The 72,089-nt window shown below is 43.8% G+C and overlaps 1 protein-coding gene across 1 annotated transcript; it reads left to right on the top strand.

Moving 5' to 3' along the window:
• The first annotated feature begins 18,432 nt into the window (after positions 1 to 18,432).
• On the top strand, positions 18,433 to 43,165 carry POU2AF1 (POU class 2 homeobox associating factor 1). The gene is made up of 5 exons (XM_084894426.1): positions 18,433 to 18,554; positions 38,545 to 38,675; positions 39,181 to 39,223; positions 39,306 to 39,571; positions 42,084 to 43,165. The coding sequence occupies exons 1-5, from the start codon at positions 18,539 to 18,541 to the stop codon at positions 42,396 to 42,398; spliced, it is 771 nt and encodes a 256-aa protein (XP_084750552.1). The 5' UTR covers positions 18,433 to 18,538; the 3' UTR covers positions 42,399 to 43,165.
• The last annotated feature ends 28,924 nt before the right edge of the window (positions 43,166 to 72,089 follow it).

Raw genomic sequence — 72,089 nt, 5'->3', positions numbered from 1 at the left:
CATCAATGAACAAGAGGGACACTGGCCATAACTTCAGGATCTCAGAGAAGAAACAAGCAGGTGAGAATGCTGCTAATGAAGAGGAGACACAGAAAGGATGTTGTGTCAGCTCCTGGCAGTTTCTATGATCTTAGTTCTGGGTCTCAGGTAAATCTTTTCTGGATGAGTGATGTTTAATCTGAAAACTGAAGGTTGAAATGGAATAAGCCAGGTGAAGGGATGCAGGGGAGGGAAGAAAAGAGTGGGAGGAACATTGCAGACAGAGAGAAAGAGAGAGAAAGAGTTTGTGTGAGCTCTTGAGTACAGAGAGAGCCTCATATAGACATTTTAAGAAGTTCAAACTGAATATATGGGACCCCAGATAGCCCAGACAAAGGCAATACAAGATGAATTAGAGAGGTAACAAGTCAAGGTCCCTGAGTGCCCAGGAAGTCAGATGAAGAATTTGGACTTGGGCTTAAAGGCAATTGGAAGCCTTTGAAGGGTTTTAAGCAGTGGAAGAAAATGACAGATGTGCATTAAAAATAAATTTCTTGGCTGCATTTTGGAAAGTGGATTGGAAGGGGAAAGAGTGGGTATTGGGAGACAGAATAGGTGTGTTTATACAGACTGAATTTATCTACATTTGCTAAGAAAAATATTAAATGAACTAAGAAATTATGACATTAAAATGTGTGTTCTTCATGTTCTTTTCAGCCCTAGTTTTGTTTCTTTGATTGAAATAGATCTGAGGCAATGATCTTCAAAATTGTATGTACTTGACTCATGGAGTATGTGGCCAATGGAATGAGTAAGTCAACTAATGCTAATTGAGCACCCGCCATTTGCACATCACAGCATAAAACACAGAGCTGGACATCATGGGGGGATTCTAGGAAGGCTTGGTCCTTGCCCACAAGAAACAGACAATGGAGTATGGAAATAAATAAAAACACTGGAAATTCAAGCAGTATGTGGTTAATTATAAAAAAGTGAGGCTGCAATCATCAACACTCTAAAAGGAGTTGTAGAAATAGCTTCATGGACCATGTCTGTCTTGGGCAAGAATTTGAAGAATCCTGGGAGCAAAAATGGGGAGGCCAGCGTGGGTGGCGGTGGTGTAAGCAGTAGGCCTTATGGTGGGATACAGATTTGTGGTTTCAATTTGTCTTGTGCCATGGCAGTTTTGGGAAATTACATATATAGAAGGAGGCAAATCTAAAGTCACACCCACCAGAAGCCCCAACACCTTGCCCCTTGACACTGAGACAATCTTGTAATGCAAGAGTTTAACTGTTTTGAAGGGTAGAGTTGGCTCTGAATTGCCCTCAACTCCCAGGTACAAGTTTTCATTTGATGGCCACCTGCTACCACCCAGGGCTGCAGGTTGGGAGGATGGTGAAGGGCAGAGTGACTGAGACTGGACCTGCAATGGCAGCAGCATGTTTGGGCCAGCCTGAGAGAAGACATTAGTCTGCAAGATGAATTGGAGGGGGATGTCACGGACTGAGCATTTCTAACCCTGAAGATGTTTGTGGGGCTGCCTGGACTAAGGGCCAGAGACCCAAAGAGAGCCTATGGGTCCTCTTCTGTTTTATATTTTGGAGGATCTGCCTAATAATTCATTTAAGAAAAGGATTCTGATGACAGAAATGAGTTGAAAATCCTTGTCAATAGGAAGACCTTTTCACAACATGCTGTGTTGGTCCCTGCTTGAAGGAGTGTCCCCACCAGAGGGAATGGACTTGTTGAGCACCCCAATGTGGCACCCACTGGAGTGACAGCAGTGAGCAGTGAGCCCAGGACCTACTCAGCATGTACAAAGCTTCTGAGGCTCTGCAGGGGTCGTTGGGGGCCAGGATGGGGAGCTGGGCTCCACAGCTGCCAGGAAGGAAGAACAATGGGATAGTGTGAGTGCTGCCTGAGGGGCCCAGCGGAGGTGACAGTCCACCAGGGCTGCAGGGCGTGTTTGTCCAGGCAGGAAGCCACAGGGAATCCCAAGCCAGCCTCCACTGGCACACATCCTAGCCACACCTGCTGTGGAGCCCCTGGGCACCTGGGAGATGGCAGAAACGGTTGCTGGAAAGACTATCCCAAACCACCTGGCTAGGCCAATTCCTTCCTTATTCCCTGGTTTGCTTGAGGATTGCACTCCCCCACTGACCTCCCCACTCCCCACCCCCCAGCTTCTGGACGGATTCTCCATTGTGTTCGGGTTGCTCAGTCTTCTCCCTTAGCTGCCTCATGGCCTCACTATCTGAGACACTCCTGAGCTGGTGGATTAGGATCTAATGGAACAGCTTCCAGGAGGGAAGGGTCGCCTGGGGCAGGACACCTCGTAGGCTGTCATTGACATTTATGTGAAATGAATTTTTATAATTGTGCTGGGGCTCTCCCACTGTGTTAAGACTGTTGGGCCAACACAGGTATAACTGTAGTTAGGTGAGTGGGAATAGTATGATAAAACAGCACCATTCCTAGTATCAGTCCTTGGGGTGGAGTTCGCCTCTCAGACCAGGCGTGGGGCTGGGGTGCAAGGGTTGAAGGAGGGAGTCAGGATGGATCCACATGGAGTTAAACAGTAGCAATGAGGAGGCAGTGGAGATGGGCTGCACATCTGGCATTAATGTGAACACCATGTGAACACCATGAATGGAAACAGCAGGATCTGTGGACCATCCAAAGAGCTGGTTGGAGCAAGCTGTGCTTTGCTGGCTGGGCTTCCTCACCATGCCTGGTGTTCTCAGGCTCATTCCTAGTATAGTCTCTGGCTGTGTTTAGTAATGTAATGGTCTCTGTTTGTTAGGCATCTACTACCACTGGCATTGTGGTGCTCCTTTCCATGCAGTATTTGATTTGATCCTGACAACAGCCAGGTGAGGAATTATATAACAGATGTAGAAATCCGGACACAGAGTGTTAAGTGACCTGCCCAAGGTATCACAGTTTTAAATGGTAGAGCCAGGATTTGTACCTAGCTCTAATTCCAGAGATCAAAATCTTAATTGTTTTTTTTTGCCTGTGTCATCTGTGCTGAGTGTTGCTAAGGGCAGTGTTTGAGTTTAAGCTTGGAGGAAGCTTTCTAAGGGGTGGCCGAGCTCTCTGGGAAAACCTGGTTAAATTTCCTGCCTGTATTTCAAAAACATATAAAAAGTTTGGAGCAACAGAAAATGGAAGTGTTAGTAACAATATGAGTTTTGAGTGTGTGTGTGTTTTTAAGTATATTTTATTTATTTTTACAGAGAGGACCAGAGAGGGATAGAGAGTTAGAAACATCGATGAGAAACATTAATCAGCTGCCTCCTGCACAACCCCCACTGGGGATTGAGTCCATATCAAAGGCACCTTGACTGGAATTGAACCAGGGACCCTTCAGTCCGCAGGCCAATGCTCTAACCACTGAGCAAAACTGGCCAGGGCAATAAGAGTGCGAGTTTAAGTCTGTTGTGGTAACTGGAGCCATTATACTCATCGTCAGCATCCTGACTAACTTCCCGGGGCTTAGTGCCATTGATGATTTCTATGTCCCTTTGCTGTCCCATAGAGGAAAGTTTCTTCCTTCCTTCCTTCCTTCCTTCCTTCCTTCCTTCCTTCCTTCCTTCCTTCCTTCCTTCTCCCTCTCTCCCTCTCTTCCTTAGTGTTTGCATTTCCCCCACCTTTATTGAGATATCATTAACAGATAACATCATATAAGTCTAAGGTATACAAAATGTTCACTTGGTATTTATATATTGCAATATGATTACAATCATAGCCTTAGCTATTACCTCATATCACATAATTCCTCCATCACATCACATAATTACCATTTCTTAATTGCTATTTCATTTTTGTAGTGAAAACATTTAATATCCACTCTCTTCACAACTTTCAAGTATATAATATATTATTAACTACTAGAGGCTCAGTGTATGAATTTGTGCACCTTGAAAAGAACTGTGAGCCAAGAAGCTGCAGTGGGAACAGGGGCAGGTCTCAGCCCATCCTCCGTGCCCCCATGCTCGCTCTGCCCCTCCGCCATGGTCCCCAGTCCCATCTGCTGGCAGCTCTGCTCCTGCCGCAGCTCCCACGTGCAGACGGCGCGAAGCGATTGGAGCCAGCACCAGCATTGGGTGTGAACGGGGCTGGCATAGGCAGCAGGTGCAAGCATCAGGCAGGATTTTGGTGCCTGTGAGCAAAGAATTTTCAGTAACCCTGATGACAGGAACTGGCTCCCTGCCTTGGTCTGGCCTCCCCATTCACCTGCTCCACCATCCCGCTGCAGTCAACACCCACCATGTTCCTCTCTCTGCTGCCTGCTGCCAATGCCCACCTTGTTTTGCACGTGCCCCCTGGAGGTCAGTGCACATCATAGTGACTGTTTGGTTGTTCCACTGTTCAGTCTATTTGCATATTAGCCTTTTATTATATAGGATAATCACCATAGAAATGATTTTATGAATGTACACAGTGGAAATATAAGGCTTGAGGCCTCAAGATGTTGATTTGGAAAGATATTTTTTGATCCTCTACTTTTCTTCTCTGGTGGGATGGTATTTGTGATATCTCTCCTTCATCCCTTCCTGCCCTTACTCTGACTAAAATGTGGACACTTTGAAGTCAGGGACCTTACTTTCCTTTTTCACTGCTGTATTTTCAGTGCCAGATACAGATAGTAGAATAATAGTCAACAAATATTTGCTGAATGAGTGGATAGATGAATGAGTGAATTAATGAGCAAATGGATGGTGGATGGGTGGATAAATAGATGGATGGAGAGATTAATGCAGGGATAGATGGATCAATGATTGGTTGTGTGGGACTTAATTCTTTTGTGGGGAGATAGTGTCATGTAGTGATAAGAACTGTTCTTATCACAAGAAAAATTAACTATTTGTGATGATGGATGTTAACTATACTTACTGTAGTGATCATTTCAATATATACATCAAATGGTGTGTTGCCCACATGAAAATAATAAAATATAATATGCCAATTAAAAGAAGGAAAAAATAAAAGAAAGACAAAAGCTGTGCACTCAGATTGCCCACTTTGGATCCCTGGCTCTTTGTATGACCTGTGTATTTTAGACAAGTGTCTTAACCTCATTCTGCCTGTTTCCTCATCTGTAAAATGAGACTACTACTTCAAAGCACTGTTATGAGGATACAACAGAATAATATGTACAAAGTATTTAGAACAGTTCTTGGCAAATAGTCATTGGCCAGAAATCTTGGCTATCACTGGCTTTTCAAACTGTACATGAAGCTCTTGAAGTTGTTTGATCTCTATCCCCATCCCCCTCCCCTCTTTTTTTTTTTTTTTTTAAATAGTTTGACTGTGTCTATTTGTGGACCATGCTAACTAATGCAGATTTGTGGTTTTTAGAAACAAGTACTCATGTCAATCAATTTATACTTATTGTGTGCCTGTTATATCTCTGACCCTGTTTTTTGGTTTGTATTTTCTCCTGGAGAGAACAGTGGTGACACTGGGCCCAGGTCAAAAACTTTCATATTCATTATTAATAGCAATGATGGTAACAGCAATAATGGCTACCACTTTCAGAGTCTTTGCTATGTGCGGGGCATTGTATACTTTGATGGCTAAGTCATTGCCTGGATCAGGAGATCCTGGATACTCTGGTACTGATTTACTGTCAGTATCTGACTTTGTCTCTGGACTCCCTGAGGCCAGGCTTGTTACCATGTCTGTTGTTACCATGGTCACACATGCCTCACATAGAGTTACTGCTCCATTGAATTAACTGCTTTGTCTTTGGAGGCAGATCTTTGTTTTTCCTTTGAACCTTCAAAATGTCTAAAATCCTAAATTGTCTTCCTCCATTTCTTTTCCTTTTCTTCTTTTTCCACTTATATTCCTATTGCCTTTTCATCTTCTAGATCTCCTCAGTCATTCATTCAAGTTGCTCCCCCTTCAAATTAGAGAAGTGGCAGTTCAAAAAAAGCAGTCCTGCTGCCCGCCAAACAGCTCCACCCGTGACTGAAAGTGGCCCAGGACCATGGCACGTATGCAAATAGACTTGTCTTGACATGCTGGAGCCTTCTCCTTTTTTTGCAGTACACTACACTTTTGATTCACAAGGAAATGGACTTAGACTTTAATGAATTTCTTATTTCCATAGTGTTTGGAAAACCATGACCTACACTGGTGAAAACCCTGTCGCCGGAGGGCTTGGTGTTTTGGGAAGAGGAAAAGGAGGGGGTTCTTTGTTGCATTTTCAGGACAGATGATTGACATGCATCACCTCAATCACTGGACAGACTTCCTTCACTTTACTCCGTTTAGCCTGTAGTCCAAGTGGAATAGGGCCAACTGTCTCCCTGATGTTTACTGTTTTGGTGTCTCTCATCCCTTGGGGGTCTTTGAATGCTATACAGAGAAGCAGAGCAGCTCAGAGCTTTGAGTCATGGGTGTGCAGATTGGCTGCCAGGTCACATGGTCACCTGATCACTATTCCTTAGCTGCGGGCTTGGTGGCAGGGGGAGGGGAGACTATAGGAAGGGGATTGCCTCTGGGTGCAGAGCATTCATGGTGCCAAGCTCCCTCCTGTGCGTGGGAAATAATGGTTATGTGCTTTGTTAGACAAAGGATCTACCATGCTACACTTACCCTGGAGATTGTTCTTCTGCTTAATCAGGGCTTTCTAGGGGCATTCCAATTAATAAGAGTTGAAAGAGGATAGATGGGAAAAGAGACATTGAGAAAAAAAAGGGATGACTTGTTCCTGATTGCTTCCAAAATCTCAAAGTTATGCCACCTGGATTTTTTTTTTTTTTTAAATCTCATCCAATGATATGTTTATTGATTTTTAGAGAAAGGAAGGGGGTGAGACAGAGAGAGAAAGAGAGAAAGAGAGATTGCATCCACAACCTAGGAATGTGCTCTGACCTGGAATCGAATCTGTGCCTTTTGGCGTACAGGTTCCAACCACCCAGTCAAGCGCTTTCTGTTCAAAAAAAATTTTTTTTTTTTTTTTTTTTTTTTTTTACTAAAATAACCAACCAACCACCAAGTCATGCGTTACTCCAGATCTACTGAGTCAGTTTTTAAAAAAACAAAAACAAAACACAGAAATTTATTTACACACTTAAAAAAAATGAGCTGACTGTAGCCTTGAGAAAATGCAGAATATACAAACTTTATCCATTAAATGAAATGTTAAATTGCGGTTACAACTATTCACATAACTGTTCCATGTAGGACTCAGTAGTCAACACTAAGTACAACTTTATTTTCACATGCATCTTTAAGTCAGAGCATTCCTGGCACATTCCCTCTTGATCCCTAAATACTCACAGATATTTTCAGAAATTACTACAAAACTGATAAGGAAACTAAAATAATTTCTGAAGGCAAATAGCTATGAAACCTGGACAGAAACCTATAAAGAGATTCACAAATCATTTGGAAAATCAGCCTAGATGTAAACTTAAAGCACACTTCCTGTCCACCCTTGAAGTTGATCGTTCTCCAGCACCTGTCTTTGAAGATGGCAGTAAGCCTGACCCTGATACTCAAGCTCTGGTTCCAGGTCAGTTTACTGGTTTGGATTGGTCAGGAGTCACTTCCTTCGGCATCTTCATCAGTGAACCTGTGAGAGTGCCTTAGTATTTATCTTCTCTTTCAGCTCTGCAACCTTTTCTGCTAGCAGTGGTTCTCAACCTTTCTAATGCCGAGACCCTTTAATACAGTTCCTCATGTTGTGGTGACCCCCAACCATAAAATTATTTTCGTTGCTATTTCGTAACTATAATTTTGCTACTGTTATGAATTGTAATGTAAATATCTGAGTTTTCCGATGGTCTTAGGCTCTACAGGTCATGACCCACAGGTTGAGAACCGCTGCTGTAGAACCTAAGACCATCGGAAAACAAAGATATTTACATTATGATTCATAACAGTAGCAAAATTACAGTTATGAAGTAGCAAGGAAAGTAATTTTTTGATTGGGGGGTCACCACAACATGAGGAACTGTATTAAAGGGTCGCGGCATTAAAAAGGTTGAGAACCACTATGCATGATGTGACTATCTATCTCAGATGCATTCACCATGGGTTTTGTTTTTAAGAGATAACACACCATTTTGCTGCTGGAAAGGCAGAAGTGACCTCTCAAGGCAGCCAGGGTAGCCCGGGTACAATACAGATGGAAACCAAGGAAACCCCACAGGATCTACAGAATAAAAGGCATAAGTGCTGCCTTTGAATAAACCTTCGGTGTCAACTAGGAAGGGAGCTTCTGAAACTAGGTTATTTGTAACCCTCCAGAAGATAACGTGGTGCCCCGAGTCAGGGAGCCAGGCCTGGCGCTGTGCACACTGGAACAAAGCGCACCTTGGGCGGCAGCCGGCAGGACAGCCGCAGGCCTGATGGCAGCTCCCTGGTCCCTGCCCTGCAGGGCTGGGCGGCCAGGATCCCTTCACATGACCCACTCCGTGGAATTTTTGAAAGAAGGTGCGTCAGGTGCCATCACAGAAGTCACCCTCCCGCCACTTTGCATACGGAGCAATGGCACCAGGCCTGAGTCGGGTGTTCTGAGGGTCGGGCTCAGGAATATCCCTTTGTAATAATTATCCCGTGTAACTTGGCTGGGAACTACTCTAGGAATTCTTGTGGGGCTTTCCATTATTTTTTAGAAATTAGATTTCTCACACCAGTGATAATTCCCTGAGCACAGGGGTTGTGGCTGCCTCACCTTGGCACCCCCAACAATCTAAATTAATTCCCAGAGCGGAGCAAAAGCATTTGTAGACGCATCATGGAATATATTTCTCAAAGGTGGCCATCAGCTGTGAAGGCTGTGGGGGAAGGTATTATTGGCAGTATGAGGTGAAAACTATCAAGTTAAGACTATTATTCAGGGTGTAATGTCAAATAAAGGTAAAGCAAAACAAACAGACCAATAAAACACTCCTCTACCTCCCTTCCCCCCCTCCCCCCCCCCCCCCACACACACACAAAAAAAAAAACCCTCTTTGCCTTGGAAGGCTCACAGGGTGGGTAAAATAGCCTAGAGATATTTTCTTTGGCAAAGGCTGTTTTCTAAAGCTCTAAGGTAGGGGTGTTGAACTCAATCAGAGAAGGGGCCAAAATCTAAAATCCAGCCTAAATCGCGGGCCGAATGGTTTACTGAACAGTCATAAACTGACAATGTCATAAACTGACAGCAGAGTGCAGTGATGACAGCGCGGTGCGGGCCACATTGCAAGGCCTGGCGGGCTGGATTTGGCCAGCGGGCCTTGTGTTTGACACATGTGCTCTAAGGTAACAAGGGCATCAACATAGTAACCACTAAGTTATTGTTTTCAAAAACTATCTTCCAGGACTATTTATGGCAGTCTTGGGCTATCAATAATTATTAAAGACACTTGGCCCTTGGTTTTCTTATTGGCAAAATGGGGACATGGATACTTCCCAGCTGCCTGTGTTAAAGAGAGTTGTCAATGTGACTAGACTTCACCTGTCTAGCTTCAGAGGGCATTCAAAGACAGCCATGAACAGAGCTGGGCCCCCTCCCGCCTGCACAGAGCTGTCAATACAATAAAGCTTCTGAGCACTGGCGCCCATCCAGGCCACTCTGGCTTCGGTCTGTGCAATCTCTATCTCATCAGAACAAATGTGACTTCCTTTTTAATTGCTCCTAGTCATAAACTCTATGTAAGGCACAATAAAGCTGGAAATCCCAACCATTATGTCTATTCCTAAATTAGGACTTGCCATGCAGCTGTCAGTCATGTTCACAGGTGGTGAGTGGGAGCTGGGATTGATGAGGTGTGCTCAGGATCTTAGGATTTCTTTGACGGGAGGAGGGGGACCTACTTTTCTTTTGGAAAAGTACAAATTGGCAAAGCTTTAAGGGATAGGGACCAATGTGCATGAATTTTGAGAATAAAAACAAGAGAGGGAATTTAGCTATGTAGTCTCTTGATTGGAACAAAACAATGAAAATTAGTGTGTGTAGAGGACTCTACACTAGGCTATTATTACACTTCAGCATTGCAACAATAACAACTCTTATTATTGTTGTTATTACCATTATTTAGAAAATAAGGAAACTAAAACTAGGAGAGTTTAAACAATTTACCCAAGACCACAGTGCAGCCAGATTCTGAACCAGGTTCCTGACTTAAATGAAGTAACTTTTTCACTATGCCCTGCTGCCTGGTCCAGAGGCAAATTCCATGGAAGAATGAAGTGATAGTCATTGGCAGGAGAGATGACAAATGGACTTACCTGACTTAGATTGACTATCATACTTAGTGTGTGAAGAAACCTGGGAGGTTGCCTGCAGGCAGCAATGGAGTTTGATACGCTACCCACATCACAGGGGGCCCATTACTGTTCTAACTGTAAACATTTATAAAAAAAATTTATGTAAACATTTCATATCATAGTATTTCTCTAAAATAAACAGTGGTTCTTAACCTTGGAATTCTCATGAACTCTGTGGACTGTCTGCCAAGGAAAATGTATATATGCACACAGAACCCATTTGTCCCACCCTGCCCTTTTTAAAAATTACCCAGGTCCTCCCTTCTCTCCTACTCTACCTCTATGGTCAAGAAATCTTTCTCTAGATACTTGACTTTACAAATTGTTCTGAATTTCTAAGCCAGAGACAATCTTTATAAGTCTAGGGGTTGTTGAACCTGTAGGCCATCAATTTTTCCATGCTCTAGTCTGTCCATCTACATTTATGAGAAATCATTTATTGAAAAGTCATATGGATTTTCTGTCTACCCAACACCAACTACTTGACTATGTGATGCTAAAATTTTCTGTTTAGTTTATTGCTATATCCCTAAAGCCTAGAACAGAACTTTGCACAATTACATGGTATAAGCTATATGTTTTATTTTTTTGTGTTTAGTAGATGTTTCAGAAAATTGTTGTGTGAAAAATGTTTAGAAATTAATCACATAAATGTAAAGGATCAACTTGTTCTCAAAAGGATTTTATCTATAATTTTTTCATTATATACATCACTGTAGATATATAAACCTTACCAAGCTAAGAAGTTTTCTTCTAGTCCTAATTTTCTAAGAGGTTGGTTTTCTTTGTTTCTTTGTTTGTTTGTTTAAAATTACAAATAGATGTTAGGTTTTACCAAGTGTTTATACATTGATTGAGGTAAATTCATATTTTTTTATCTTACAGTTTAGTGTGGTGAATTGATAAAATTTCCAAGAACAAATAATCTTTTCATTTCTAGGATAAATCCCACTTTATTGTAATGCATTTTTATTATTGTTTCATCGGACATTATTTCTTAATATACCATTGAATTCAGCAAACTAATTATGTTCTTTAGGATTTTTGATAAATTAAAATTTTCAAAAATTAGATGGGCCTATAATTTTCTTTTGTATTGACCTTATTTAGTTTTGAAATCAAGAATTACATTAGTCTTTTATTTGAAAACTACCTGAGATTTGGTTTTTGTTTGAACTATATTTAAGAGTCAACATACTGTTGGATTGTTTTAAAAATTTAAATTCAATCCAGGAATCTGTATGTTTTAATTGGTGAGCTTATTTTTTTATATTTATTATAGTTGCTGTACTATGCAAACTTATCCTATTATCTTATTTCTATTTTCCATTAACTATATAAATTTTAATACCCCTTTCCTGTTTTGGTAGAAAGACCCAGTTTTTTTTTTTTCAGCTGTCTTAAAAATTAAACCTTCTATTTCTATTCTTATAGTAAGAACAAAAGTGGCAGTTGTCTCTTACCTCATACTTAGTTGCTTTTCTTTATTAATTTCTTAAATTGATCAACAGCCATTTTTCCACTTTATAAAACAAAAATGTTGCTACATCTTAATTTCCCTTTGATCTCCTTTAAGCCCACACATTTCACTCCTGCACAAATAAAATGAAGTCATAAAATAAAAAATAAAATTAAATGTGAATGGTGTTCCCCGAACTTGTGCAATCAATGTGGCTATTTTCTATATGTTTTGTTCTGGGTTCTTGTGGATGTATTTTCCCCTTTTTCAGCTTTAAGAGAATTCCTATAATAAACTTTATCCAGTTATTTGACCACCTTTTGCTCCCATGTTTTTGTAACATTCTTCTGGGTTGCCTTTTTTATTTGATTGCTTTCCCTAAGAGCAATTGTAATGTGAGACCTTGTATGCTTGTGAATACTTTTGTTATGTTAAAATATTTAAATCACAGTTTGGCTATATTAAATTTATAGGTTCAATATTATTTTTAATACTTAAAAAATATTTCTTAATTGTCTGTTCGCATCTAGTTTTTCTGTTGAGAACTATACCATCAATACAGTTCTTTTCCTCAGCTATTAATATACCTAAGTAAGCTTCTAGAATTTCCTCTTTGTATTAGCTGTTTTTAAATTACCTTATAATGGGTACAGGTGTTAGTTTTTCTTTATCTCTACTGTTTAACTGTTCATGAGCAGTTTTAATTTTATATATTTCATATTTTTTTAAATGTTAGGTATTTATCTTCATTGTAACTTCAAGAAAAGGATAAGACAAAAATAACCACTACCACTATTTATCATAGGACTGGACAAAACTGTAAGGAAATGAAAGAATTAGAGATGTAGGATTGGAAGAGAAAAAATAAAACTGGAATTGTTTTCAGAAGAGATGATCATCTACCTACACTAGAAAAATCACCATAATCAATGGACAAACTATATAAATTTTAATACCCCCTAAATAAGAGAGGTCAACAAGTTTGCCAAAATTAAGATAAACTCACAAATATTAGAATTTTTTTACACCAATAATAACCAACTTGAAAATATAATAAAAAGTGAGGGGCTATTCACAATTTCAAAAGTTAGTAAGTAATTAAGTAAGAAGTAAGAATTAACTTATTTAAGAATAAACTATATTAAAAAAAAAGAATACACTTTACTTCCATGGAGAAAATTTTAAAACTCTACTAGTAAAGAACATGGAATATGATCTCAGTAGATGGAAAGCTAGCCCATGCTTAGATGGGCCAAATTACTCTTATAATGATACCAACCTTCCTTAAAGCAATCAGTAAATTAAATAAAAACCAATCAAAATTCCAGTTGGATTTTTTTTTATAAGGAACTTGATGAACTTATTCTAAAATTTTAAGATTCACTGTAGTAAATAATAATTAAACCTGTAAAGTGTTAGTACAAAAACAGACAATGAAGTCAATGAAATAAAATATAACTCAAAGGCAGGCCCATATACATAATGTTAAGTATATTAAAAAAAAAAAGACACCATGAGTGAAGCTTACAGATTACAGATTAGGAGAAGAAATTTGCATTGATTAAAACTGATAATATCTAGAATTTTACTTGTAGAATATACAAAGAACTACCCATCAATAAGAAAAATGCAGCAAACTCAATAGAGAAATTGGCGAAGGATTAAACAGAAATTTCAGAAAAGAAGAAATCCAGAAGGTTAGCAAGCATATGAAAGGATGCTCAAATTTATTACTGTTAGTAATGTAAAATAAAAAGACAGTGAACTATTACTACACCTGTTAGGTTGGCAGAAATTAGAAAGCTGCTGATGCCAAGTCTGGTGGTGAAACGGGAAGCTTCGCGAACTGCTGCCGGGAGCCCAGAGAGCAATTTAGTTGTGTTTAGTCAGCCCACATTTACGCATATTCTTTGACCTAGAAATTCTGCCTCTGTGCATGTAACCCCAAGGACATTTTCACATGTCTCTGTACAAGGGTACATGTCAGCATGTTCATTGATGCTTTCTGGAGGGAGAGCTGGAAACAATCTGGTTACGTAAAAGGCGGTGCTTGCATTCCACGAATATACTTTCAAGCATTTAGAAATGACAGATGGAAAGTATGCATAGCAATGTGGATGGATCTTACAACAGTTTTGAGATAAGAAGCAGTATGAGCTTTCTAACTCTATAGCACCTACATCAATTAAAAATCTAGGAGTGCAAAAAAGTACAGACTTTACAAGGTTGCAAATATATTTTACTTACAAATAAAAGAATTAACATCATCCAGATGAGAACCGTTGCTTTGATTGAAATGATGACTATTGGAGGTGAATGATTGGTGACTATTGGAGGCTGTAGCTGAGTTGGCTCAGTAGATAGAGCATTGGCCTATGGACTGAAGGGTCCCAGGTTCGATTTCAGACAAGGGCACATGCCTAGGCTCTGGTCTCAATCCCCAGTAGGGATGTGCAGGAGAGGCAGTCAATCAATGATTCTCTCTCATCATTTATGTTTCTATATCTCTCTCCCTCTCCCTTCCTCTCTGAAATCAATAAAAAATGTAAATAAATAAAATAAACAGCCCCCTTCTAATTAATGTTAAAAAAAAAAGAATATGCATGGAAGGTATACAAAAAAGTGAATGAATGAATGAATGAATGATGAATAAACAAAAGAAGAATGAGTAAATAAGGATGTGCAGGAGAGGCAGTCAATCAATGATTCTCTCTCATCATTTATGTTTCTATATCTCTCTCCCTCTCCCTTCCTCTCTGAAATCAATAAAAAATGTAAATAAATAAAATAAACAGCCCCCCTCCTAATTAATGTTAAAAAAAAAGAATATGCATGGAAGGTATACAAAAAAGTGAATGAATGAATGAATGAATGATGAATAAACAAAAGAAGAATGAGTAAATAAACAAAAGAAGAATGAGTAAATGAATGAATGATGAATAAACAAAAGAAGAATGAGTAAATTGGATTGTTTTGATGATGTCTGGAACATCATCAAAACAATCCAATTCCTCATTCCATCATTTTTGGACCAATGATGATAAAGTGCTGGCAATAAAGAGGACAATAAAAGCCAAAATGAAAAGAGAAAAATAAGGTCTGATATAGATGCCAGCACATAATAAGCACTTAGTAAATATTTGTTGAGTGAAGGAAGAAATTAAGTCTATGGTGAATCCTTTTTGGAAGGTAAGAGTTCTTTTTGCAATGTGGATCAGTGCTCTTCACTGAATTATTTCAGGAGTTTTAATTTTGGAATACCAATTTTTTGAAAATGTGAGCACATCTGGATGGCATTATCAGATTTTTTTAATTTCTCTGCTGCTTGAGATGTTGCATAAAAATGGACAGCTTGTCCTCTTTTGAACTATGCCATGTAGTTTGACTTTGTAAAAAAAAAAAATGTTTATATTGATTTTAGAGACAGAGAAAAGGAGGGGGAGGGAGAGAAACATCAATTGGTTGCCTCCTCCGGCATGTACCCTTTGTTCAACCCGAGCATGTGCCCTAACCTGGAACTGAACTGACGACCTTTTGGTGCATGGGACCAAGCTCAAATAACTGAGCCACACCGGCCAGGGCTGTAGTTTGACTTTTGATCTGAGTCACAGGAAATGTCTTTTCAGCAAATGTTTGTCATTTAGATCAAGTCTTGGTTCCCAAGTATCTGTCCATGTGTGGTCATGGATGTCTAAGATCTTTGTTGGAAGCACTGGGCTAGAATCTGCTTTCTGAGCTTCGAGGTTGTCAGACGTGGCAGGGTTTATTGTTGGCATGATGCTGGACTTGCCAATTGAGATTTTTTTTTCCTCTGCCACTGTACGAGATTTGACTTGTCAGAGCACCTCTGGGTTTGTCTTCTTCCTCCCCTCTTTCCAGAGGACAAGGATTTGTCCCCAGGGATATAAACATCTATTGATCTGCTCCAAGTTTTAAGATCAGTGATCCTATGTTACTACCCTGTTTCCCCAAAAATTAGACAGTGTCTTATATTAATTTTTGCTCCCAAAGATGCGTTAGGTCTTATTTTCAGGGATGTCTTATTTTTCCATGAAGAAGAATATGGTACACATTTATTGTTAAATGAAAATAAAGGAAATTTATTACCTGTATACGGTACGGTAGTACGGTAGTTGTCAACACAAACCAGACAAACTGAATCCTACAGTATCAAGAGTTTACTCATTTATTCAATGACAATCATGTCATCATCTTCTGGAACATCATCAAAACAATCCAATTCCTGAATTTCCTGGTGAATTTCTTGTGACTCCATTTCTTCCAGAATCAGAGGACCAAATCTCTCATGTTTAGCCTAAGGGGGGCCTTATTTTCGGGGGATACCTTATATTTCACTCAGAAAGAAACCTGTAAGTAGGTCTTATTTTGGGGGAAACACGGTGCTAATAAACATGGCTGAATTTGGCTTTCACTGATCTCCATTTAATGAATATCTATTAGTATTTAAAGCTCTGTCTCTAGTTATATGAACTGTGTTCTGACACCTTGCCTACACCTAACAGTCCTGTTGCCCTGAGTAAATCAAATTTCCTAAACATATGCTTGCTTCTCTGAACAATATAGATAGAAATTTCCTCAGAGCTGTGGTGACTAAATAGTTAGGGCTTAACATGGAGTTTGAGGCCATAATAAGTAGTTATTATTATTACTTCATGGAAATCGTTATGCTAGCTAGGCTTGTACAGGGAAGCAAAGATGAATTTTTACAAGTTCTTAATTTTGTGAACTTGGAGAGAATAAGACAAACGCTCAAAATACAGAACAATGTGAGGGGACCTGTGAGATCACATATCCCCCTAAGAAACATCCTGAGAGCAGCTTCTTCATTTCGTAAACAAGAAGCCTGAGGCTCGAAAGAGTTACTGGACATGGCCGGGGGGCACAGCCAGTGAGTGGCAGAGCCTCCATGGGAACCAGCATCTCCTATGACCAACCAGACCTGAAGGAGGTGTGTTTCCAGTGGACACTTCTCAGTGGCTCAAGGCCTTGTGACATCGCTCCCTGCCAAGCCACTGGGGCCTTACCTGTCCTGAAATCCAAAGGCTTTTGGTGCATGGGACCATGCTCAACTAACTGAGCCACACAGGCCAGGGCTGTAGTTTGACTTTTGATCTGAGTCACAGGTGAGGGCTCAAAACCCCGGTAGACTTCTCAGTTTTCAGTGAGTCCTTTATGTGGATAACATTTCTCAAGACCTGCCCTCAAACCAACCCACTAGCAGACAGTAATTTATTAAACCTGTTACTTCATCAACTGAGCTTTTATTGAGGGACAGGTATGCTCCCATGTGAGGAACCAGGAGACAGGGAAACCTCCTTGAGGAACCTACAGCCATGCAACAATTTGCTGTCATACAATGAACAAAGTACTCCAAAAGCTGAGAAAAGAGCCTAATATTTTCTCGGCTAGGCGGTTTGGTGTGTCAGAACATTTTTCACCAAAAAAGGTACTACTTGAGCTAGGTATTGAAAAAGAAGGAACTGGGAAGAGGAAGCTGGCAAGAGAGGATGACAAGGTCAAAGGCAGGGAATTGGGTGGATGTGCAGAGTGGAGCTTAGAAGTCACTGGGGGCCAGTGGCGGGGGTGGTGGTGGGAGGGGTGGTGGTGAGTGATGGGGCTGGAAAGATGGAAAGGGCTAGATTGTGAAAGGCCTTGGGTGCCTCCAGCTCTGGACTGGAGGGAGTAGGGGAAAGCTTTTTAACCTGGGGAATGGCATGAGCCAATCTAGGCTGTGTAAGATGGCTCTGAGGCAGCCTTGGGACACAGAGCAGCAAGGTGGGCCCCAGCTGGTCTGGATACCAAGCTGTGGGTCACTGGGGCCCGAGCATGTGGACTTCACATACACATGGCTGAAGGCTTCTGAACTGGGAAGGAGCCATAGCCTAACACCCTAAACATGACCTGATGATGAACCCCATTACCTTCCTCCGGGAGCTTCGTGCTGATAGGTGGGTGGGCCCTGTGTTCACCGTGAGCCTGTAGATTCCCACTGGGAAGCCAGCCCAGCTGGGGGGCACGGGGTCCTCTCCTCTCCCCCCTGAGTGAATTGGCCTCCTCTGTGGGCCCGAGGACCCTCTGAGCCAGTGTCCCCCTACTTAACCACAAGTAAGACGTGCCATTTTGGTGGTGGCTGGGGGGCAAGGAGAGGGGCTGCTGAGTTTTAAAATGGAACCAACAGAAAAGCAATACTAAAAGAACGAGGAGGTTGTTTAGTGAGGCTTGAAGAGGCTACAGGTGTTTCCTCCGGCAAGTGAGAACCAGTGACCCCATGGGAACAGCATTTCCCGTGAGCAGGGCCCATGGTGGACTGAGTGCCCGCTCACATCCTGGTGGTGTAGACGCCTGGAGGGGGACCACAGCAAACCCAGAGATTTCCATGGGGACTTTGGGGGCTCCTCGTTTGTGCGGGGGCACAGAGGACTGGGCACACAACGCACACAGGTCCCACTCCTTCGCCCTTTCCCACTCACCACAGGGCACATCACTCTGGCCACACGGGAAGGGCCACGGCCTGGTGGGCTCGTGGTGGTTCGGGTCCAGCTGGCGGCTCCGGCCAGCGGTGTGCAGCTGGCGGGCCCTGGGGGTGCGGGTGGGTGACTGGGTGACAGGCAGCCTCCTGAGGACGCGCGGGGCCCCGGGGAGGATGTGATGACGCTGTGCGCAGCGGGAACCCGGCCTTTAAAAAGCCGAGGAAGCGGCCCTGAGCAGGCAGTGGCTACGCTGGAGGAAAGCACACGCAGGTCTCACATTAAAGAAGCCAAACTGTCTGCTTCAAAGAAAAAAGGCAACATCCTGTCACAGGCCATGCTCTGGCAAAAATGTAAGTGCTTTGCCTGTGGCTGTCAGAGCCCCATCAGCGTGGGTAGGGGCGGGGGGCGCTCATCCGCTAGCCTGAAGCTGGGAGGGGTGGGGCAGGGGGTGGAAGCAGGGTCTGGGGTCACAGCCAGGAGAGCAGGGAGGAAGGAGATGGGTGAGACAGAGCCGGTGGAGAAAGCACCCTGCCAGGGTGATGCTGATTTTCCAGGTTGGAGGGGAACGAACTACTGTTCCCAGGTGGGAAGGCCCGTGGTCCCTGGGCTGCTGGGCGTGAATCACTGCGGGGGAAAAAGGGCGGTTTATGATTCACAAAACAAAAGTCAACTGTGATATTGGTTTGGGGCCGGGAGGGGAAAGTCAGAGAGGTCTTTATACATGACTTTATTGTATGAGCAGCTGCTCTGGAGCCCGAGGCTCAGTTCCGTGGGCTGCTTCTCTCTGAGTCGCTCAGCCTCGGCCAGGCAGGCGTGCTCTGTGTCTGTGGATGCGGGGGGACAGTGGGAGGTGGGCTTTGTCACTGCACTGTCCTGCCTCTTGTCATTCTCCCCATTCTGTGGCGAGGTGGGTGCAAAAGGACAGCAGGTTTATCTGTTACCTTTATGTTTATCCATGGAGTGGGATGGAACAACTGTGATCTTTATTTTCCATTCTGTGGGACCAAACAGAGACTCGTGTTACTAATAATTGAAATCACACAGAGATTATCTACAACATTTCTTTTTTGAAATAACAAAGTCAACTCAGTGGCCTCATGAGAGTTGAATCTTATTGGGGCTCGGATCTGGACTTCCTCCAGAAAGAAGTATTACTAAAAAATGGCTCTATCAGTCGTTTTAAAATGCCTTTTCATGAGTTCAGGTATGCCCTTCCTCAAGCAAACTTAATATAAGAAAATTTAGATTTACAGAAAAAGATAAATTAGGGAGTGTATTTATTTTACAAAAGATATTCTATTAGAGTTCTGAAAATATACCTTCATTGATTAAAACATAAAATATAACTTACAATCCCTTTATCACCAATTCATTGTTCCTTTATTTCTTGTGCAAACTCCCTGGAATTGAGCTGGTTAATGTGTAATATGGGGGAGTGGCTTCAAAATTTCTCAGATCATGAAGTCTCATCATTGATATTGGCAAGATGTTTTTAAAAAAAAAAATAAAAAGAAATAAATTCTAATTTGGGTTTGAGAGTTATGGAATCCTTCCAAGAGAGTTGGGGATATTCTAGTAAGGGTGGTGTGTAACTACTACCAGAGGAGGATAGAGCAAGACCCTGGCCTTCAGGGACGATGGCGGCCAGCCCCATGGATGTGCCTGTGGCCGAGGGCGGGTGGGCATCACTGTCTTTACTGGGCGCTGCTGTGGGTCCCTATGCCCTTACACTCAGAGCTGAGTCAGTGGGTTATATGTGAGCCCCTGGAGGGACTTCTGCTTTGATTCCTATCTACTCAGAGCAGGGCACTCTCTTTATCCATGTAAAATGGGGTACAGGTACCAGCCATTCTGCAGAGTCCCCCTTAGGAAGCTGAGATGCTGTGGAAAGGATGTTGATTGCCCTGGTTTTGCTTCGGTGTCTGGGACAGGGGCTGTTTCTTGCATTCATATTCTCCCCTCTTGGTTACACCCTACATTTCTTCTTCTTTCCTTCCTCCTAAGAGACTAGAAGTTTCATAAGATGGGATCTAGAGACATGTTTTCTGCTCATACCATGGAGGTCCAATCAGGGGCCACAAAACTCCATCCTTAGGGAGACGGCACTGTGAGCTCGTCCATGGAATAACTGGGCAAACTTTCTCCATGACAGATGCACATAATTAGGATTCTCTCTCATTGTCCTTTGGCATCTTAAAGGGACTTAGGAAAGGCCCCAGGCACCAGAGCCATGCTCTTACCCTGGATCCAAGTAAGGCCCTTGTCTAGGCCACTGTGGGCACCGAGGTGACTAAACCCTGTGGGAAAAGCAGTGAAAATAGGGCAGCATGTGTCAGCCCGCTCAGAATCACCTGGAAGGGCAGGGTTTGCAATCAGACACCAAGAGTGCTGAAAGGGCACTTTCTTTTTTCAGAAAACACCCTGGAGGCACGAGCTGAAATGACTGTGCTCTGAGGTTCTGGAAAGGGTTAAGAAAACATTCACTTTGTAATTGTTGCCTCCTCCCTACCTGGCCCACGACCCTCGTTTGTGGACTAAACGTGAACATGGGCTTTAGTTCAGATCAGCTCAGAGCTGCTGGCACATAGAAATGGAAATCTTAAAGCCCCACTCATGGAATTGAGCTTTGCTTGACTGGCCAATGGGATAAAGTAGTCACTCAATCTGCAAATTCTCCCCCTGGCTTCTGCACTTGGTCCTGCAGGTCCTGTGTGGAGGCGAAGCACTAACATCCACCCCAACAAGAAACCTAGTTTAGGCCAATTACTAACAGTGAGTGGAAATGGCAGGAGCGATGGAGTGAGATGAGTCTGGGGTTGAAAATTCAACGGAATTATTTCACCTTCTATTCTTAAATGCCTAGAAAATGGGGGCTCTAATCACCACCTTACAAGGATTTTGTCAGAGCTAAATGAATGTTGTCAAGTCTCCTGATAAGTAATGATAGTGATGAGAGAGCCCTTCCCTCCGGCGGTGACACTTCCGTGGGCCCATCTCCAGCGATCAGGGTTGCTGCAGATTCCTTCATGTCTGTGGCTTTCCAGTTTGATTAAAATGGTTAAAGGGGCACAAACAAAATATTCTTGAGTGGTAGGATCTTACAAATAGTTTTCCCAGGCTCTGCCTAAATCAGGGGTCTGCACACAAGGGCAAGGGCCAGTGTGCCTAATCTGTGCCGACACACCTGTTTTTGCAAACACAGTTTTACAGGACCACACCCGCGTCTATTCGCTTACATGTTGTATGGGCCGCTTTTGCTACAACAGGGAGGTTGGGTAGTTGCCACAGAGACCATATGGCCTGCAGAGCCTAAAATATTTACTGCCTGGACCTCTACAGATAAAGTTTGCCGGCCTCAGGTCTACACTAATTTGGGTGGTTCTTTTGGTATTCACTTTCTTAAATCACTCAATATCCTGGGCTTGCACAGAACCAAAACTAATGGAGACAAAGCTTGCAGTCAATTGATTAAATGATTTACACAATCCCTAAATTAGATGTGGTTGACTTCCTCTTTAAAAGCAATTAAATTGTGTATAATGAACTCAATACCACCTATTAGAAAATGATGAACGAATTAAACTATTGATTATTTATTTATTTATTTATTTATTTATTTATTTATGTTTTACTGTTGTTAAAGGAAAGGCCCATGTAATGATGAAAGGCAGGCCTGACTGATTTTTTTGAGTTGCCTGGCTGTCTTGATGTCCCATAGACTTGGCTTTGACATTTCTTTGCTGTGGTGCTCAAGGAGGCACCTTAGGAATGGGGAAGAGTTATGTCAAATTCTATGGTATGGATGTGCCTTTGCTTTTAGACAACTTGAACAGGGCAGAGATTCAGCAGACAGGTAAATTTAGATCTCAAAATTCTCATTAACATAGACCTCCGGATTTGCTCCAGGGTTCCACTAAGTGGCCAGCTCTTTTGAGGCAGTTAAAAATGCAGTCAAAGACAAGAAAAATCTATAACATACGTGTAACTTTTAGAACTCTTTCTCCTGCGTAAGTTCAGACAAACTTACAACAAGAAGTAATTTAGGTCTGTGGATTGCCACTTAATATTTCTATTCTGTTATCACCTGTGCTTACTTAATAAGCCTAATAAGCACCTTTATTTCTTATCAAGTTTATTGATTGATTCAGTGGTTTTCTTGATAAGGGCAAGTAGGATCTAAAAGACACACAGGGATTCAATAAGTGACACACATGTACTAAGCCCACAGATTAATTGGTAAAAGAGCAGATGATTTTCAAGGTGGGAACTTTACTTCCTTTTTTCTATATTTACAAAAAAAAAAAAAAAAAAAAAAAAAAAAAGCCAACTTTGTTTCCCTCTATACTCAGAAAGTCCCTGAGTCAGAGATTTTGAAAGCTTTCTTCCAGTTCAAAGCTGCAAATCTGTTCTGTTGTGAGGATAAAAAAAGAACCAATGTTGTCTACAATTATTAGCTAAATATCTGGATATTTAATTCACTTCATTAAAAGTCCTGTATATTTTTGCTTTTAAACTTTTCAAAGTCAAGGTTTAAATTTTATTTTTTCCTCTGACATTTCTAAAGTTTGTTTTTCCACAAAATAGAGATGTCCATCAATTTCTCACTTTGAAGCCAACCAAACCAAAGTTGACCATGATTATTGACATAATTTTCACCTTTATGTTATATTTAGCAACATCCCAGTTTTTGCATTTTTATAGAAGAACTGCTTGATAAGAGTGTGCCTGCTTGGGATGGAGAAGCCTTCTCTGAACCCTGTGGTCTTGGTTGTTTAAAGCTGTGGATGAAGCACTGTTCTTGTGATCCTGCTTTCGAGTCCATGGGTAGTAAGTGTGGAGCATAGGCAAGCCACCTCTTTGCTCTGAGTCTCCAGTGCCCCTGCTGTAAAATGGCCTCACATTTCCCTGCTCAGGGCAAAGAGGTTGAACTTGACTGAACTCCTTTTCCAGCTCTAATTGCTGAAGTTTCATGAGTGCTTATTAAAAAAAAAAAAATCAATATATGCTTTCAAACACAAGTTCCTAGTTTTACTAAAGGGATTCTTGCACCCGCTTGGAGCAATCCTTTTCCACCTTGGCTACACATCGGAATGCTCTGGGGAGATTTAAGAAATATTGATGCCTAGGCCCAACCAGCAGTTCTCTTTAAATGGTCCCAGGCATCCGATTTTCAGATGCCTCCCAGGTGATTCTAATGGGAGGTCAATGTGTAAACGACTGACCTGGAGGTTGAAATTGATGGTTTCTAGTACACTTTTGCATATTGTACTGATGTGAGCAGAAAATGTGCAATGCTTTTCATAGGGATAAATACCAGCTATGGGCCACTGAGTACTTATTTGATGCTGTGCAGAGTACCAAACATTCTGTTGGATCACTCTGGATTAGATTTGGTTGCTAGTGAAGGGATTTGAAGCAATATGGATTTAAATACGACAGTGTTATACATTCTCTCACATAAAAGAAATTGTAGTGGGCTGGGCAGGACTGTGTGGAGTCTCTACAGTGCCCACGGCGTCTCAGGCTGCTTCTGTCCTCCCGGTCTGCTTTCCTTCGCATGGGACTTTTGTCCTCAAGATTGCTTCATAGTTGCCACTATAGCTCCAGCCATCGCATCTGTGTTTTGGAGAAGTAAGAAGAAGAAAAGGGAAAGGCAAGAAAAGCATACCTCTCTATCATTGCCCCCTCCCGCAACATGCAAACCATGTGAATCAGACCCCGAATATTGTCTTGCTAAGCTGTCCCATCTCCATGTCTCCTTATTTTGCTTCTTGCCTCACATGCAGGACTGAGGTAAAAACACAGGCCTTCCGTGTTAGACAAAGAACCAATGGCAAACAAAAATAAAAAATTGCACCACCTGGCAGATATCTGTTCTTATCTTAAAACCTATTTTAACCTAAGTTACACTCAATTACAAATTAGTAAGATGATCTAATAAAAATTGCAAGATATATGAAAAGGTACTTCATAAAATGGACAATAATTATATAAAACTATATTAATTCCAGTAAAATAGAAAGTAAAATAATGAGTTTTCTCTTCACATTCATCAAAATGCTTAAAAATAAAAATTTTGATCATTTAAGTTTAGTAAGAACGTAGATAGAACATTCCTCCAAACATTTTAGAAAACATATTGGCATTATTAACTAAATTTGAACATAACATATAATCTGGCAGTATCTACCAGAAATGCATTGGTGTCTACAAGAAGAATACACATATACAATACTTTTGTAGAATTATTAATCACAATAGCTAAAAACCAATACCACACAAATAGCCATCTACTCTAAATAGTAAGTCAATGAAACACTAACAACAATAAAAATGTTAAACTATAACTACATGTAAAAAATAAATGAATCCAACAATTATAGCCAAATAATGAAAAAATAAGCAATTATTTACTGGGTTATTCTCTTTATGTAAAGTTAAATATAAAAATAAAAACAAATGTACAATGTTAGAAACCATAATTCTTATAAGCTTTGGAGAGGTGAGAGGAATGTTTGGGAGGGTCTATGAAGAAAACATCTGGAATTCTCAATATTCTGTTCCTTGAACTATTTATCTAGTTAATAATTTATTGAACTACATATGCATGTTAATGTACTTTTCTGTGTATATGTTTATATTACTATGGAAAACCTTGAAAAGGATGTTTGATGCACTTTAGAAGAGAGGAAAATGGAAATAGATGTAAATGCCCTTCAATATATTGAAAACTTATTTCTGATGCCTGTGTTTCAGCTCACCTTTGGAAGGAAATAAGGTCTTTGCCCTGCTGCTACACCTCCTCAGTGGGGCTCTTTTTAAAAATATATTTTATTAATTTTTAACAGAGAGGAAGGGAGAGGGATAGAGAGTTAGAAACATCGATGAGAGAAAAACATCGATCAGCTGCCTCCTGCACACCTCCTACTGGGGATGTGCCCACAACCAAGGTACATGCCCTTGATTGGAATCAAACCTGGGACCTCTCAGTCTGTAGGCTGATGCTGAGCATCAGCTTGGTGGGACCCTTTGCAGATTTTTTAGCTGCAATGCGGGGCAAAAAAACAAACAAACGGAGAGAAGACCTAGAATCTCCCCAAAATAACCCAGCTCCCCCGTTTTTTTGGACAGCACTACTGGAGAGTCCTCTGAGGCAGCCTGTGCTGGGAGCCAAGTCTTCCTTCTTGGCATGTGTTCTTTTTTCTGAACTGATCAGACTTCAGAAGAATTAGGGTATCCGTGTGTGTGTGTGTGTGTGTGTGTGTGTGTGTGTGTGTGTAAAACAAGGCATAGGGAGTAGGGTTTAATTTTGAGTTAGAGAGTGACATCTTTGTTCTTTCTTTGCCTTCAGTGGTTTACAGATAGCCTCTGGGGCAAGCAGACCTGAATTTGAACCCTAGATTTATGCCTCACTGATGTATGATACTACAAGTCCATTTGCCTGCACTGTGGCCATTTCCTTACATATGTGGTGGGCATATGGTTCTTCCCAGGGTGTGATAGGTGAGCACTACAGTGGTTGGCTGTAAGTCAATACTCAATAGATATTAGTTGCTATTTTTACTTTTCCATGCCTTCTCACTTTTACCTCTGAAGACAACGGTGATGCAACTAATTCTAGATTATAGTTGTGTGTCCTCTTGAGTTCTGCACTTTTTGTGAAATAGCAGGACACGCCTTTCCAGGTAATTCAGGGTGAGGTTAGTGACCAGGGCTAATGGTTAAGTGGGCCATTCTGTGACCACACTTGGAACCTGAGCCATCGTTTCCTAGCAGCCTTGTAAGGTATGGTGGTTAAGGCTGGTACTGACTGGCAAGCTTGTATTTGTTTTTATTTTAGGAGATTGAACTGAGGTGTTTATAATCTTGCTGCAGGGAGGCTCACACTTGAGTATGCAAAAAATAGCACAAATGATACCGAAAAATGAAACAGCAATGTGCTGCCTCTTTTCTTAGTAATGGTTTCATTAGTGTCGCTTTCTGGGAAGAGCACATAGCCAGAGCATTATAAACCGGAATCATTCTCAGACCAGGTGTTGGGACCAAAGAGGATCTGACCACACGTAGATGAAGCTGAATTACTTTTCAGTCCTCTGTAAAGAATCATAGATTTAATTTGAAGAGAGAAAAAGTCCAAAGATTGTAATAACTTTTTAGAACTGAAAAATGCTGGGGAGGTGGAAAAGAAAGGAAAAAAGGGGAAGCAAGAGGGTAAAAAATAGGAGCAAATTTTAGTGCAGGAAAGAAAGGTGTACAAGGAAAATCAGCCATCTCTTTACCACCCTATGCATGCATGCATCTATCCAATCATATAATTATTTCTAAGTAGAGAATTCAACTAATAAAATAAATTACCTTCAGCAGGAGGGAAGTGAAGATGGAATTAAGGAAGGTGCCACAGAGCATGTAGCATTGGATATGAAGCCTCAAGAATAAATGATCATCAGCCTGGCCGGTGTTGAGCATCAACATATGAACCAGGAGGTCAAGGTTCAGTTCCCAGTTAGGTCACATGCCGGGGTCCTGGGCTCAGTCCCAAGTGGTGGGGTGTGAGGGAGGCAACTAGTCAATAATTCTCTCTCATCATTGATATTTCTGTCTCTCTCTCCTATTCTTTCCTCTCTCTGAGATCAATAAAAATATGTTGAACGAAAAAAAGAATAAATGGTAATTAGACTCTTTGCATAGAAACTGGGAGTAAGGTGGCATCTTAGGACATTAAGTATGGGAAGGAAATCAGAGAATATCTAGGTTGGCATTTACAACATTTTTGCAATAAATTGCTTTATTTAAACAAAATTTACTGCAGAGCTTCAATACAAAAATAAAAATGGAGAAGCTTTGTGGGGACATCAGAACTCAGATTGTTCATTCACACCTCTGCTTCCTTCTCTTTATTGGCAACTACAGGCACCTTTGCTTATTCAGGGTTTTTTAAGTTACACAAGTTGACAGCTCTGACCTCAACCAATCCTCCACTCCTTCAGCAAGATCCCTCACGGCTGGTCACAGGTCCTTGGTTACTTCCAGGGTAAGGACCTCATTCCTAGAGATAAGTGAGTCACTGTAGAACATGCTAAATCAAACTCCATGAAGCACTGAAGCTGCAAAGATCATCAGACTCTGTGGGTATCTTCTGAATTAGGAGGAGGATACATTCCTCAAAGATTGAGCTAGTGACTTCTTCCCCAGGCTTCATATTCTTTTTTACTTATTTTTTAAAATATATTTTTATTGATTTCAGAGAGGAAGGAGGAGGGATAGAAAGAAAGAAACATCAATGATGAGAGAGAATCATTGATTAGCTACCTCCTGCATGCCCCAAACTGGGGCATGTACCCTTGACCAGAATAGAACCCAGGACCCTTCAGTCCACAGGCTGCTCTCTATCTACTGAGCCAAACTAGCGAGGGCCCAGGCTTTGCATTCTAACAACTTCTCCAGTGTCCTTCACAAGGGAATGCTCCCAAATCAAGGGGACATTGGTTAGTAAACCAGAGACCTAGCAAAAAAGCTCATCTTGACTGGCAGTTATATCTCACATCATGAATCTATGATCAGAGCTATTTTCATTTACATAGACTGTACCCCAAGCTACCAAGAGCCGGGGTTTGTACCCAAAATGCACAGCTGATGTTGAGTTTGAAGAGTCCTTCCTCCAAGGAAATGGCCCATACCTGAGGGTCTCAGGAAAAGTTTACTTCTTTTGTAAGAATCCCTTTGGTCTTGCCCTGATAGGGTAGCTCAGTTGGTTGGATCATTGTCCCATGTACCAAACATCTTTTGGTTTTAATTCCAGGACAGAGCACATACCTAGGTTACGGGTGTGATCTCTGGTTGGAATGCATATGGGAGGCAGCTGATCAATATTTCACTCTTTTTTTTTCCCTTCCCCTCTCTCTAAAAATCAATAATTTAAACACACACACAACACACACATCACACATACACACACTCTACATCCTCAGGTAAGGATTAAAAAAGGACTCGTTTTAGTCCTGAAAATTCCAAACCAGGTGTTGTTTAAAATCAAGGGACATGCAGTTGAATTTCTTCTCCTCCAGCTGCCTAACCATCAGTTTTTCTTGTTCTATATCAGACTGGCAATGCTAGATTCATGCTTCAGGTCTTGATCTAACAAGGAAAGAAGTATCAGTCCCCTCTGTTCCACCTCCTCACTCAGGTGCTGTATTGCTATAAAATTTGTGTGGGCACCTTGGGCTGGCTCGCCCCTGATATAGGTGAACCAACACTTTCAGTGTGAGTCTGATATTCCCTTTTTTTGACCCCTGCTGCTGTTGATAAAACCAGTATGTCAGCTAGAAGTATGCCTTGCCCTAACGGATGACAAAAGTCCCGTCTCTGACCATGGAAGAGGCCTTTGAAGAAGGCTATGTCCCTATCCTTTTGGAGATACACACAGGTTCCTTGAGGGGCCACACCTGATGTCAGGACAAGGGTTTGAACCATACTTTGCTACTTAAAAACCTCTAATACACATGTGTCAAACACAAGGCCCGCGGGCCAAATCCAGCCCGCCAGGCCTTGCAATGTGGCCCGCACCGCGCTGTCATCACTGGACTCCGCTGTCAGTTTATGACATTGTCAGTTTATGACTGTTCAGTAAACCATTCGGCCCGCGATTTAGGCTGGATTTTAGATTTTGGCCCCTTCTCTGATTGAGTTCGACACCCCTCCTCTAATATGATTCATCTTGGGGTCATCCTTTTAAAGCTTAAATCTGCCACAAATGTAATCCTCTGGTGGCTTCTGAAGAAAGAAGTTCTTCTGCTTAGCTTACGGTAACTTTACAAGAGGCCAATGTCAGGATTTTGATGTCTCCCATCCAGGCTTTTTTCTATTTACAAATGAAGTATTTGACCAGTTTTTCTGTAGCATCATTGGCCACCCCCTGCATCCTAAGCAGGGCTGTCCTGCTACTTGGGGACGTCAGGCCCAGGTATCTGAGGGATGACTACTAGGAGAACAATAAAGGCAGGTTGCGGCAGGCCTTGCAGGAAGCAGAGGGCCCTGAGTGTATTGAGGATAGAGACTCTCAGTATCAGGGTATAACAGGAGAGGAGCAAGTTAAAGCCACTGTACCAGGCATGTTTCTTTGGTGAATGATGGACCATGACTATTGGCTGAGATTAATGGAGAATCAGCCACTTGTTGAGCACCTATTATGTATTGGGTCTTTAACTGTGTTAATTTTACATATTCTTCATGATGATCCCATGAGGTGGATATTGCCTCATTTTCCAAAATGGGGAAACTGAGACACATGCTGGTTAAGTCAGTGGTCGGCAAAAATTAGTCAACAGAGCTAAATAAATATCAATAGAACAATGATTGAAATATCAATAGTACAACAACTGAAATATCAGTAGTACAATGATTGAAAATTATTTTGAGAGCCGAAAACCGACTTCTGCACATGGGCCACGAAGTTTCGATAGCATTGTACGTGCACGCCCGCACATGGTATTTTGTGGAAGAGCCACACTCAAGGGGCCAAAGAGCCGTGTGTAGCTCGTGAGCCATGGTTTGCTGACCCCTGGGTTAAGTGATTTGCCAAGAGTTACACAGTGATAAGCTATGTAGTAGCCATTTCAAACCTTGTCTGCTTGAGTCCCAAGCTATATTTTATCATTTCTAAAAATGTCAAAAATTTTAGGGTTGCATTAGATGTTTTTCCCTCCCAAATGAAGTAGATACACCCTTAGATGGAGGTGGGCTCTGATTCATTGATGGTAGTGGTAGTGTGAATCAGAAGCCCCTGAAAATTTGAATTTCAGGATATTTGAGACTCAGTATAGAACCTCTGAAGCCAGCTGATTTCCATCTTCAAATCTGAGTTTCTAGAACTGGTCTTCCCCAGTGGGCTAATCAGGAGAGGATAGAGTCAGCTGGTGGAAACATCTTTGGGTTCATCCAGGATCTCTGGCTGGGGCTACAAATATATATATATAAAATTGATTTTTTTTACAGAGAGGAAGGGAGAGGGATAGAGAGCTAGAAACATCGATGAGAGAGAGACACCGACCAGCTGCTTCCTGCACGTCCTCACTGGGGATGTGCACCCAGACAATGTACATGCCCTTGAACGGAATCAAACCTAAGGCCCTTCAGTCCACAGACCAACGCTCCATCCACTGAGCCAAACCGGTTTCGGCAATGTTGTATATCTTGATGTGGGCTGAGCCTGGTCCCAGAGCAATCTCTCTGCATTGGTGCTTCTTTCCTCTTGGTGCAGCCAGAACACTTCAACTCTGAAGCAGATGCAGCTCTGTCATAATTCGTAATTCTAGGTTTGCAATTATTCAACTAAGTCTATACACTCCACTAGACTAGACAGTAAACTTCATGATAGTAAGGACATAGTTTGCTCTGCTCGGCAAGAACTTGTTTAATGAATACTCCGCCCGTGGTCTCCTGGACGTGCCCCCATCCTGGGACAGGATGCATCTGAGATGGGAGCCCTTTCTGCTCTGGTGACACCAGTTTCTGTAAAAGGCGACAGATGCAGCTGGCTTCTCAGGTGGACCTGTCCACTGTCATTTCAATCGAAAATACCAAAAATAAAACTTTGCGGGGAATTGTTTGGGTCTCTCAGTTCTCGTCACTGTTCATGTGAGCAGACTGCCAGTAAGCTTCCCGTGGACTATTTCTTCTCTTTGGCCTGGGAAACACCACTTCTTGGCCATCAAGGAAGACTGAATCTGGGTGTTCCAAGCCCACACTCCAACTAGAGGAAGGAGGGTCAGAATTGAACAGGGGACAATTTGATGACTGACCTCCAGTATTAACCAGAGAAATAAACATGACTTGCCTGGGCAGGGAGGGAGCAGGCAGTGAAGCAGAAATGGACCGTGTTTGTGTTTGGAATCATAGGTCCTGGTTTAGTTGATGACACTGTTATTTATTTAAATCCTTGGGGAAGTCACTCAACATCTCTGAGCATCACTTTCCTCACCAGTAAAACAGAAGTTAAGAGGGACACCTCCCTGGCCTATTTCAGAAGCTGTGGTGAGGCTTCACATGAAATCATTTGTGTCAAGGGCTTTTTGGGGCACATAACATCACAAAGGTGAATGCGATTATATCTGAGTTCCTGGGAATTGAGGTCGTGACCCGGAAACACATGGCACCTTGGCATGCATTCTCTCAACATACTTGAGTCTCCACAGAGAAGAGACATTACACTGATACTGTCTCTGGGAGCAGAGAGTGGAGGGCAACAGCCTCCTTTCTTCTGGGTCTGCAGGAGCTTTGGAAGGAGGATGGGTGCATGGTATGAAAGGTGCCGAGAGCTCCTGGAGCAAGGGTGTGTCAGCAGCAGTGCATGTGAGGAAAAAGTCTGAAGACTCGCACTACAGGCCTTTTGGATGACCCTGCCCAAGGTCACGCCTGGGGTGGGACGTTGAGAGCATTTGAGACAATTCTTGTAATCCTGAGACTGCAGAGTGGGGGCATCTAAGGCAGGAGCTTGGTGGATGAGAGTGGGCTGGGGGTAAATTGGCTCTCTCTGCAAGCCTAGCAATTTGAGAGGAGTGCAATCCTGGGTGAACAGTGCCGGCTGGCTGTGGCTTCCTTTGTGTAGGGATCACTTGACTCATAGATCCTTTTGGTCTGGGGCCCTGTGGTTCTGAGACTGAAAAATTCTCTGTAGTCAATGCAAAGTACTTGAGGAGCTTTCTCTGGCTTCTCTTATCCACATGTTCCCTGTAGGTCTGCTTAAAGCTCTGGGGAAATCCTAAGCGTCTGTGGCCCTCCTTAGTCTTTCCCAGTGACCCGCCTATGTTGTTGAGTGAGCTCTGCGGGGGTCGATGGGAATATGCCTCTTACAATGGGGACAAAGGGAGGGCAAGCGCCCTCCCTCTCTCCAATCAGAACAAAGAAACATGAAGACATCATGACTTACTCCTCTTTGGCTTCAGTTTCTCCTGTGTTTGGAGCACCTTCCTTAAAACCACCTTTCCCAGCTCTGCCTGGGTGTTATCCAGATCGCTAGAATATAGAGTGTTGCTATTTCCTGGCTGCAGGGGCCTCTCAGTTCAAACATAGTGAATAGAAAGCCCACATTGGCATGCATATGAGCTCTCTTTGTTGGCCTACATTAAAAAAAGAAAGAAAAAAAGAAAAAGAAGAAGAAGAAGAAGAAGAAGAAGAAGAAGAAGAAGAAGAGAAAAAAGTAAACTACAATCTAGTGTATACTGGGTGAGAGAAAACCTTTTTTGTAGCGTGTCAAGCTTAATTCTGGCCAAAGCCCAAGTTCTTTCTTCCTGTTTGGAAAAAAATCAGCCATTGTCCATGAATGGAAAGAACAAACTTGAAGGCTTTGACACTCAGACCTTCACTAGAAGAACACTCCCATTAGTGTTTCAGTCAAGGATCTGAGTAATCCCTTAGCCAACCTGAGCTAGGCTTTCCCAGGAGCCCTCTGCTGTCTTAGGCCTAGAACACAAACAGCTTTCTTTACATTAAGGTGAAAAGGGTCAGCAACGTTTCTGATTCTGCTTTCAGTTAGCAGCTAGGGCAAGTTTGTTGGCCCTAGGCTTAGGTTCCTATTGTTCAATTATTTGAGCTTGGCTTCTGACAAGTAAAGGGGAAATTATTTGTATTTCTTCTTAATGGGTCTTTTTATAAAAACAATACTGAAGATTCAGCAGCAAAAGAGAAAAAAAAATATTTACCATGGTTGCTTGGAGTGATTAATAGTGTATCACATGTCTTTCTGCGAGGAGGAGGAGGAGGAGGAGGAGGAGGAGGAGGAGGAGGAGGAGGAGGGGGAGGGCTTTGTCTTTCAAAATGCCCTTGTGTGGCTGCAGCCTTGAGTGGGAATGGAAAGTGGCGTCAGAGAGCTAGAGTGTTAAGATGGGTGGGCTACGTTCCTCTTCCCGGCCCCCTGGTGAGGAACAGGTGGGCTTATCCTGAATCCCTCCCAGCCCTGAGAACAGCGGTCCAAACTGGTGTGGGCTGGGATGGCTCTTGGGAAATCTGTAACAGCACAGACCTGGGAGGGAGGAGGGACTTCTTTCACCAGCATCTCAAAGGCTGTTCTAGGGAACCCCTGCCCGAAGAGGGCTCTTTGAAAGCCCCCCAGAGGAGAAGTTACAGGGACCAGTTACAGGGTAGGTACGGGGCTCTGCTCGGGGCCATTCGGAGGGACCTACCTGCTTAGCCCAGCGGCTTCCTCACTTTGGCACAGATGCAGTTTGTTTGCATGGGGTCACTAAGTAAACAAGTGCTGACAGTTTTGCATATTTCCTCAGTGGTATTCACTATGCCTTCATCCAGGCTCTGGAGGGCCCTGCTTATTTAAATCAGTAGAATCCACTTGTCCCCTGCCCCTGGTGCAGAGCAAGCACGGTGCCTACACACAGCCAGAGCGCCGTCTGAGGAGACCCGTCGGCTTGAAGTTGTCATGGTCTCTGCTCCCCAGCAGAACGGCAGCTGCACGGCTCTTATTTTTGTGATGTGGGGCAGGTCCGGGTGTGTGGTAGGGGGAACTGAAATGTCTCTGCTGACTTTTTATACCTTCAGACTTTTTCATTGCTCTTTTTGGAAAAGGGAAGCCCTTATTGGGGCAAATTCATAGGTTTTTCTGTAAATGAGTTTTGTGTGTTTCTCCCTCTCCTCCCCCGCCCCCCCCTTCAAACTCCACTGGTGACTGATTTCCAGTGGTCGAAAGGTAGGATGGCTGAAGTTCTCCTGAGAAAGGAGATTCCCAAAGAGGCCCAGAGGCTCCGGTTTAGGCGAAAAGATATTTCCCCGGTGATGGAGGCGTGGATGCCCACAGGAGCCCTGAAGGGCCTTCGGAGCACAGGACACGTGGTGAGAAAGCTTCAGGCTCTGAGGGTGTACGACCTGGAGCTGCAGTTTGATCAGGGGGCTATTAACTAAAATTTTGGGCCAACTCTACTTTGGGAACTTGGATTTTCATCTTCTGGGTAACATCATTTCAATTTCCTGTTTTATTTTCTTTGGCTCTTCTTTTATTTATTATCATTGTCCTAAGAAATTGTGTCAATAACCTTACATTTTTCTTTTAAATATTCCGGTTTGGTTTTGTTCAAGCTAGTTCCATGCAAAGATCCAGAGGCCCCAAGGCAAGGCAATCATGATTTCAGACAAACTGCTTCCCCTCTTCCACATGTATATTCGTGGGCTCATTTCTCATGCTGGTGGCAGTAGGGATTACGGTGCTTCTGGTGGAGTTAGACATGTTTATTGTTGTTTTACAGAGGTCAGTGTGAAACGCACCAACAGCAAGTGTTCACCTTGCAAATGCACTTGGCTGTTGGGTTCCTGTGGGAATTGTCTTGAGGCCTCAGATTCTGATATTTCATGGTCACTTTGCAAAGACACTCTCAGAAGCCTGCAGTCAGCTACAGGAGTCTTTGGCAGCTGCTGGTGGACTCCTGGGCGGGCAGTCAGAGATCCCCGGGAGCCGTGGGAGCTCTGTGACTGCGATAGTTATGCTCTCCATATGGTGGCTGTGCCAGGGCACACCTGTTGACACTGTGGGTTCCGGGAACTCCAGACATCAGAGGGTGATGCCCTCTGCTCAGAGCACCTCCCCCAAGCCCTCTTTGTTCATTGATTCAAAAACAACAGGAGGCAGGAAGCCTTTGCTTGACAAGGTCCTCTAAATGCCCAGCTGGCCACTTTGCGGCCAAGGATTAGAAGTGGCCATTCCTGGGAGATAGTGGGATCCGGCATGCTCTCAGGGTCTCAGTTCTCTCACCCCCCTATTCCCCCCCTCCTGAAATGTACGTGCAAATCAGGCAGAGTGGAGGGTTAGCTATATACCTTTCTTTGATCTGGTCTAAGATGTGTGCCTGTGGTTTTAAGTCATACTTTTTTTTTTTTAATATATTTTATTGATTTTTTACAGAGAAGAAAGGAGAGGGATAGAGAGTTAGAAACATCAATGAGAGAGAGAGAGACATCGATCAGCTGCCTCCTGCACACCTCCCACTGGAGATGTGCCCTCAACTACGGCACATGCCCTTGACTGGAATCGAACCTGTGACCTTTCAATCCGCAGGCCGACGCTCTATCCACTGAGCCAAACCAGTCTCGGCTCAAGTCATTCTTATCCCCAACTAGAGTGTGACGGCAGTGCTCAGACCCCCAAATAACCCTGTGCCCTGAGTTTCTTCTGAGGGCAGAATGCCTGAGGCTGGACTTTGCACTTAAGAATGGCTGGAAACCCAGTTAGAGACACGTTTAGGCTGAGTGATGAGCAGAGCTGATGTGGTGAGGGTGGCCGTGAGAATGAGTAAGCAGAGTGTGGGAGGACAGGTGTCCTCTTCTCTGAGCTGTCAGGCCACACCTGGGGTCTGTGGTCAGCACCGGGCATCGCCCCGTCAGAAGGGGAAGTGGAAAGTGGAACTAGTGCAGGAGTAACGCAAGTAGAAAGAAGGTTTGGAGGGATTCAAAACACGTCTTTAAGAAACAGCTAGAAACTGTACAGGGGACTTGATATCTGTCTGCAGATGCTGGGAAGGGCTGCTACTATTACTGCTACTCATGAATATACAGGGTGGAACAAAAGTAGGCTTACAGTTGCTCATATGGAAAATAATGTAATAATTAATAAATAATAATACAGGAAGAAGCTCTGTGTTTTGCACACTCACAACTGTGAGCCTACTTTTGTCCCACCCTATATGAGCTCACATTGATTTGGTGCTTACTCAGTGCAAGCTCTATTCTAAGTATTTACATGTAAATTCTCAAATTATCCCACAAAATACATACCATCATTATCTTCTTTTTATAGACAAGGACACTATTAATGGATTATAAATTGTGAGTTTCATTGGAAGGCAATGCAAGGAAAAGTGTTTTGTTACCATATTTTAAAAAATATATATTTTTATTAATTTCAGAGAGGAAGAGAGGGGGAGAGAGAGAGAAACATCCATGATGAAAGAGACTCATTGATTGGCTACAACCTGCACGCCCCGCACTGGGGATTGAGGCCAGGCGTGTGCTCTGAACCAGTGATCTCTTGGTTCCTGAGTGATAACTTTGAATTATCACCCAATCAATTACCAGGCCAGAACCTCAGCTGAGCCACACCAGCCAGGTGAAACAGAATGTTTTTAACATCTACTATATGCTGGATATAGTTTGGGGAGTTTCCCGTGTATTATTTTAGTTAAATCTTCACAACTATTGTGTGAATGAAGAGTTATAATCTCCATTTCACTGATGAGGACATTGAGGCCAGGGATGTTCAATAGGTCATATGAAGACAAGGCATTGTTGGTTCTCGGGCCCGTGTTCACTGCCGCTTAGAACAAAGGTGATGGCGCACACACAGGTGGTTCTGGGGCACAGGGAACAGGGGGCTCCCTCTGCTCTGCACTCCCGTTTCCGGCTGAATTCACATTATACTCGTCTCTCCCACTGGTCTGAGAGATGCTTGTGGGCAGAGGCCACACCTGTCTTCTTCAGTGCTGTATGCCTTGTGCCTGGGGATGTCTGGAAGAATCAATGAATACCAGTAGAGACCCCTTGCTATGACAGGGCAAATTAAAAAAAGGGTAACTAATTTCCTATCAGGATGCTGGAGGAAGTTTCTTGCCTTAGATCAGGAATGAATTATTAGTGGTTCTCACCTCGGTACAGTTTCCGAATCACCTGAGGGATTGCTCTAAGTCCTAGGATGCCTAGGCCAACATTGAATCTCCAGAACCAGACTTTCCAGGTGTAGGGCCTGGGGACCTGTACTTTGTATTGTGACATGGCCAGGTCCAAAAACCTCCACGAATGCATCTGAGTTTGGGCTTCTCTGACTCCTGGGGCTCTGAGACACCCCTTCCCACCCCTTCCTGTTGCCTTCTCCACCTGCCGAGCCCCAAGGCCAGGCCATGTGTGTGCCTAGAGCACAGATGGGTGGCTGGTGCTGAGTCGGGCAAGGGAGCTTATCAGCTGGGTATTTACCGAGCAAAGTTCAGCCCGGGCAGTGCTGTGGATCCGGGTTGAACAGATACCCAGGCTTCCGGGCTTTTGATTCCGAGTCCAGTCCCCGGGGCCCTTATCGGTGGATGATAATGAGTCCTGAGGGCCAGTGCTGCCTGTCCCCCTGGGCTGTGGACTGTCTGGGCATGCAGATGGTCACTGCCCAGCGATGGCTGCTTCAGACTTGCTCAGCCAGGACAGAAAGAGGCCTGTTCAGCTCCACATTCTAGTTTCCTGCAGAGGGGACTTCTCTCCGCAGCAAGCCTAGAGACCCAGGGCACATGGGTCACCACTGGGTATTTGTCACTTATCCCGGGGGCAGCCATGGAGAAAGTGGGAACCATTTGCTCCAGCCCATTCCAAAAGCCCAGAAGAGGGGAAGGGAAGATGATTGACAGACAGCACATTTTAAATTACCTCCCAAGCAATTAATCAGCAAATACTGGTAAGCTTAGTAAGCTTATTATGAATATACCACTTGGGAAGGTTTAGAGAAATAAAGTATAGTATCGGACCTTGAGAAGTTTAGAATCTAGTTAGGGGCATTAGAAATTGACACCGAAAAAGGTAACTATTACATAGCAGACTAAAAAAAAAAAAAAAAAAATGTATTGAGTGCTTACTCTGTATCTGATTTTATACTAAGCATAGACTATGCTTCCCATTTACTATGTCAGTGATTCCTTATAACATTCCTTTAATAAGAAATTGTAGAGTCAGAGGCACAGAGAGGTATAGAAACTTGCCCAGGATCACACAGCTCGAATGGCACAGAGGAAGGTTTAGAAGCCTGTGCCCTCTGACTCAGAGTCCCTGCTCTCACTGTCGTCCTCTGCTGCCCCCTGTGGTGAATACTAAGTAGGTCTGATGGGCTTGAGGGACAGTAGGATGAAACAAATTCTGTGGGCTGTGCTGGTTGGCCAGGAAGGGTGCCCCAGTCTTGGTTAGGAAGAATGAACGGGTTGAGAAAAGTGATAGGGAATCCCGGCCATGTGGCATTTCAAGCAAAGATGAAGCGGCGAGACAGACAGAGGACGTGTGGAGCAGTCTAGGTTGACCTGGCTGGAGTCAGGGTTCATGTCCCAGGCAGCATGCACAAGGCTGGAGAAATGGATCACGATGGGGATCACCCTCTGGGGTACTTCCCATCTAGACTAGGGGCTCGGTGTTCATCCTCTGGGCGGAGGGGAGCCACGGAGGGCTGGGGCAGGAGGAGTGACAATACAGGAGAGATATTCTAGCAAGTTTCCATGTGGCCCTCTGCGCTCAGACGCCACTTAGTGAGAGCCTTGAGGAGAGCAGCACTTGGAGGTGGGACTTGACTGGGAAGGGAGATGAGCCCCGGGGACCCTGTTTCCACAGCCACAGCGCCAGAACAAGCCCCGGCCCCGGCCCGGCCGTACCAGGGCGTCCGAGTGAAGGAGCCGGTGAAGGAACTGCTGAGGAGGAAACGTGGCCATGCCAGCAGCGGGGCGGCGGTGACACCTACCGCGGTGAGGGGTCCACGGTGGCTGGTGTGCATGGTGATGGGGGGTGGGGGATGGGAGAGAAAAAATCCCATTGCCCCATGGGATGCTCCCTGGGGCACAAAGGCAACCCTAGCCACAGCTGTGGCTGCTGGAGAATGGACTTAGGGGAGAACAGGTTGGTGGGTTCATGAAATGGGACTAGAGGGGTGCGGGCTGGCTGGCTGGCCCACAGAACAAAGCTAACACCTGAGTGAGTGAGCCAGGCTCCCACATCCTGGTGCGAGTTGATCCCCCCACCCCTGGGAAGATAGGACAATACAAGTTCCCGAAGGGCACAGCCTTCTTGAAAAATGGAAACGGGAATCCCTCAAACATGTTGATGGTGATGGTTGAGATCGGGGCACGTGTTTTGTTCTAACAAGTCTGATTCTCCCCTATATGCTCCTGCCCTGGGACCCTCGGGGCACATTTCCTGCAGGGGGCGAGTTGGAGATGGCTGAACACTGACCCTGGTCTTCTTCCCCCTCAGGTGGTGCTGCCCCATCAGCCCCTGGCCACGTACACCGCAGTGGGTAAGCGCTCCCCACAGCCCTGGCCTCCTCCGGGTCCCTCCTCTGGCGGCCCTGTAGCTCTGTCATTTGCTTCTTCCCACAGGTCCTTCCTGCCTTGACATGGAGGTGGCTGCCTCCACCATGACGGAGGAGGGGGCCCTGTGTGCCGGCTGGCTCTCTCAGCCTGCCCCTGCCACCCTCCAGCCTCTGGCCCCGTGGACACCCTACACCGAGTATGTGTCCCATGAAGCTGTCAGCTGCCCTTACTCAGCGGACATGTATGTGCAGCCCGTGTGCCCCAGCTACACTGTCGTGGGGCCCTCCTCGGTGCTGACCTACGCCTCCCAGCCGCTCATCACTAATGTCACGGTACGTCACTCAACGGTGGGGCTGAACCAACTCATGTCTAGGGCACTCTTAGAAAGAACATGGCTGGCTTCCTGATTCTTGATCTTTCTTGTTACTGATTCCCAGGATAATTAGGTCATTTAAACTCACCTGGTCCTCCTGGGAGGCCTGCTTGCATTCCCATTGACCTAAAATATCCTCCCCAACAAGGCTGTGGCCTCCCTCCATGCCCGGTGCTCCTCAGGGTTGGGATGTCTGCTTCTCTGTCCTGAAGCAGCCATGCTGCCCTGTAAGCAGGGAATAGGTTTCCACGTGAGATCTTGATGGAGTCTCCTGCCACAGCCAAACTTTTCTTTCTAGTCAGATAAGTTAATGGGTGATCATTCACTTAACAATGGGATCTACCAGACATTTCTAGGCAGAGGAATAGGTGATACACGTTTTCCGAAAACTGTACTTTTGATGGAATCTGGCTCACCAGTAGGGTAATTTTTTTAAATTATACTTCTAGTGTCAGATAGCTTGGGTTCAAATCCCTGACCCTGGGCTAAGTGACTTAATTTCTCTGAGCCTTGGTGTCCTCATCTGTGAAATGGGAATACTAACAAGAGAGTTGATGTCAGGTTGATGCCTGTAGAGGTTTCAGCATAGTTCCTGGCATACAGAAAGCACTTGATTAATGCTAGTTTTTATAATTGCCTCAAAGTCAACCAACATTAACCAAAGGCTGCCTTCAAGTGCCCGATAGGAAAGGAATAGCCTGTTCCCAGGAATGGAAGAAGGAATAGAAATAGTTTTATGTGAACACTTTTCTCCCCCAAGTGTTCGGAGGAGAAAAGGCCTCTGGTTACAACTGTGTCCAACTTTAGTGCCAAGAAAACGGGAGGTGGGCCGGGGGCCTCATGAGTATTTGTAGAGCCCACCCTGGATGAAAAAGCTTGCTCTGGTTCTCTAAGACCCCGGCATTTTCCTCAAGAGTTAAGTGTTATCCTGATGCCCTTGCCCTTCAAATCTCATCCAGGCATGGCCTGCAGGAACCCTCCTACCCCATGCTCATCTGACTGGACGGTGGTGGGTAGAAAGGAGTTAATTCAACACCTCTCCCAGGCAACTAACTCATTTGCATATCAGAGTGCTGAGGGTGGGAGTGGGGGTGGCAGACTTAATGGTTCCCAACCATTTCATGACCAAGGATTCTTTTCATTATTTATCCTTTCATCATTCCCACCTCCTGCTTTGAAAGTTTCTGTGTATCAAACAAGCTTTATTTATTAAGAAATAATTTATTTGTTTTGCCACTCTGTAAATTGACTCATCAAAGCTGGTTAGAGTTACCCAGTGAACACTCCTGATCAGCAGGAGATAAGACCTGTTATGATACTGGGTTGCTGTAATTCTATCCCTGGGGGGGAAAGGGGGGAAGCAAAACAAAACAAAACAAAAAAAACCCTGTAGTTGTAGGCAACCTGCACAAGTTTATAACTCAAAAATGAAGGGTTCCCATTGGACTTTTGGAATACTGAAAATAATAAGGCCTTGTTGGGAAGCCAGAAAGCTTCGGAGACCCTTTCCAGCTCCATCATTCCATAAGGAAAAGCCCATAAGCTTTACTACTAAATCTGTGGTCCCTGGGCCAGCCACATGGGCATTACCTGGGATCTAATTAGACCTGCAGAATCCAGGCTCCACCCCTGACTCCCTGTCCTGGAATCTCTGTTGTAACAAGGTCTCTAGGTCATTGAAATAAGCTCTTCCTAAATAATTGTTATGGTTTAGTCTCAAAACATGGTGGCAACTGGAGAGAAATATGTCAGGGAAGGCAAGAGTGGTAGAAGGGGCCTTAGGCCTGTGGCACATCATTCCATGCAGAGATATTCCTCTCCCATCTGCTTCCTCAGCGATGGGAGAGAGTGAGAATACAAGCTCTCTCTCTCTAGGAGGCTTGACCTGCGTTTGTAGGGTGGTTCTCTGCAGGTGAGAGGCATGGTTTGCAGAGTACCTGGGAGCATGGCTTTGATGTGTAGAGGTCTCTGCAATGGCCATAGGGGCCCAGATGTCACAGGATGGGGTCATGAGAGGTGATGAGGCCATGGGGAAGTAGGTGAGCTGTGTTCTGTTAGCCCAAGGGGACCTCAGAGTGCTGCTGCTGCTGCTGCTGTGTGGAGCCAGGACTGCCTTCATTTGTGGGTCACACTGTGCCACCTCTGTGATACAGCTACTATGCTATGTGGCAGGCTTATTGTATAGCATGCAGTATTTTCATTGATTTTAGTATTTCTGAAGTTGGGATGCACTTGAAATAGGCTTCTGATGGGGAAGTAGCATGAGCAAGGACCTAGAGCTGGTGAGTCACAGAGTAAGGGGTACAGAGTGTGTGTGTGAGTTTCTCCTGTCAGAGTCGGTGCAGGTGGAGCCCCCTGGAGTGAGACAGCAGGAAAGGACCTAGTTGAAGGGAAATAGATCCCCTAGAGGACAAGGGTGGCAGTGAATCCTCCAGGACTGCTAACCCTCAGTCCTGTGTCTCCCCATGCAGACGAGAAGTGCCACCACACCCACCGTGGGGCCCCAGCTGGAGGGCCCAGAGCACCAGGCACCTCTCACCTACTTCCCGTGGCCTCAGCCCCTGTCCACGCTGCCCACCTCCACCCTGCAGTACCAGCCTCCGGCCCCAGCTCTGCCCGGGCCCCAGTTTGTCCAGCTCCCCATCTCCATCCCGGAGCCAGTCCTTCAGGACATGGAAGACCCCAGGAGGCCCATCAGTTCCATGACCATCGACAAGCTGCTGCTGGAGGAAGAGGATAGCGATGGCTACGCGCTCAACCACACGCTCTCCGTGGAAGGCTTCTAGGGCGGGCTCCCACCTGAGAATCCTGCTCCCCGAAACTGGGATTGAACCTCAGATTTCTATCTGTGTGAAGTAGCCATTTTGTAACTACACTTTTTACCCCAGAGTAGAATTGCAAACTGGCATCCTTTCTCTCTCCCTCCTTCTCTCCTTCTTTGTTTCCTTCCCTTTCTTCATTCCTCTCTTCCTCTCCCTTTCTCATCCCCTTCCACCTTTTCTGTTCCTTTTGGGGAAGGGATGACAGAGATTTTAGAGGGAATATTTAATGGCAAGTGTTGTAGATCTGTGGTCTGGGTTTTTTTCATTTCTGCCATGTTTCTTTCCTGGAGATAATCACCCTTCTTGGGTGCTCACTGCTTCCAGAGCTGCCCTCTGACATGTTGAGATGTATGGGGTGGCCTGTAGAAAATGGCCCTGCCAGCACCTTCCAGGCCAGACCCAGTGCCACAGCTCTAGAGCCCTCAATACTCTCATGTGTTGAGAATGACAATACAATGCTCCTTTGTAATGCCATTCTCAGCGTTGGCCAGATTTACAGTCTGCCCACCAAGGTCTCAAGGCCTCGGGCCCAAGGGGTGGGGAGACAAAGCAACACCAGCCCTGGGCAGTGTGGCTCTGTTGGTTGAACATTGTCCTGTGCACCAAGAGGTTCCCACTTTGATGACTGGGCAGGGCACAAGCCCCGGTTTTGAGTTCAGTCGCAGTCAAGGTGGGTACTGGAGGCAGCTGATGGATGTTGTCTTTTTCTCTCTCTCCCTTTCTCTCTCTCTAAACTCAATAAAAAATTAAAAAAAAAAAAAAAGGAACACCAGAGTGGGTTGGGGAGTGGTCAGAGGAACAGAGGAGAGATGGGTACATGGTGTGTGTATATGAGGTGTGTATATGTGGGGTGGGTAGATGTGAGGGGAGAGAAAGATTGGGTTTTATGGGATGATAGGAGAGTTGAGGAATGGCTTCACTCCAGATTAGTTGGTTATTAAGAATAAACTTAAGATGACCTTACTGGTTTGGCTCAGTGGATAGAGTGTCGGCCTGTGGACTGAAGGGTCCCCAGTTTGATTCCGGTCAAGGGCATGTACCTTGGTTGGGGGCATATCCCCCAATAGGTGGTGTGCAGGAGGCAGCTGATTGATGTTTCTCTCTCATCGATGTTTCTAACTTTCTATCCCTCCCCTTCCTTTCTGTAAAAAATCAATAAAATATATATTTTAAAAAAAGAATAAACTTAAGAAAACTTGTCTTAAGTGCTTTTGCTACTCTCTTTGAGGAAACTTGCAAGGAAAGCTGAACTCTTATAAACAGGAAGAGTGGTGCGTCTGGCTTCTTCTTCCCATCAGACCCTCTGTGGTGCTGTGTGGGCCCAGACCCGCTGAAGCTCAGTGGCGACTGCGTCCTGGTTTAGTGCTGTCTGTCACATGTGCTTCTGTCGTGTCCTAAAAGCCTCTGGAAGCCATCAACATGTGGAACCAAGTCCTGTTCCCGGAGCACCATGCTTCCTGGGAGCCTCAGGAGCCTCAACCAGAGAGGACCCTTAGATTTCATTTTCGTTGTTTTGTTTTGTTTTAGTTGGAGAAACATCAGATCCACTGGGGCCTGGGAACAGTTGTCACTGGGAGTGCTCAGCTTCCGACAGGGGCCGTGTGCATGGGAAATGGGCACATCTGTCCGCTAATGACATCACTGTCACTGTTAGGCAGACACATCAGTTGGTGGGATCCATGTAGAAATAATGGACTTTTCTGGGAAATGACAGTTTCTTTTACTCCCTCATTTAAAATGAAAACTGGAGAAAGTTGCCTTTAAAAGAACTTCTTTTTTCCTTCTGCTTTGGGTTTATTATGACTCACATTTTTCAGTATTGACTAAAATCCCAATACAAATACCTTGAGCTGTTTTTATTTAAACTTAATTTTTAATGTAGAAGCTTCAAGTAGTATTTTAGATGACAAAATTCCATCTTTGTCGCTAGTGATGTAGGGCCTGGTGATAATTAAGTGCCTTGGTTTCTTATAAAAAACACTATGCAAGATTTTTTAGCTCACTGCTTGAGAATTTGAGGGGGTGCAGAAGCAATATCTAAAGGGAGTATAAATTGGCAAAAACTGGCAAAGAAATAAAGTATTTCCTGTATTTAAATGGTGTCCTTTTTTTTGGTATCATGAGGTAAATCCTTTTGATTGCAGTAGCCCATCCAGGTTTCTTCCTAAAATGGAAACATTTGCAATAAAGACTTGTTCAGACTTTTCTGTGCTGAAGTGTTTTATTTCTTATCAAATTTATCTCCCTTTAGCATGTCTGGTGGTGTCATTATAGGAAGGAGTACCATAGAGGGTCTGATGGGAAGAAGCAGCCAGACACACTCATCTTCCTGTTTGTAAGAACGCAGCTTTCCTAGCAGGTATTCTCACCGGTCTTACTGATTTTGCAACTTGATCTACTGCAAAGTTCTCCCAAGCAGAATATTTGAGGCCTGTAGGTAGGTCTCCAGGAGAGCAGGGATCTGAGGAGAGGAAGGAAATCCTTTAACCCTATTGCTCTTCCTGTCGGTCACATTACTGGCATATAAGACAACTTTTGAAACAAAAAAAAAAAAGTCAACTGAAAATCGGGAGCAAAAGACCAAAATTGCACAAAAATTACCTGCAGATCTTGACGGCAAAGTAAGTCTTTTCTTTGAAGTGGGGGGTAGTCTTATACAGCGAATATAGGCCTAAACCTATGTTTTAACTGTAAAATTAGGGGGTCGTCTTATACGCCGGAAAATACGGTACATGAGTAACTTCTCATGACCCTAAGTGTCCAGGGATACATCCAGCCAGTGGCATTTCCACAGCAGGCTCTTAAAGTCCATCAGTCAGAACCCAAGGGGATGTGATGAGATGCAGAATGCTACGCCTGCTAAAAGTCAGCTTATAGAGCCGGACATCACAGTGGAATGGAAATTTAAGCCAGCCCGTCCCCTCTAACCCCAATCCGTGGACTGAAGATCAGTTTGGAGGGAGGGATCTCCTTTTCCTGGTGATTTTCTGAGTTCACTAAGAGCTTCTTAGCTCACTGACTTCATTGTAAATCTTTACTGAGTAATAAGTATTATTTTTAATAATCCACCCAATTCTTCCATATCTCTTGTTTTCAGATATTTTTATTGTTTATTATTATTATTATTCTCCATGTTGTTCATGATCCAGAAAAAAATACGTGGAAGAAAAGGGATTTGAAATACTTTTTTCCCCTTAGCTATTTTTTTTTTTTTAAAGTTCTCATTGAGAATAAATTTATTGATTTGAGAGAGAAAGAGCAAATTTATTGGGGCTCAACTATAGGGGAAGTTCTTTTAAAAATGTGAAAGAAGTGTGAACCACTTGATCAGCAAGGTGAGGAGGGTGTAGATTGGTGCTTTACAAGTGCTAATCCCCGAGTCTGTCTAGTTCCAGCATGGCCTAGAGGAGCAGGAAGAAGATGAGCACGTGGTGTGATGAGGAAGCTGGACACCTACTAAAGAATGAAATCACAAGTGGCTCAGATTCTCTGAACATGAGTCTGCACCCAACTCCATATGGAAGTTTGAAGACATGCACTAAAGCTAAACATTAATTTCTAGAAGCCATAAATCATAGATAACTTATTTCATATTAACGTACTTCATTTGTGAGTCAAATATGAGGCACTCAATAATTCCTCACTGAATTGAATTAATTTGGGGGATTCTCTATTACATTCCTTTTAGGAAATACTCATGTGGATGACTGGAATTGATTATAGTGATGTCTCCTTTGCTAGACGTATACATATATGATACTTCTCAGATGTTTTTTTCTGTGTTTTTGCTTGGGTAGAAATCTTTCATAACTATTGTTCTTAATCTACTCATCAGTTCTTCCATTTATAGCTGTGGTTTCTGTAGAAGGACTTTCCATTTTTTTTAATAACTTTTTAAAATGTTGGTAACAACACTTAAAGAGATTTATTTTAGTAATACATTTTAAGTGTACAATACAATATAGTATTGTTATGTATAGGCACAATGTCCGTCAGATCAAAGAACTTACTCATCTTGAAATTTTATAAGTATCGTCACCCCTTAATTCTAGCACCTAAAAATGACCAATTCTATTTTTTGCTTCTCTGAGTTTGACTATTTTAGATACATCACATAATTAGAATCATGTACTTTTTTGTCCTGTGAATAGCTTATTTCACAGAATAATGTCCTTAATGCATAAAGAAAAATGTGGTATACACATATAATGAAAAATTATTCAACCTTAAAACAGGAAATTCTGCAGTATGTGACAACATCTATGAACCTTGAAAAGAGGTTCATTCATTCATTGAACATATATTATTGAGCACCAACTCTGGGGCGAGGTAGGCATCATGAATTATTACAGATTGCTACTTTGAAATAATTTCCTATATCAGTGACCTTATTTTTGATGTGTGCCCATTATTATAGTATATGTATATTAATTTACTTATAAATTATATCTTTGAACTATTCTATTAATATAATATCCATTATAAAACAGTCATAATAATATAAATTTAAAAATATAAATATAAAATAGATAATATTTTAACTATTTAATTTATTAATGGTAGAAAAATTCTTTGACTTATTAACTATAAATAATACTTGAAGGAAGATTTTATCATATATATATATATGTATAATTGATTTAAAAAATCTTCGTGATATTCCAATTTGAAGATCTGGGTCTAAGTTCAATTGATATTAGTACTTTGAATGGTTGTCATAACTGAAAAAGATGTAACATAAAGCCATTTAGATCCAAATAAAAATAGTATATCATTGGTTGTGCTAAATACTATAAAATCATTTTAAAATTCCATCCATCAATTATTCAAAGGTTATATTTTAAAATTGGGCTAACATTTCCATCTTAGCTGATGTCAACTATTCTTTTCTTTTTTTTTAAATATATTTTATTGATTTTGTACAGAGAGGAAGGGAGAGAGATAGAGAGTTAGAAACATCGATGAGTCATCGATCAGCTGCCTCTTGCACACCCCCTACTGGGGATATGCCCGCAACCAAGGTACATGCCCTTGACCGGAATCAAAGCTGGGACCCTTCAGTCCCCAAGCCAATGCTCTATCCATTGAGCCAAACTGATCTCGGCCGATGTCAACTATTCTTGCAACTGATTGAATCTGTTGCCTTTTTATATTTTTAACACATTGAGTTAAAGCCACTTGAGTTTTTATTTAGAAAAATTTTTAAACAAGCTAAAAAAGTCCTCTACCACTTTTTAAAAATACAGTGTGAAAATTGGAGTTTTTATAAATGACATGCACCTATACTGTTTTCAGCAAAAATAATGACAGAAATGTTCCCAAACATCCACTAAACTTCCACTTTCTAAATATTTCTTCCATGGGTTTCTAAAGCATCATTTAAATGTTATCATTACCTTGGTGGCCAGATTAAATGCAAATTATGTTTATTATTTTAAAAATATCTGGAGGTTACATATTTTGGATAATCAACCTATCAACCAAAAGAGATCAGTATGACTTAGTATCATTATATTTGCATTTTAATCAAATATATAATTCATATTTAAGCTTGATAGTTCTTTAGGGTCTTTACCATGAAAAAGTCAGTGATTCTCTTTGTGGTGCAAAAGAATCTCTTGCCATTATAAAAGTTGTATCACTTAAAGGTATCGTGCTCATAAAGTGAATCACACTGATAATCCTCTGTAAACCTCAGGATGTTGGAAGTCCATGAGTGAGAGAGGGCATCACCAGCATCACCCCTCTGTCTGTGAATAACTTTTGTCTTTTCCCTGGGGACACTCTTGGAGCTGTGGGTCCTACATGACCAAATTAGTCCACATTAGTGTGACCAATTAGTTCTGATGGCCCTGGACTTTCCTGGATTTGGCATTAAAAGTCCCACGTTCCAGGCAACCCTTCCTTCAGGGGCCAACTGGGACATTTAGTCACCTCAGTCCACATTAAATACAAGCAGATCTTTTTATGTATTTTTTCCTTGTAAAGGAGTTTCTTTTTGCATCTCAATGGATCTTGCCCTGTGATATTTTATTCAGCCATTTGACAAATGCTTTAGTGAGTTAAATTCTACAACTTTATCCTGACCTTGCCTTGCTGGGGATAGCATCAGATCCCAGAGATTAAGGGCTCTTTTCCAGAAGACAATCTCTCTTCAGATGCCAGTTGCAAGTTCAGGTTGTCACTTGTGCTTCTGACTAACTGGCTATAAGATTGGAGGCTCCAACAACCTTCTCCTTAAGTTTAATTAATTTGCTAGCAGAGCTCACAGAACTCAGTGAAACATTTTACTTAATATCCAAAGAAAACGGAGAAACATAGGGCAAAGTATGGGGAAAGCCCTGGCCCTTCTATGCTTTCTCCTAGCGAGCCCACTGATAGATCCTCTTTGGCCCTGTCTCATGCGGTATTTCACTAGTCTTTTGCAGAACAGAATGCAGGCATTCGCCAACCAGAAGGTGGAAGAGATCTATCTGGCACTGAATTCAGAACCAAACACCAGAATCTTTGAGACCTGGGGTAGACACCCCAAACGACGCCCCCTCTTAGCTGGAAGTAGCTATGAAAGATTTACCTTCTCCCCCTGACCTTGCCCGGACTCTCAATTAAAAAAAAAAAAAAAATATATATATATATATATATATATTACCAGAAGCCTGGAATGATAGATCCTCCCTTCCTCCAATTGAGGGAATCAGCACCTGCCAAATACCTTAAGCCCCTGATTTTTAAGTCCCTAGGTCCCTAATCATAGGCCTTACATGAAACCATCAATCAGCGTGTGCTGAGTGCCCTAAACTTCATCCCCTCTCCACCCCTTAAAAAGTGCTTGTATCCCGGCCCTCGCTCTCTTCTGCTCTGTCTCTCTGGAAGCAGCTGGCATTGGTACTTTTCTCTTTAATAAAGCCTGTGTCCTGGCATCCCGGTCTCCGGACCTCTCTATTTCATCTTTTACCCACCTCTCTCCCCCCCATCTCCATGTCTTCACCAACCAGAAAGCTCTTTGAATCCTCCCTTTACCACATCCGTCCTTTTTAAGTTTTTATGAAGGGTCCATTACCTCTGCATGATTAATTAAATCATTTCTGTTGATGATAGATTCAACTTCCAGCCCCTCTCTCTTCCCCTTGCCCCGCCCCCCCCCCCCCCCAGGTTGGGGGTGGGGTGAAAGTTGGGACTGAAAGCTCCAATCCTCTAATCACTTGGCTGATCGCCCTGGCAACCAGCCTCAGTCTCAACCTGGGGCTTTCCAGAGTCACCTCATTAACATAACAAAAGATATCTTTCCACTCTCACCTATCTTTTCTTGGGAAATTCCAAGGGTTCTAGGAGCTTCTTGCCAGTAATGGGAGGATGACCAAATATATATTTTTCCTATTATTAATCACAGTATCAGAGTGAGCAGCTATTATACCAGTCCTGGTGCTGGGACTCTTTCCAAATCAAGAATTTGTTGCCTTGCTTCTTTGTACCTTAAAATATTTAATACTAACCAGAATATTTAAGAAGTTAAAATAAAATGCATTAAACACTTTGGTCAACTTCAACACAAGATTTAGTTCAGGTAAATTATTCATTAGAGTCTCCAAATCTGTACTTTTGTTTCAAAATGCCTTTTATTTTTTATTCTTTTTAATATATTTTTAATTGATTTTTTCAGAGAAGAAGGGAGAGGATAGAGAGTTAGAAACATCAATGAGCAAGAAACATCAATCAGCTGCCTCCTGCATACCCCCTCCTAGGGATGTGCCTGCAACCAACTACATGCCCTTGACCAGAATTGAATCTGAGACCCTTGAGTCCGCAGGCCAATGCTCTATCCACTGAGCCAAACCAGTTAGGGCATCAAAATGCCTTTTAAAGGAAGGAAAAATGTAATCAATATGAAGTTTTTACAGAGATAATTCCAAATGGGCATTTTTTTTCTCTATTCTGAAAGGGATTGTCTTTTGTTTTTCAAATGACTTAGACTCACATGGCCATGTCTCTCCCCCTATTCCCCTTAAAGAGAAATCTCCAAGCCATTTTACAAAAAGGAAATAGAATAATCCCTCAGCATGGCCCATAGAGCCCAAGGGGAAAAGATGTACAAACAGTGCCTAAATGCCATGGCCAACCTGGAATTCCAGAGGCATGCCTTCTTTCTGCCTAGGGAAGTAAATCAAGATAAAGATTGTTTAGAGTTGCAGCACTTGGCCCTGCTGGCCTCCAGGAATAGTAATTCTGTTTTATGTTCTTAAAAAAAAATTTTTTTTTTGTTAAATATATTTTGATTGACTTCAGAGAGAAAGAGAGAGAAACATCAATGATGAGAGAGAATCATTGATCTGCTGCCTCTGCAAGCCCCGTAATGGGGATTGAGCATGCCACCTGGGTATATACCCTGACAAGAAACCAAACCATCACCTCCTGGTTCATATGTCATTGCTCAACCACCGAGCCATGCTTGCTGGGCTGCTCTGTGTTCTTGAAGACAAGGAAGCAGACAGGGGATCCTCAATTTTGAAGGGGCTTTTGAGCAGACTTGCCAACTCACTGCCAAGCTCTGGATGAGTTCAGACTGCTGTGACTTGCTCCTGTCTTCCATGTCCAAAGTCCTGATTGCATGCATGTTTGCAATAGAGTGCCTTCAACAAGAGAGCATCTCTGAAAGGAATCACTCACACAGGCGTGTGAGTTTCCGCAATGCAGGGTTTATTAGGGGAGACCACCCCAATAAACAAATAGAGTCACACACAGGAGACACACAGAGAGCAGGAGCTTACACCATAGAGGAGAGCAGAGCGAACATCCTCCTCAGAGTCCGGCATCCCCCAGTGAAGAGGCAGGCATCAGTCCCCAGCCAGATGCTGCAGTGGTGGCATCTATCCAATGGAATGGAAGTCTAGCAGGGCTCTGAGCATGACCCATGTACAGCCATGCTCAAGCATGGAATGGTTAGAGCTTTGAGTTCTCAGAGTCCACAATGGGTGGAAATCTCACTTATATGTGTCCAGTTGAGTCTTATCCCAGTGTCCAGACTTGTGGTCCTAAGCCCTTGACAAGACCTTTCCCGTTATATTCCACTAGAGGCCCGGTGCATGGAATTTGTGCACTCACAGTCCAGGAGCCTTTGGGGGATGTCCAACTGACAGATTAGGCCACTCCCCATGGAGAGTGAACCTAAGCAGACACTCATACATCCTTAGTGCTGCTGCAGAAGTGGGAGAGGCTCCTGCCACTGCAGCTGTGCTCAACCAGCTGTGAGCCCAGCTTCGGGATGAGCAGCACTCCCCCTGTGGGAGCACACTGACCACAAGGGGCAGCTCCTGTGTTGCTCGTTTGCCCCCTGGTGGTCAGTGTGCATCATAGCTACTGGTCATTGTATGGTTTGGTCAATTTGCATATTAGCCTTTTATTATATAGGATTAGGGGCCCAATTGACAAATTTGTGCACCTTGGAAGGAACTGTAGGCCATGAGGCTGCAGTGAGAGGAGAGGCAGGTTTGGCCCATCCTCCACACCCACACCTGGCTCCTCCTGCCACAGTCCCCTGTCTGCTGACAGCCCTGCTCCTGTAGCCGCTGCTCCATGTGCTGACGGACGGTGCCAGCGCTGCTTGCACCCTCTGACACGCTGACAGTATGAAGTTATTGGGGCCTGTGCCAGCAGTGGGTACAAGTGGGGCCAGCACCGTCAGTGGGTACGAGCAGTAGCTGCCGGCCCTGATTGCTCCTTAAGGAGTAGGGAGAGATGGAGAAGCCCTGAGAGGCAATCAGGGCTAGCGGCGACTGCTCACACCGCCGATGGTGCCAAGCTATTGGGCCTGGCACTGAGTGACAGTAGCAGATGTGAGCAGGGCTGGTGCCAGCAGCAGGTGCAAGTACTGAGTGGGAGCAAAGAATTTTCAGTAACCACCAGAGACTCGCTCTGATGACAGGGACCAGTGCCCTACCTTGGTCACCTACTCCACCATCCTACCATGGCCAACTCCCACCACATTCTGCATTCTGCCACCTGCTGCCAATGTCTGCCATGTTCCTGGTGGTCAGCATATGTCGTACCGACCAGTTTGTTTGGTTGTTCTGGCATCAGTCTATTTGCATATTAGGGTTTTATATATAAATACATAGGTTATTTCAGTGGTGGCTGGCAGTGACTCTCTATTGGATTGTTAAAGATGTCCAAAAACTGTTCTGCTCTTGCTCTATATATTAAGTAACAGGTTGTTCCATGTGTCAAAATCCTTGGTACCACACACAAGGCAGTGAAGCATAGTGGTAAGAAGATCAGTTTGGTGCAGACAAAAACTAGATTTGAATGGAGAAAAAATATGTGGTAATATAATGAAAGTGCCCACTGTGATGTTTGACATATCATGTATTCCATAAATGTTAGTTCTTCTTAAGTAGACAGTTAGAAGGTCTTCTTGTGTCTTAAGTTTTTAAAATCTAAAAACAGCTCACAGGTATGCTACAAACATTTAATAAACAAAATTTAACCACAGATTAGTTTTCTTATAGCTGATATTGAAATAGAATCTCCTGGCTGGAAAATAATTTCTCTTCCTGTTTGCAGCAATCATTTTTCACAGCTCTAGGTCTGACATAAGAATAACTTTTATTTACTGAAATAACATAGTTGTCATAAACTTTATCATACCAGTTACCACAGTTATTAAACTTAGAATGTACACTCAGACTTACTGAAAATGCTATATATTTTTCTGCAGGGAAAATTCAGTGCAATGATGTGTGTCTATCAGAAGCCTGTCCTATGATACCTGTGCTATGCCATGGGGAGAGGTAGGGCCTATCTCTCAATTACTTGGCTCAATTCCTCAGGGTAATGCTGTGAGCTTAGCAGGGAGAGTTTTGGTATTTCACACTGGTATTACTTCTTTTTCTACCCATTTTTTTATTATGAAAAATTTCAAACATGCACAAAAATTTAAGGAATTATATAGCAAACACTCATCTACTCACAGAGATTCTCTAATAAACATTTATCTGTTTTTATTGAAAATCTGTCCAATTTATCTATCTACCCTCTATTTTTTTGTTAATCTCTCTTATGTTTAGATGTATTTCAGAGTTGCAGACATCATCACACTTACTCCTAAATACTTTAGGAGTATATATATTAAACTGATATTAGATTAGGGTTCTTGTTTTTATTGTGAGGACCAATTTACATATCATGTAACATATAAAGTCAACGAATCCACCTGTGTAACTTAAATCTCTATCACGAGACAAAACATTAGCATCAACCCTCAAATTCCCTCACATCCCTTAACAGTCAATCTCTACCTCCACATCTTTAGAGGCAACCACCAACTTTCCTTTTTTACATAGTGTTACCTGTTGTAGAGTTAATGTGAGTGGAATCATACAATATGCACTCTCTTGTGTAGCTCTTCTTTCATAATGTTTTGTATTCATTCATGTTGTTGCACATATAAGTAGTTTGTTATTTTTTATTGCTGAGTACTGTTTATTTCATAAATACACCATAATTTGCTTATCCATTTTCTTTCTTATTGATTTAATACCGGGCTGTTTCCAGTTTTGGGCTATTATAAATACAGTTGCTAAAAACATTCTCGTATAAGTTGGTTTACTTTGTGTGTGTGTGTGTGTACATATATTTTTATTTCTTTTTTTTTTTTTAGTAAATATATAATAACTAGAGGCCCATTGTAGAAAGATTCCTGTAAGAATAGGGCTTCTTGTGGCCATCTCTGCCACCCCACCTTGCTTCCCTCTCTTCTCCACCACCCTGCCTGCTTCCCTCCCTTTTCCACCACCCGCTTGCTTCTCCACAGCTTCGCTCCCTTCTGCAGCGCTTGGCTTCCTTCTATGATGTCTTCAGTCTTTGCTCTGCACCTGGATATGCAAATTAACTGCCATATTGGTTGGGTTAATTAGCATATTCACTCCTGATTGGCTTGTGGGCGTGTTAGAGGTGCAGTCAATTTGCATGTTTCTCTTTTACTAGATAGGATGAATTTACTGGATCACATAGTAGGTGCATGTTTAGTTTCATGAGAAAACTGCCAGACCTTTTTCCAAAGTGGTTGTGCCATTTTACATTCCTACCAATAACATATGAGAATTCATATTAATCTACAACCTTGCCAACATTTGGTTTATCTCAATTTGGTTTGAATTTGCATTTATTTGATGACTAATGATATTGGACATTAAGATAATAATGCAGTATTTCCCCTCATTCTGTCAATATAGTGAATTACATTGGCAGGTTTTATTTGAAAGTTAAATTACCCTTGTATTCCTAGAATAAATCTCACTTCTATACAATGTAATTCCTTTGGGTAATTTTTTGTCTATATTCATGGGGGCTATTGGTCTATAATTTTCTTTTTATGTAATGTCTTTATTAGGTTTGTTATCAGTTTATGTTGGCCTCACAAAAATGATCTGGGAAGTGTTTTCTCTCCATTTTCTCTAACAGTTTGTATAAGACAGTGTTAATTTTTTCCCCCTGAAATGTTTGATTTAATCCACTGGTGAAATTATCTGGGCCTATGGGAATGTTTTTGGTGATATATTTAATTAGAGTTCTGAACCTTCACTATTGATATTTCTGATTCTTTGTTGTGGGAGGCTGTCCTATCCACTGTAGGGAATGTTTAGGACAAAACTTGGCCTCTACCCACCAAATGATAGTTGTTCTCCCTCACCCAGTCGTGACATCAGAAATGCCTCTAGGCATTGTCAAATGTCCCCTGAAGAGCAAAATCACACCTGTTAGAAAATTATATTTTATTTATATTTTAAAAATCTATCCTAAGATCGTTGAGTTTTCTTTAATAGCTTTTCTACCATATATACTATATCCGATATAGTTAATTTAATTTTGAGATAAACACTCTCTACAAGAAATACTCTACAAGATGACAATCTTTTTAAATATGTTAAGACTTGTTTTATGAACCAACATTTGATTTTTCTTGGTGAGCATATTATGTTCTCTTTAAAAAAGCAAATTCTTTACTTGTTAGACGAGGAATGCTACAAATGTTAATTCACTTACAAACGTTGATGGTGTGGTTTAGATCTTTTATGTATTTACTAATTTTTTTTGCCTCATTATTCTATTAAGTACCAATAAAGAGTGTGAAAATCTCTAATTATGATTGAGTTTATTTCTTCATTTAATTTTGTTGAATTTCTGTTCATTATTTTAACTACCAGAATATGTCTTTTAAAAAAAATCTTTATTGTTGAGATATTACAAATGTCCCCCTTTTTCCCCCCATTGTCCCTCTCCACTGCTCCTCTTCTGCCCCACTCCACTCCAAGACTCTTTTGACGTGTGCATGTCGAATCTCTGTTATTAGGTAAATACACATTTATAGTTGTTATGCCTTCTTTTTATCAGATCCTTTTATCATTATGCAATGAACCTCTTTATCTCTAGTCATAGTGTTTGTTTTGAAGTCTAGTTTATTTGATGTTAATGTAGCCACTTTAGCCTCATTATGCTTACCGTTTGCTCAATGTATTGGTGTTCCTTTGTAAGTAGAAATAATACCTAAATATTTTATATTTATAGTGCATAATTTATGAAGAGATTTAGCTTCTGTGCTCTCCTTTGATCTTCATAGCAATCTTACAGGAAAAAAAAAAAATGATGCTGTTATCTCCAGTTTACAGAGATAAAACTGAATCCGCAGGAATTAAATGACTTTCGCAGGAACACAGTAGCTAGTGAGTTCCAGAGCCTGCTTTCTGTCTTACTTCAATGCCTGGCTTTTGGCTATTATGATATGCTTTCTTCACAGATTAAGTGGAAGGAGAATTTGAGAAATCCTGTTTGACATGTTAAATGACAAGCGAGGGCAAACGTAGGAAGTACATGTGAAGAAAGTGGTTGAGTTTCTATCATCCAAAGACGTGAATGCTCACAGTTCTACTCCAGGGCTCAAGGATGACTTTATAGAAAAAGCTTTTCATTATACAGGTGGTGAGAGACATTTGCCAGAATGTGAATAAAGTCATCAAGAGCTCTGAATGTCAAAGGAGGGGCTGGTATGTGAACATCAGTGACAAAAACACACATTTGATGAGCATCAGCCAGCTATTTATCTTCATTAGGTTGTATGTAGTACAGTTTGGCCTAGAGGCAGAAGGATTGATTGATAAGACGATCTCTGGTTGGCTTCCTGCCCTAAGATTCTATGGCTCCTTCTTACAGAAGCCCCAAGAAAAGCTGATGTCTCAAGCTGCTACTTACCTGGAGAAAATGACCTTTTCTTCTCACCTGGTAGTCTAAGCTCCAGGTGGCAAAGCTGTTGGTCCTCCTGTGGCATGGCTGCTCCAGCTGGACCCAGGAGCTCAACTATGCAAATATCAATTGCAAGTTGGTATTTGTGCAGACCTCACCTTCTGGTTTTAAACCTCTAATGCCCATCAGAACGGAATCTGTCTAGGGAAATTTTTCCTCTCTGTTGTTCAGTGGTGAATTTTATAACTTGCGGACATAAACTTATGATTTTATTAAATAGTCTTAGTTTTGTTACAGTGATTCTTCGAAAAAAAAATTTTTTTTTTAGCCTTTATTTGCCACCTAGTCTGTGGATCTCACCTTTCTGCCTCTGTGTCCTTGACCTGCCCTTCCTTCCTCGTTGACTCACCTCCAATACCCAATTCAAATACCACTTTCTCTGAGAAACACCCACAACCTGGTCAGTCAGAGTAAATGAGTCTGAGCTCACAAGGCCCATGGAGTCTCAGGGATCCCCTGAAAGGAATTTCTTCCCTTTTAAGAGGACGGGTAGACAGGCCTTGGGCTTCAAACCCACTGTAAGGACAAACACACCGATGAGTCCCAAACAGTCTTAGCCTCTATTTATCAGTTTTTCATATCCTGGAAACCTCTTTTCTTTTCTCTTCTCTTCTCTTCTCTTCTCTTCTCTTCTCTTCTCTTCTCTTCTCTTCTCTTCTCTTCTCTTCTCTTCTCTTCTCTTCTTTTCTTTTCTTTTCTTTTCTTTTTTTTTTCTTTTTTCCCCAGAGAGGAAGAAAGATAGAGAGATAGAAACATCAATGATGAGAGAGAATCATTATCTGCCTCCTGCACGCCCTCTACTGGGGAAAATCAAGCCTGCAACCAGGGCATGTTCCAGGCATGTTCCCTTAATTGAACTCTTTAGTCCACAGGTCAATGCTCTATCCACTGAGCCAAACAGACTAGGGCCTGGCAACCTCTTTGCATTGGTTAGAAATGTCTGATTTTGCTCTATAGCTGGGTGGAAAGGGTTAAGCAGTTAGACAATCCCCTGTAGCTTGGTAATTTCTGGAGAATACTGGCATGAGTGATTTGCATAATACACACTTATTTCCTGAAGGATGCAGTGACCTGCAACCCCTGTATCAACGGACTTCAGCTGTAATACCTCTTAGACTTATGAGCTTATTGGCTTATTTCTGGGAGCCCCTGCAGAAGGTCAACCTTCCCCTCTCTGACCCCAAGTACAGTAAAAGTACAAATAGAACTTCTTATGTCTGGGGTTAGAATGATGCTAGAGGTGATACCACCTTCTGACCACATGGGGTTAGGAGTAAGGTCAGGAGTTTGAAAGGAGCTTCAGACTAGCCCCACTCCACTCCTTCATTTGTAGGCTTCATCATGGCCATACAGATGTTCAAGGTCATCTTCTCCTGTGGTTCCACAGGCTTATTGTTGTTGTTGTTAATCATCATCTGAGGATATTTTTTCCATTGTTTTTCCAGAAAGACTACTAGGGAGAGAAAGAAGGGAGAGAGAAGAAAAAACAAAACAAAACAAAACATCGATGTGAGGAGACACATTTTCTGGTTGCCTCCAGCATGTGCCCTAAAGCGGGCACAGAGTGAACCCAAGACTGAGGTATGTGCCCTTGACAGGGAATTGAACACATGGGTGCACAGACTAATGCTCTAACTATTGAACAACACCAGCCAGGGCAAGGCTTTTTATCATTCAATAAACACTTATATATTGCTTTTTATGTGCTAGGCACTGCTCTAAGTACTTCACAGTATTAACTTATTTCACCTTACAGTGACCTCAGGAGTCTGACTCAGTCAGTGACTCTGAGAGCATGACCTGTGGGTCAGACAGATCTGGTTTCAAATTCTGATTCTATCACTCAGGAGCCAAGTGACTGTGGGCAACTGGCTTGGTGCCCCTCTGCTCTAGTCTGCTCTATTTCTTCATCTGCAAAATAGGCCTTCAAAGGATTGCCATGAAGATTAGATGAGATAATGTATGTAAAGCATTTAGCCTGAGGCCGGGCATCTTGAGTGATTATGGCTGGGATGATGAAGAGAAAGAAACCTGTTTTCTCAGAGACTCCTCTCTGAAGCCAGTGCCAAAACATTCTCCCCTCAACAAAAGAACACATGGCTCCTCTCACTGAGCTCTGGAACTCCACCAGGGGTTCACCAGGGTCCCACCTGCATGGGAATCCCCATCTCCTTAGATAATTTGCTGACTTTTGAGGAGTAGAAGGGAACAAGGGATGATGATAATGGGTCAGAGATCCTACCAGAAAAGTCTAGGACATTGTGCAAATAGAAAACCCAGTCATGTGCAATTGTCCTCTGATCAGACTTCTCTTCCGGAGGGTAGGGGGGAAGAAACCTACCCTCACACCTGCAGAGCAGGCCTCTCTCACCCATCTTCAAGGGGAAGACCCTCATGACCTCTGTTCACAAGGAGACTTAGGATGGGGATCAACCTCCTCATCTTCAGGGAGATAACTGCATTCTAACCCCACCCCTTTTAGCTGAAGGTAAGGGTTAGGACAGGGGTCTTGAGCAGTGACCTGGGCTGTTTCCAGTGAAGACACAGCAAGAGGCCCCGGGTCCTGGATGGCAGAGACAGTCTGGAGGCCCAGCGTCATGCTTCTTGGGCAAGTCGGCACCGAGGATAACTTCCTTCCCTTCAAAACTTCACTTCAGGCTGATCCTTTCCTTTAGGCCTGGCACTGTTAGGCTTAGGCCAGCAGGCCCCACGGACCCCTGGGTTGGAAGGATCTGAATTTGGTGAACAGCCTCGGGGTATAGGGAGCCGTTCCCAGCCTTTCACTCCTTCCAAGTCCCACTCCCCTGCATCTGCAATGTAGAAAGATAATGAGTGATTTATTAAGTCCAACAGGTGATATTTCTGTTCTTTGCCCCCCCCTTCCCCCCTTGCAGGCCCAGGTGGCTGATGGAGAATCTCATTTTAGGGATGGGATTCAGAAAACTTATTGTGTACCTTAGAGCAGTTTCTTTGCAGTGATGGCTCCTGAGGGAACTCTGAGGTGCGTGGTGTGGGAGGGAAATTCTGCCCTGCGCAGCTCCCCAGGGAAGGTGTTTCAGTGGAATCACGATAAGGCAGGTAGAGCTCCTGTCAATATTTAATCAGGAGAAGCGGGATCTGCCTCTGTAAAGGCAGCGATCAGGAGCCATGTTTGCAGACTGTCTCAGCGCCAAGGAAAGTATTCATCCCTCCCACGTTTTAAGGGCAAGATTACAGAGTTCTGTTCCCGAAAGTCAGGAATTCAGATGAATGCTCCATGCCATAGCTCCCCTGAGACCCCCCATAGGTCCAAGAGCCAAGCTAGGGTTCTGTGTCTGGACTGGGCTGGGCTGGGCTGGGAGAGGCAGAGCCTGGATCCAGCTTTTCTCCCAGTGTTAACTGGACCTTCCCAGGGCCTCCTTATTGCCCCAGCGGTAGAAGGGCGTGGATGAATCTGCTCTACGCACTTTTCCCCCTCAGCCAGCACGGCGTAGGGGCCTTGTAGGGAGGATGGTTTCTTTAGGCTCTCATATTTGCTTCTTTCTATTTCCAAATGACTCCTTCTAGGGATTTGATTTCTCTGGGGGTGAACTTCTGCTCTCAGAGCTCAGGGTTCTGCCAGGTTGGGGGTAGGACATGAGAGGTTCTGAGGCCCAGTCCTGGGTCCAGGCCCTGCTTCTCTGAGCTCAGCAGACTGGTCTTTTCATCCTTTTTCTCCACCCAGCTCTCCTCTTGGATATCACTTGCCCGTTCATTTCTTCTCCTGTGGGGTGTGTGTGTGTGTGTGTGTGTGTGTGTGTATGTGTGTGTGTGTGTGTGTGTGTGTGTGTGTATATGTGTGTGTAAGGGTGGCAGGGCACAAGCCCTGGTATTTTCCAAGTAGAAAGCCTGGGGTGTGATGGATATTTAGGATCCCCTCAAGATATCTGCCAGTTCCAGGGCATAAATCACAGTTCCTCAGAGGTTTTTAGGAGCAATAAAAGTTCCCAACCATTATTGATCACTATTTATACTGTTGGTGCAGGCTTAAGAGCTTTATTCATTACCTAATTAAATTACCCACTATACTTCCTGAGCTGAGGGTTTTTATCAAATTCGTTTCATAGGTGGGGCTAAAGAGACGAGACACCAAGAAGTTAAGTAACTTATTTGAGGTTACATAGCTACCTAATTATTGATTGGTCAAGCCAGATGAAAGCCAAGTTTTGAGTCTATGCTACACCCTTCACTACCATGACTACCATTTCTCTAATGTAAACAATTAAAACAACTTTATTGTAAATTAATAATTGGACAAGCAGCACATGAATGCATGATTCTTTGAAAAAATTAAATCTGCTCAGATATAGCTTGAATTCCCGCCGGTGAGCATCCCTATTCCCGGTCGCTCTTCCCCACTCAATGGGTAATTATTCTGAGTTCTGTTAACATAATCTTAGATATTTTCCGATATAGTCACATACATGTAAATACATATAAGGAATCACCAGCATCATGTGCTCCGTTATATAGGGACCAGCAGTCAGCATCATTCCAGAGCCGCTTCCTTTCCTTCACAGTGTGCTTGTGAAATTACAAATTCACAAGAAATTCTCTGGATGTCTTCACCTTGATGTGGCCTAACTTTTAAACCCTAATTTCTTTACCATTCTGTGTGGAAATGTGCTGGAGTCTAGATCATCAAGGCAATGCCAGGAAAGTAACAAAGCCTTCATTTTGTGGCCCCTTCAATGTGAGCAGAGCAGATTCATCCGCTCCCTTCTACTGCTGCCTAGAATTTTGTAGAATGGGTATGCAGAGTAGTTTTCTTTCCTCTGTTTCTCTTATGCTCTTAAGTTGGTGAACATTTGAGCTGTTATCAAATCTTCATTATCATGATGTTTCACCCAAGATCCTTGAACATAGCTCCTGTGCACCTTGGAGGCTATTTTTCTAGGGCTGAGGAAGTGGAATTGCCATGTGATCAAGCCTGCAAATTTTAAATTTTAGTAGATACTGACAAATGATCCTCCAAAGTGGCTGTGCCAAGAAACATCTTTTGAACAATTGTTACACATAGGTTGAATAAAAGTACTGTCTCTCCAGGGAGGATGGCACAAGAGAAAAGGGCTTAAGTGACAATAGGTCACACACACTTAGGCAGCAGTCAGTGAGAGGTGTGAGCTGTGACTTCACAGCCTTCTAGGCAGTGAGTGGGGCAGGGGACAGCCTCTCTGAGCCTCAGTGTTCACATCTGCAAAATGGAGACAAAAATCTCATTACCTCAGAGGGTGGTTGTGAAGATTATGTAAGACTAGAGGCCTGGTGCATGAAATTCATGCACAGGTAGGGTCCCTGGGCCTGGCTGGTGATCAGGGCCCATAGGGACCTTCTGGTTGCCAGTCAGGGCCTTCCTTCCCCTGGCTGCCAGTTGCTAGCTGCTGACTGGGGCCTTCCTTCATTCCATGCCATCCTCTGGTGGTCAATGCACATCATAGCAAAAGGTCGAACTCATGGTCGGTCGAACTTCCAAAGGGACAATTTGCATATTAGCCTTTTATTATATAGGATGATAATGAGCTCATAGCATATGACCATAGCAAAGCACTTGATGATAGTTATCATTAGCTGCCAGCTACATGGGAGGGCAATAGAATGGGAGAGGTTCTAGGATGTACTTCCTAGAAAATGTTTAGGACAGCCCACCTCTGGCCTGGACCCAGGTGTCATGTCCTGGAGGCAGAAGACTGGATAATACTGCTATCCAAGCCATTTAAAAGTGACCTAGAAGCCAGAAAATCCATGACCTTGAGCTTGATAGGCCAGCCTAGGAAAGAAGGAAAACTATACAGCATGAATATTCATTATCTTTTTATGAAAATTACAAATTCCCAATAAATTCTCCAGATGTCTTCACCTTGATATGGCCTACCATTTATACCCTAACTTCTTTAACATTCTGTGTGGAAATGTGTTGGAGTCTAGGTAACCAAGACAATGCCAGGAAAGTAACAAAGCCTTCATTTTGTGGGCTTTATTTTCCTATCAGCACTGCACAGTAATCTTGGCTCTGACCTTCACTTGGTATGTGTAACCTTGAAAAAACTATGGAACCATTTTAAATACCTATTCTTTGTAAAAAGTAGATAATAGCCAAAACCGGTTTGGCTCAGTGGATAGAGCGTCGGCCTGCGGACCAAAGGGTCCCAGGTTCGATTCCAGTCAAGGGCATGTACCTTGGTTGTGGGCACATCCCCAGTAGGGGGTGTGCAGGAGGCAGCTGATTGATGATTCTCTCTCATCGATGTTTCTAACTCTCTCTATCCCTCTCTCTTCCTCTCTGTAAAAAAATCAATAAAATATATTTTTTTTAAAAAGTAGATAATAGTAGCTGGAAGAAAAGCTAATGCTAATAGAACACTTAAAATGTAGCAGGCATTGTGCTTGTGAATAACTTTATGTGCATTATTGGGTTATTGTCTAATTTAATGCTCACAATAAGTAGAAGTGGGTGGCGGTCCTAGGGGGCAAATGCGAGTTCAAATCCACTAGCAGTGTGATCTTGGGCAGGTGGCCTCGTGTCTCTGTGGCTCAGGAGATCTTGTTGGAAAGGGGAATGGATTGACCTACAGGACTCCAGAAACACCCATGGGCCTTCAGTGAGAGGCGCCTTCCAGGGGAACAGGGACAGAACTCACCTGTGTAGGATGCCCCCACTGGACACTAGGGACTGAGGTGGGCCTGGAAGCTAGGGGGGCAAAGGCCCATGTAAATATAACCATGAGAGTGATAACTGACCCCAAGTGCTAGGCTGGGCCCAGCTCTCCTGAGAAGTGGCCTTCTCGTGGCCCTGTAGGTAAGAACAGTGTTAGCAATCTTTAGCTCAAGAGAAGCAAATGGGTCACACACTGCAGAACTGCTCCTTAGAAGCCTTCACAGTATTCTGGTTCTTGCATGGCTGGTTGGGACTGAAACCAGAACTCTTGAATCTTTATTAGCTTCTTAAAACGATCATCATCCCCTTCCATCCTTCCCTATGCCCAACTCCATTGTGCTAAAGGATTGCTCAAAGCTCAGTCCCTCTTTCTCCGCCTTCTAAACTGCTAAAACCCACGGTGAGAAGTCCACAGGAGGAGCAGCACATTAGCATCTTGGCACCTTGGAGCTCACTGGAGCTAGCTTTCTATCATTTAGGAATGTGAGGAGAGGACAGGACACCACAGAGGTCAGCTGTGATGGTAGAGAGGTTCGAACATGTGCCTTGGGAGCGCAGGCCTAAGCATTGTACAAAAGGGGGAGAGAGGGGACAAAGAAGGAGCTCTAGAAGACAATCTTTGTGCTTGTTGTCTGGGTGATTCAATTGTCTCCCTTTGAACCCCAGGGACTATGAAGTCAGCCTCCCTTTGCCAGAAGTGACACTGCACACTGGGCAGCATGGGAAGCCAGGTGGGTACCTGCCATGCCAGTACCAGATCAGCCTGAAGGCTTCCAAAGAGCAGGTCTGCAATGTGTGACCCCTTTGTTTCTCTTGAGTTAAAAATTGCTAACACTTGGAAGCTTCTGGCTCCTGAGAGGGCAGGACATGGGCACAGGAAGGAAGGTCTTCCTGAGCATTAGAGGTTTTTTATCTGCAGGAATCTGCATACCCAGGACCCTTTGACAACCATGTTCAGAAGCACCTGGCCCATAACCATTTTAAATTAATCAATTTATTGATTGAGAGAGAGAAAAACATCCATAGGTTATTCCTCTTATTTATGCATTCATCGGTTGATTGTTGTATGTGCCCTGACCAGGAATCTAATCCACAACCTCGGTGCATCAGGACAACACTCAAACCAATTGAGCCACCCAGCCAGGGCCCGGTCACCATCTTTAAAGGAAAACCATTTCTTGTGCCTGTGCCTGAGCTTCCCTTTCCAAACCAACAGAAATGGTGTTCTCACACAGGGAGTGGCTGATGGAGCACAAGATGGGAGCCCCAAGACCAGGATTAAGTAGGTGTGTAACCGTGAGCAAGTGGGCTGCACTGTGCTTCATTTTTTTCCTCTGTGGAGTGAGAGGCTTGGGAGACTGTCAGCTCACAGTACATGAGGTTGAACAGAGCCTGGCCATTCTGGCAGAGCGGCTTGTCTCTTTCTAGGTGAACTTAACAAATACTCCTTGTATATGGCACTGAGTTTCTAAGAAGTCATAAAGCAAAGCTGCTGAGTCTGAGCTAGTGAAGAGCTTCTGAGTCTCCAGGTCTCTGTATTCCAGGAGCACTGTTCCTAGGTGACAGGGTCCCTGGGGGCCCAGGGAGGCTCGGGTGCAGGAATTTGAGTGCTAACATTGGGAGTGTCTTGGGCAAACCAGGACAAATTGGTTTGTACCCCAAATTCTCTTCCCCAAGGCCTAGGGCAATCAACAATCTCATCCAAACTCACCCTCATTTCCCCCTCCCACTCTGAGAGTCAGGCAGTGCTGAATTTCAATCCTGGTTATGCTAAGTTCCCATCCACAAAATGATAGACATTACTGTTTTATCAGGTGCCATTTGATGTGCTAAGAATTGTACATTTCTTTATTCCATTTTTATTTTTATTTATTTATTTATCTAAATATATTTTATTGATTTTTTACAGAGAAGAAGAGAGAGGGATAGAGAGTTAGAAATATCAATGAGAGAGAATCATCGATCAGCTGCCTCCTGCACAACCCCCACTGGGGATGTGCCTGCAACCAAGGTACATGCCCTTGATCGGAATCGAACCTGGGACCCTTCGGTCCGCAGGCCGATGCTCTATCCACTGAGCCAAACCAGTTAGGGCCTATTTTTATTTTTTGTTGATTTCAGGGAGAGGAAGAGAGAGATCACAATGATTAAAGAGAATCGTTGATCGGCTGCCTCCTGCATGCCCCACACTCCATTGAACCTGAAACCTAGGCATGTGCCTTGACTGGGAATTGAACTGTGACCTCCTGGCTCATGTCTTGATGCTCAACCACTGAGCTACACTGGCCCAGCAGAATTGTACATATTTTAATTCATTATTTCTCTCAGAACCCCATGAGGTATCATTATCTGTATTAGTTAGAGTTCTCCAGAGACAGAGAACCAACAGGATATTTTTATCTATCTATCTATCTATCTATCTACCATCTAATGAGAACATTCAAAGAAGAGACACTCATACTTGTTAATTCCCTTTCCCACTCCTTTCTGTTGTAAAAAATGAGACACATGACCACAGACAGCCTGGTTCCTATTACTACTCAGATCCCTCAGCACCCTGATAAATGGACTTTTAGCCAAGGGAGCATGGGCTGTTTGTGTGTCTGGGCGTTGGTTGGATGGCTGGCGGCAGTGGGGAAGCTGGGCTGACCTCCTGCATTCTTCTGTGTGTTCCTAATCCAGATTGGGGCTGAACCCTCAACAAGCCTGGAGCCTGGGGAGAGATAACAGGTCCTGGCCCGGGGCTGGCCTAGGAGTGCGGGGCCCTGCAGCCACTAAGGAGACAGGAGCGCGGTGGCTTCAGGGGCCTCTTTGAGCTGCCCCAGGTGTGGCCTTGGCATGCACCCAGGCCGTGTCTCTGCTGCCAGACGCCAATCAGTGTTGCAAGGACACAAAATCAGTTGGATGGTGATCCGGAGGCCGCCTTACCTGAACTTCTGCCCCAGTTATCGGTCCATCTGACCTGAGACTAGAATGATGCAACTGAGCCGCCTGGCTGTGGTATGTGCAGGCGATACTATGGCTCATGCCTGCGGGCTCCTTGTGCTGGCCTCTACCTGTAAGCTTTCAGGAGAAAGTGACCAAGTGCAAGGAGGTGAGCTCTGGGGCAAGCAGGCCTGGGCTCAAACCCACGTACTATCTTACCTCTCTGTGCCTTGGTTTCATCTATAGAATGGGGGTGATTTTACTGATCTCTGAGCTGTGGTTGGTTCAGTTAAAGGTGCTCACACATGTTAAAGGGATGGGCCTAGAACAGGAGGTTCCTGCTTCTTGCCTGTCCTTGGAGTCATTTCTCATTTGATGAAGACGTTGGTCCTGAGGCCACCTTCTCTGATGATCTGCTCTGTCTCCTGTGATTCCAGAAGCATCAACGAGAGCCCAGAGCAACTTGGGGTGGGCCCCGTGCTTGCAACCAGGGCTTAGATGAACTGACAAAGCCAGGCCCACTCCCTCTACAGCCTGGAAAGGGGAGGCCAGACTCTGAGACCCTGACGGAGGTGACAGTGTCCCTGCAGGGAGAGGTCTCAAACTGCTGGGGTGGATTCTTGTCTGTTTCCATTATATCTTCTGGGAATGAGTCCTGGCTGGCTCTGATTGATTTTTTTTTTTTTTTTTTTTTGGCTTTCAAGTTATAGCACATGAATTTCTAAATTTCAAAGCCCTGTAGCGAACATGCAAATGGATTTAATTTAAGGTATAACAGACAGGTGGAATTAACACTTGAAAGCTGACACTTTCTTGGTAGATCCTGCCATAACACCAATCACTAACAAGCAAGATTATTTATTTATTTATTTATTATTTTTTTTTCTGAAGGAATTGGTTAGGTCTCTTCTGCCTCGGGGTGCCTTTAGGCTGTGGTGTTGAAGAGGAAAACATTGAAGGAGAAACTTCTAAGAAGAAGAAAATGTTTCTGTGCCTTTGGATAGGATGCATTGTTCTCTGTGTGTGGTTTAGCAGGAGTGGGTTTGATGAAGACAGTCGGGTGAACCTGGGGTCAGAGAAGACGTTAGCCAACTCTGGCCGCCCCTCCCCCAGGCCTTGTTTTGGTCCTTCCTTGTCTATTTTTTTCTTTATGTCTTGGCGGGCTTTTCTTGAGGAACCCTGTGGTCCAAAAGAAAAGAGCCCCCCAGCCACTGGGATTAGGATAATGGTTACATACATGAGAGTTAGATGTGGGTATAAATTCTGACTTTCCCCAATTCCTGTCCCTGTGTCTGTGGGCTTCATTTAACCCCCTAAGACTTGATTACCTGTAAAATGGGAATGGAAACAGCACCTGCTTCATGTTGCTAGGAGGAAATACATAATTATGTAACTCACAGAGTACAGCACATGGCACTTAACAACTTTCACAGCGAGTTTTAATCTCTGTTTAATGTATTATCAACACACTTGGCCAGTCCAACCCACCAGCAGCTGACGGGCCATCCTGTGGCCTCAAATCATGCCCTTGCTTCATGGGGGGTAGGAGGGGGTGGGGAAACAAGAGAAATATGGGCCTTATTTCTTGGTTATAAGGAGCTCTGTGAGAGACTAACTTACACATGCCTAACGATGAGCTAAGCCAGTATTAAAGGAGATGCTAAGTTGAATGAGGCAAGTGATAAGAAGAATTGAAATGGGAGGGTAAAAGAGGCCACTGGGAGTTGGTGCCTGAGCACTTACCGTGTGCCAGGTTGCACAGGGCTGGACCCCTTCATCCTTACCAGAGCTCCTCGAGGTGGGCGTTTTTACCCCAGTTTTATTTACAAACTGGCATTGAGCCTCAGAGACATGATCTAACCTGTGCAAGGTCATACAGCTAGGGGTAGTATTGGAGTCTGCTGGAGCTGACTTGAAGGAGGGGTAGGGCTGGGAAGGGCAGAGGTCAAGGTCAAAATAGAGTTCTGTTTCTTGTTTTCTTATGTCATGGGCTGTGTGCCTGCTGCAAGGTGGGTGTGGGGGAGTGAGAGGAGGCCCCTTGGGGCACACCGCTGGCTCGTCATGCCTGGCAGGCTACAGGCATCAGTGCCAGCCAGTCCTGGCAGGTGGAGACCACATACAGCTTCGGCTGGCCACAGCCCAGCAGTGAAACCCGATGCAGGCCCTGGCCGCACAAGGTGGCAGGTATTTGCCTTCTTATCAGACAAGTGCATTCCAGGGTCCAGTGACCACCTGGGTTGCTTCTGTCAGGGTAGATCCACTTGGGGCTGCGTGCGCATTGGCATTGCTGCCTGTCCCGTGCTTTCTGCGTTTCTGAGAGTCTGGCCTGGCTGCAGGGCATGGGCGTGCTGGGTGTGCTCCCCCTGCAGCCACTGGATCTTCAGGGAGAGCGAATCCTCATCCTGGGACAAGCACATGCTGGTGTCAGGGGACCTGGGTCACATCCTGCCCCTTTCTTGCTTGTGTGACCTAGGACAGGTCACCTCAGCCCTTTGCACCTCAGCTTCCTGTACCATGACATGGGAATGGTTAAAAAAAAAACAAAACACTTAGGTTCAGTTTCCTTTTGAATATCGACTATTACCAAGAGCTGGACTATTACCTTCTGGATGCTCCCTAAAATTAACAATTGCTATTTTAATGGCATTAGCTGCTTCTGAGAGCTCTGAGTTCTAGAACAATGCTCAGAGGGGGAGGCGAAAGATGGTCAGAGTGTGCTGTGAGACACCGGGACCTCTTGCTTACTCAGACTTGGAGGATCCCCAGATACTCCGTTGCTGGAGAGAATGGTGCTGAGTCAGTTGGCGTGGGTAGCAAGCCACTGTTTCACCAGTGTGCTCAGGAATGGCTGTGTGACAGTGATAAGACGTTGACCCTAAAATGTGTCTGCTGGGCTGAAACTGGACGGCTTAGCTCCACGCTAGCCCCCCAGCCCAGAACAATAGCATCACAAGATGAGGTGCATTGAGATCTTTCTCACCCTTGGTATCCAGGGGTTTATGGAGAGAACACAGCACGAGTCAGACACACCTGGGTTTACAGCACAGCTTGCCACCGTGTGAACTTGGGCAAGTTCCTTTCCTCCTCTCTCCCCTTTCTGGAGTCAGGAGAGCTGCATTCTGTTCCTCTTTTCTTCCCTTTGGCATTGATGAGAGCCCTGGGAGGTAGGCACTATTGTGAGTATGATGAGGTGAGCAAACCAACTCTGATCACTTAATTGACTTGCCCAAGGTCACTTGTCTGAGAAGCTAGAGTGAGACCAAGGTGTTGGGCCTGGATGCAGCGTCCTGTGTTAAAAGCCCCAGCCAGGTCCCCCCGGGACCCTCTCCAAGAAGTTCTGGGCCAGGGGTTCAGTCTGACACCCCAGTCTGGCTTCCCAGTCACTGTGCTTTTCCAAGCTGAGTTCCTGCTCTCTGGTGATACCAACTGGATATTTGCATAGTGTATCTCTGAGAACAATCTCAGGGTGAAACTCCTGCTTTATGAGAAATTGGCACATTTTATGAGGCCCCCTTGGTGTGCTGCCATGGAGCAGATAGGGCACATGGACCATTTCAGGGGCTTGTAAAAATTCTCTGCCAAAAAAACAAAAAGCTTTAAAATGGAAGCCAGGAATTTCTATAGAGACATTTTCTTGGGGAGGGCGGGTCTGGCTTTATGGAGAATCATAAAAGAATTGTCTAGATTGGCCTGGGGGGTTGATTTGGAGCAGTGTTGCCTGAAATCGACTTTATTCTCAAACACTTGGTGGACCAGCTTACAACTCTGGAGTCCCAAACAGGTGAACAAATGCAGAGGTGGGGAGAGGGTAGAGGGCAGTGGGGGTCACTCAGGGTTCTCTGAGTTTCAGAAAAGTGGCGTGACCTCTTAGAGGTGGCAGATGTGTGGATCAAACAAGAACATTTTATTTTTTCTTTTGGTAAATGAAGGAAAATTCCCAGTGGCTGGAGGAAAAGCTGTGATCTTTGTGGGTCCAACTTTAACACTGGTTTCTCCACTTGGCCTTACACTGGTTAGCAGAGGGAGCTGACTGCGGTGAGGTGCGGAGAGAAAGAGGAGCTGACAATGGACCACCTAGGCCAGGAGGAGCAGGTTTCTGCAAATTGTTTTGGGGGTGAGTCTGAGACCTCCACTTCCTCTTGGCTCATCTTGCTCCCCACATGGAGAGTGGGGTACAATCCTTGGAGAGATGAGGTTGGAGAAAGAAAGAGGTTGCATGAGTCAGACCTACAGCTGGGGACACAGAGATTTGGCTTGAAGCTTTAGTGACATGTGACTGAGGCTTGGGAGCTGGCTGATGTTTTAGTTTCGGCCTGCATCCTCTCAGGGGGTGCCAGTCCCCAAGTTTTAAAGGCTATGAGTGAAAAGAGAGAGGAGCCGAAGCCGGTTTGGCTCAGTGGAAGAGCGTCGGCCTGGGGACTGAAGGGTCCCGGGTTCGATTCCGGTCAAGGGCATGTACATTGGTTGTGGGCACATCCCCAGTGGGGGGTGTGCAGGAGGCAACTGGTCGATGTTTCTCTCTCATCGACATTTCTAACTCTCTATCCTTCTCAATTCCTCTCTGTGTAAAATCAATAAAATATATTTTAAAAAAAGAAAAGAAAAGAAAAAAGAAAAGAGAGAGGAGAGAGTGTGCTGCTTCCCAAAGTCCTTTTGAGGAAAAGGTAACCCAGTTCTGCTCTTCCCAGTATGACAAGCTGTCAAAACCCATCAGTGTTCCCTTGGACTGTGTATCTCTCCTTCCTGGCTCAGGAGTGGTTTCCTTTTCCTGGAAAAGTCAGGAAGCATCCCCTGATCTGGGGATCAAGCCCAAAACTCCTGATGTAGGGGATTAAGCTCAAGCCACTGAGCATCCTGGCCAGAGCTGCTCATTGGTTTATTCTTCCTCTTTCTTCAGTTTACCCAAAATTGAAAAAAAATATATACATTGATTTTGATCCCCACCCTTGACAATTTTGCCTCCTTAACAAAGCTGAGGGCTCCCTGAGGCCTGGGACTATGTCTTGAACTTGGGAGCCAGATGGCATATGCAGATACTAGAAATGTGTGTCAGCGAGATTCTCAGTGAGGCTATGTCCTCTGGGACCTGTGACTCTGCCACAGAGGCCAGGGCACTGCCCTTCCTCCCTGGCCCTCCTGAGCCACTTTCTTTGGCTGAGACTCTGGCTGCTACTCAACAGCTTTGGTAGCTGGTGGTTGCTTGTCTCCACCCTGGGTGGCTTGACCAGTCCTCAGCCCATGTCATCTCTGCAGCTGCTTGTTCCCATGCACACACCCTCTCTCAGTGGAAGAAGAGGACCTGAAAACCAACTAGCCAAGTCTAGAGTCCCCTTTCCCTGCATTTCTTGATTTCTCTGCTGGCAACAAGAGTTCTCATTGGCTAGCAAATCTAGAAAATATCTGAGCCTTAAGTTTCTCACTCAGTCGGCTGAAAAAAAACAACACAAAATAAAAATGGATTTGCTGAGCTCTATTCATAGGACATCATTGCAGATAAACTTACATCATTATCCAGATTTTAAGGGGGAAATCTTGACTTTCTGTTACTAAGGTTTGTGACCACAATGCTGTGGTGCATGGGGGTAGAAGGGGGGATGTTAAGAAGTCTCCATGGGAGGGTTTAGTTGACACCTTAAGGTTAATTAACTAATGCCATGGTGCCCAGGCTTTGGGCCAGGCACAGGTTAGTTTGCTTCATAAACATTCTCAAACCTTCAAACAATCATGGGAAGCAAACAGGTGCTATTCTTTATGCCCATTTTACA

This window comes from Pipistrellus hanaki (genome assembly GCF_964339955.1).
Source record: "Pipistrellus hanaki genome assembly, chromosome: 9".
Classification (NCBI taxonomy): Eukaryota; Metazoa; Chordata; class Mammalia; order Chiroptera; family Vespertilionidae; genus Pipistrellus; species Pipistrellus hanaki.
The sequence above is the reverse complement of the archived record's forward strand: the minus strand, read 5'-3'. Positions and strand labels throughout refer to the sequence as shown.

Bases quoted from the DNA above. Each gene is read 5' to 3' on its own strand.
- POU2AF1 (XM_084894426.1), top strand. The intron at 39,224-39,305 runs GTAAGCGCTCCC...TTCTTCCCACAG, and splicing joins GGCCACGTACACCGCAGTGG to GTCCTTCCTGCCTTGACATG. The intron at 39,572-42,083 runs GTACGTCACTCA...CTCCCCATGCAG, and splicing joins CGCTCATCACTAATGTCACG to ACGAGAAGTGCCACCACACC.